Consider the following 72,089-nt stretch of genomic DNA (forward strand, 5'->3'; position numbering starts at 1 on the left):
AAATTTTAAAATTCAAAAACAACCTTCCTAATTTAAATATTGCGGCCGACCCCCTTGCCCAAGGCAAGGGCCGACCATTTCTAGAGAATATGTGGCCGGCCATTGCTTGGTCACCAAGCAATGAACCGACCCCTTCTTGGACACCAAGATAGGCTTTTCTTTGGATGGACTTGAGGCTTTATTGAGGCTACAACAGGGACCTAGAGGAGAAATTAGTTTTGGCCTTCCGATGAGCTTGAGTATCCCGTGCTCGCCCTGAACACACAATTCAAGTTCATCGATAATAACTCATTCTACTAGAGAGTTATTACCGCACTACCGCACCAATCCCAAATTACATTATGAGCTCCTTTTTATCATGAGTGTGTTAGTCTCCTTGTGTTTAAGATTCCGAATGTCCACTAATTAAGTGAGTTACTGACAACTCATTTAATTAATATCTAGCTCCAAGAGTAGTACCACTCAACTTTATTGTCATGTTGGACTAGGTCCACCTGCAGGGTTTAACATGGCAATCCTTATGAGCTCCTCTTGGGGACATTCTCAACCTAGATAACTAGGACACAGATTCCTTCTATAATCAACAACACATACTATAAGTAATATCATTTCCCAACTTATCGGGCATATTGATTTATCGAGCTAAACCTCACCCTTTGATAAGTCAAAGAAATAAATATTAAATATACATGCTTGTTATTATATTAGGATTAAGAGCACACACTTCCATAATAACTAAGGTCTAGTTCTTTTACTAAGTCAGTACAAAAAGAACTTACCTAAATGATCCTACTCAATACACTTAAAGTGTATCAGTGTAATTTATTAGTCAAGATAAACTAATACTTAATTACACTACGTCTATTCTGATGGTTTGTTCCTTTCCATCTTAGTCGTGAGCAACTGTTTATAATTTATAGAGAACCGACAACATGATCTTCTAAGTGTGACTCCACACTTCATGTTATCTACTATATAAATTAATTGAACAATTACATTTAACAAATAAATGTAAACATTTGACCAATGTGATTCTTTATTTCAAAATAAATGTGTACAAAAGCTAAACTTTTAAGTATACACTCCAACAATCTCCCACTTATACTAAAAGTCTAAGCTGCCATATCTGTTGCCATACATCTGATTCCCATCCCCTCCACATGCCGATCAAAAGCTTTCGCCGGAAGGGCCTTAGTGAAAGGATCTGCCAGGTTATCTGCTGATGCTATCTTGGCGACGACAACTTCTCCTCGCTTGACGATGTCTCGTATCAGGTGGTACTTGCGCTCTATATGTTTACTTGCCTTATGAGCTCGTGGTTTCTTCGAGTTTGCAACTGCACCGCTATTATCACAATAAATTGTGATGATTTTGGGCAAACCAGGAATCACATCTAAGTCCATTAGAAAGTTCCTGAGCCATACTGCTTCTTTAGCCGCCTCAGAGGCTGCTACATACTCAGCTTCCATGGTTGAGTCCGAAACGCATTTCTACTTAACACTCCTCCATGCAATGGCTCCACCTCCTAAAGTAAACACATAGCCTGATGTAGACTTACTGTTGTCCCTATCTGATTGGAAATCTGAATCCGTGTAACCCACAGGGAGTAAATTGTCTGCTTGGTAAACTAGCATATAATCTCTAGTCATTCTTAGGTACTTTAATATATGTTTTACCGCAGTCCAATATCCTTGTCCAAGGTTACTCTGATATCTGCTAACCATGCCCACGGCAAAACAGATATCAGGTCTCGTACATAGCATTGCATACATTAGGCTTCCTACAGCCGAAGCATAAGGAACTGCTTTCATGTCCTCTATCTCCTTTGATGTGTTCGGAGACATCTCTTTAGATAGAGCTACTCCATGCCTAAAAGGTAAGAAACCTTTCTTGGAATCCTGCATGCTAAACCTTGACATTGTTGCCAATTAACAAAATATCATCTACGTATAGTACAAGAAATACCACCACGTTTCCGTTACACTTCTTGTATACACAAGACTCATCCGGACACTGAATAAATCCATATGACTGGATTACTTCATTAAACCGGATGTTCCAAGACCTTGAAGCTTGTTTTAGTTCATAAATGAACCGATTGAGCTTACACACTAGATGCTCTTTGCCATTTTCAATGAACCCTTCTGGTTGCTTCATATGGATGTTCTCTTCAAGACTTCCATTAAGGAAAGCTGTCTTGACATCCATTTGCCAAATCTCATAATCCATATGAGCAACAATGGATAAGAGTATCCGGATAGACTTAAGCATGCCTACCGGTGAAAAGGTCTCCTCATAATCGATTCCCTCTTTCTGAGTGTACCCTTTCGCAACAAGCCTAGCTTTTAAGGTTTCTACCTTCCCGTCTGTCCCTCTTTTCCTTTTGTAGATCCACTTGCATCCAACGGCTTTTACACCATCGAGTGGTTCTACAAGCTCCCAGATCTTATTAGAGTACATAGACTCTATTTCAGAATTCATTGCCTTTTGCCAAGATGGTGCGTCTATATCTTGGAGTGCTTCGTTATATGTTCGGGGATCAGGTTCATGTTTACCCGGGATCAAGTCTGAAGACTCTCCCAAAAATATGAATCTATCAGGCTGCCTTACAACCCTCCCACTACGACGAGGCACTGTCTGTGGTTGTGTATCATGTGTGACACATGTTGTAGTCTCTTGTGGTACTTCATCTTGTACTGTTGGTACTGAAGTAGACGTGTCCTCTCTAAGTTTTTCCAGAACAATTTTACTACTAGGCTTGTGATCCATTATATAGTCTTCTTCTAAAAATTGGGCATTGGTGCTAACAATGACCTTCTGGTCTTTAGGACTATAAAATAAACCACCTTTCGTTCCTCTGGGATACCCCACAAACACGCGAACTTCTGTACGAGATTCTAACTTATCAGCATCTGGTTTCAGCACATGTGCTGGACTACCCCAAATCCGAAAATGTCTTAGACTGGGCTTTCGCCCATTCCACAATTCTGTGGGAGTAGAAGAAACTGATTTAGAAGGTACTAAGTTCAGAATGTACACTGCCATTTCTAGAGCGTATCCCCAAAACGAATTTGGTAATTCTGAATAACTCATCATCGATCTAACCATCTCCATAAGAGTCCTATTCCTTCGTTCTGCCACACCATTCTGTTGGGGTGTACCAGGTGCGGATAATTGAGATTGAATCCCGACCTTTGATAAGTAATTCCTAAATTCTCCTAAGAGGTATTCGCCACCACGATCAGACCGTAGTGTCTTGATACTTTTACCTAGACGTTTCTCCATATCAGCCTTGTACTCTTTGAACTTATCAAAGCACTCAGACTTGCGGTGCATTAGATAAATATATCCATATCTTGAATAATCATTTATAAAAGAGACAAAATATTTTTAGGATATACATATAATCAATATTTTTAAAAAATATTTATTTTTTAATATTATAATCTAATCACTAAATGCTAAAATTAAAAGTTTATTATAAACATCATCCTCCATCTATTGTCCATAAAGACCGGATCAATTCATGATCCAATCTTTACATTGATGGGAGATAATGTCTCCCATCTGTTAATAAGTGGGGGTCATTATCTCCCACCAATCTCTTTGTCAGAATCAGGATAAGGAGATCAGAGGATCCGATTTCACTAGAGGGTGGATCCTCTGGTCTATAAAAATTGAATTAATTCATGGTCTAATCTTTATATTGATGGAAGATAATAACCCTTCACCTGTTAATGAGTAAGGATCATTATCTTCTATTAATTTCTTTATTCTGGTGAAAAATAAATCAGGATAAGAAGACTAAAGGATCCGGTCTCCTCAGTCATGAAACTGCAACGCGGATGCCGATCAGGAGCTTATCATTCCCCATATATTTCATGTGCAATTTTGGGAAATGTAAGAAATGTTTTCGTAACTAACACAAGGCATCGATTACTTCGTGGAGCAGGAATTAATTCTGATGTGGAGAAGGAATTAATTCTGTTGTTTCATTAAATTAAATATCCCCCATCAAAAAGTAAACAAAAAGCATTGCTTTTAAAAAGAAAAACAAAATTACAGAGAAAGAGATTAAGATAGAGCATCGGGACCAAGCGATTCCTCGTCATCCTTCCATCGACAAGTTCAATTCAACCCCAAAAGTTTATCAAAATGATCCTTTTAGATTTTCAAAACTTCTACTACTATTATTATTTTAAGAGGGAATTTTGTTTTCATAAAAAGCATCTTTTTATTATTGAAATGATAATTTTATTTATTTATTTATTATTAAAACCTTGACCAATTTTATTTTTAAAATATTATTATTTCCGATTCTATTGTAATCATAATTATTATAATATTATTTCAAATTGAACTGGGTTATAATAATTAAATTTATAATCACTATAATATAATATTAATTAGTGTTAATTATCATTGCAATTATAACAGTGCTAAGGATATTTTTTAGAATAAAATTGGTATGATACAAGATGGGATATTATTTTAATAATAAATAAAAAACCTTTTTTTGATGATTTAAAAAAGAAATATTTTAATATTTACTGTTATGTCAAATATAATGTCGGATGATTTTTTTGAGAAATAAGGGAAATGCAAGGAGTAAAATGGAATACTTGTTTCTTTGCAACGATCATTTTCTTCTCTCTCTCTACCTCAGTGCTCTCGCTCGCTCTCTCTGTCTCTCTGTCCAGTGTATCTATATATAGGCAATTTCCTCTGGTCACTGTACCGGGCGGCGTCAAAAGCCTTAACGTGTGCTCGAAGGAACCTTACCATTCTAGTCGCTTCCGCAGTGACGCTTCGTACTCCGCTCCGTTGAAGCAATTGGGCTCGCGGCCCGCTTCTAGTTCTTCGACAACCTCTGGTCGTTCTCAGGGGGGAGAGAGACAGAGATAGAGATAGTGGCGGGGATGGAGGAGAAAAGCGAGGGCCGGAGAAAACCGCAGCCGTGGCTGCGCTATGAAAACCTCGGCGATATCGTGCTCTCTTGGTCCCTGGATCAAATACTCGACGAGGGGCTCTTTGAGAACCAGGTTTGGTTATTATCACTTCAGTGTACGAATGATGCTTTTCGTATGTTTGTCACTTTAGGGTGAAGTTCTTTGCTTTTGTTTCATTTCAAATTTTAGAGACCAATAAACTACATTGGATTCATGGTTGAGTGACTAAAACCAATGTGCTCCGTGGATGCTTGTAGGATTGTGAAAGAAATATAGTTTCCTTGGTTGAAACATGAGACAAATGCAAGACGAGATTGTGTTTAGTAATTATTAACTCTGTTAGCGATTACTCAAATAAGTTTAATCAGCTTTATAGTGAATATATATGCATACTCTAGATGCTTGTAAGTTACCTTTTTCATAAGAGGAGATGAAAAAAATATACTTGCACTTGCAGTGATTATTGGTTAACTATGTCATCATAAATATCCACTGTCTTGTAATTTTCTCATGTGATTCTTGAATTGGATGTGTAGTTGTTCTCTCTTGTTTTAGAATTTTTATTTGGGGGGTAAAGAACTGATCGACCTATTAGCCTACACCGAACAAGTAGATAGTAATCTGAACTTATTCACTGAATTTTGTATTTTATTATTCCATTGCGCTCGCCATTAGATTTCCTCTTGGTTATCATATATTTTTAGGATTCTGGAAAAATGACAGTACATGTTTCAGGAGACTCGGGTGATGTTGTCATTCAGATTTATTAGTTATTTTGATATATATATATATTTATTCTTAAAATGTAATAATAATTTCCTGCCAAATTTGATGGCGATAATGCCTCTTCCTCTTGCCAGTTGTTGAATAAAATAAAAAAGCTACATATAACCTTAACCTTATTAATTGTCTTTTATTATTCTTTTCGATAGATGGAAAAACTACCCTCTACATTTAATTCTGTTGGGCATTATCTGGAATCTTTTGCTGTTCCATTGATGGAAGAAACTCGTTCAGATTTGTGCTCGTCTTTGTCTGACATATCGAATGCACCTTGTTCGAGAATAACTTCAAAAGAGAAGGGAAACAAAAAAAGGCACTTGGAAACTACACTGGAGTATTTCATTGATGTTGAATTTTTCAAAAATTATGTAGATGGTAGCAACAAAAGTTATAAAGGACGAAATGGAGATCTGTTTATTCTATCAAATATAGAATTGCAAGCTGTTGAGGACTTGTACAGGCATAGTGTCACTTATTGCTTTGCTTTGGTCACTGAAGTTGGTGTTGATGAAGGGATTACTAAAGGCTTTGCTACAAATATACCAAAGGGTTCTGATTTTGAAGATGGTATCAGTAGCTTTTCGTTTGCATGTTTTGTTACTAATCTGTTAACTTATATTCGGATATGGAAGGTTCTTGTCCACACACCAGGCACGAATAACAATTTCCGCATCATCCAGGATGTTTTGTCTCCAAAGCCAATGGTAATTTAGACTTAAATATTTTCTTTATATATCTTATCACTGTTTTTTTTGTAATATGGTAGTATCTTTTGAGGATTTAATACCTGCTTGATGACTGGCTGATTTTTTTCCCGATTTTCTTGCAGATGACTCTAAGAGATAGTCCTTACATATCAGAAAAGGTTGACAATTTATTGACTAACTTAACAAACAATTTTTCTCTGAACCAGTCACAGATAAATGCTGTAAGAACTGTAATTCACGCTACAAGAGGTACAGAATCAAATTCTGTTGAACTTATATGGGGTCCTCCAGGAACTGGTAAAACAAAGACTGTTGCTGCCATGTTATGGCTGTTCTTGCATATGCAATGCAGAACTCTTATTTGTGCACCCACAAATGTTGCGGTGGTTGGTGTTTGTTGCCGATTTATTCAATTGGTTAAAGATATTCGTATGCACAATAGTCAGCATGAGTTGCCCTTTTCCTTATCCAATATATTGCTATTTGGCAATCGTGACCGCATGGAAATGTATGATGAGCTTCAAGATGTGTTTTTGGACTATCGTGTTGATCAACTTCTTGTTTGTCTTTCACCATTAACTGGATGGAGGCATAGAATTTCTTCAGCAATCCAACTGTTTGAGGACTGTACTTCTACCTTTGAAATGTTTGTCGAAAATAGACAGGAGGAATGTTGGCAAATGGAGGAATATTTCAATTTCTCAGAATTTTTAAGAAAGCAATTTGTCGCAGTCATAGATCCAGTTAAAGATTGTATAACAAATCTGTGGATTCATACAAATTGTATATCATCTCAAAATGCATCAAAAATATTAGTTTTGCTTGGACTGCTCGAAAAAATGAATACTTTAATTTTCAATGTCGATCTTGATGATGTAAAATTGAGGGAGGTGTTTTCTCAGGATATTGCAAACCCCATTGTTCTTCATGACACTGTTTCATCTGAGCATGGGTTTTCTATCATCAAGGAATTGTTGGAGGCAAGAGTAAAGGTAGTCAAATTATTGAAACATCTTCAAAGGACACTTTCCTTGCCTGATACAATAGACAAGAACTTCATTCGTAATTTTTGCATTCGGAATGCTACCGTTATTTTTTGTACTGTGTCAAGTTCTTCCATGTTACATTACCTTGACATGGATCCACTTCAAATACTTGTCATTGATGAAGCTGCTCAACTTAAGGAGTGTGAATCAATCATTCCACTGCGGCTTAATGGGATGAGGTGTGCCGTTTTGGTAGGAGATGAATATCAGTTGCCAGCTATGGTTAAAAGCCAGGTTATCAACTGGTTTTTCAATTTTTGACATCAATGACATCACTTATTCACTTTGTTCTTACAGACAACTTTCCTTTTTTCTTTGTTTCACAGACTTGCAAAGATGCAGGTTTTGGTGTGAGCCTCTTTGAAAGATTGGCCTCTGTGGGACAGAGGAAGCATCTTCTTAACATGCAATATAGAATGCATCCTCATATAAGCCTTTTCCCTAATTTTAGATTTTACAGGAAACAAATTCAAGATGGGCCAAATGTCCTCGATGTTGATTATAATAGGAATTTTGAAGATTTGCTATATGGTCCTTTTGCATTTGTAAATGTTGCTGATGGCAGAGAAGAAAAGGATGACAAGTCTAACAGCAGGAGAAACATGGTTGAAGTTGCTGTCGTGTGTTTTTTGGTCCAGATACTCTATAAACGTAATTCAACTTGTTTCTATACATTTTTAAATTATTGTCCTTTTATTCTAATAACCCAAGAAGCTTTATAAGAACTATCTTTCCTGTTCAATCTTTTGTTAATAAACCCTTAGGTGGTGCATTGTTTCAGAAAGTCAACTGACATATATGAACAATAAACAAAAATTACTCTTTGCTTAGTTCTTTGTTTAATAATTTGTGGCAAGGTCCTGATTCTAGATCATTTGTTAATGTGTTAGCAATTATGTATAATTTCATGCCTATATGTCAATTTGGTTGTTGATTACATGTTAGGCTGCATAGTTTTTCTGTGAATTTTATTTTGTGAGAAACTAAAGCCACTGTTTATACGAAAGGACTCAATGGCATGGCTCGAGTAAGGAATCTTTATGCCAAAGGAAATGATGATACTGATTATACTAACTGGCGATGCACTATGGACTTAATTTTTTAATGATTATGCAAGCATTTTCATGGCATGATTCTCTATTAAGTTTCACTCGATAGATAGAATGTGGGAATTGGGTATGAATATTTTTCCTATTTTCATGTTTATCTTTTTTTGCTTTTACAGATTACAAATCTTTCTCCCAAGTACTTAGCATTGGTGTCATTTCTCCTTATGCTTACCAAGTAAAGGCAATCAAGGATAAACTTGGATCTAGATATGAGTCAGAAGATGGTTTTGATGTTAGAGTGAACTCAGTCGATGGATTTCAAGGTGAAGAGAATGATGTCATAATATTCTCAACTGTAAGGTCCAACTCTAAAGGTAATATTGGGTTTCTTCACGATCTTCAAAGGACAAATGTTGCATTGACTAGGGCTAGGTACGCAAACTTTGCATTATGGCGCCGTTATGCTTGTAAATGCCCAACGATTGCCTGGAAAAACTCAGATTCTTAAAATTATGTGGTTTAATACCTTGCAGGCACTGTCTTTGGATTGTGGGAAATGCAAATACATTAGCATGTAGTGGCACAATATGGGAAGACATAGTTAATGATGCAGTGGCACGGTGTTGCTTTTTTAGTGTGAAAGATAATGCCAATTTGGCAAAAGTTATATTGCATGTGAAGCATGAGCTTGATCAGCTTGATGATCTTCTGAGATCAGATTCTGTTTTTCTAAGCACTGCTATATGGAAGGTTTATACTTTCTCTTAAACTTACATGCGATTTCATCTTCTCCTTTTTTTTACTTTCTGTTTTCTATAAGTAACATTATCAGTGGTAGGAGAAAGGGAAAAAAAAACAAGAATAACTTCAAAATATGAATAGGGGCATCATACAAAATGCTGTATGTCATTTGTGTGCATTGTTGTATGCTCCAATAGTTGCTGACAAATGCATATATTCACAAGGCTCCTAACAAAGTCAAAACAAAAGTGAGAACCAAAAAGTATATATGCAAACAGGGCAAGAAATTTTTTAAATTAATTTCTTGTTTAATATACAGGTACTCTTTAGTGAAGACTTCAAAATTTCTTTTTCAAAATTGAGACAGATCCAGTGTAAAATGCAAGTGATCAAGTTGTTGGAAAATCTTGCTGAAGGTTGGAGGTCAAAAATGAGATTTGAAGAGTTTTCTGGTTCTTTTGAACTCATCCGAATAAATAAGGTCAATGATTTCTTTGTTATATGGACTGTTGACATTACAAAGGATGATAGATATATTCAGGTTCTGAAGGTGTGGGACATACTACCCCTGGAGAAGATTGAAAGGCTTGTTTCACGCCTCGATCATATTTTTTCATTGTACACAGAGACGTATGTGAATTACTGCAAAAAGACATGCACTCAAGGGTATGTTCACATATACGTGGTTGTTAGATATGTATTTCTATGCAAAATGCATTGTTTTGCAACGTCCTTGAATAGCAGATGAAATAAAAAAAATCATGTTTTTTATTCATTTATTTCTTATCGTGATGTTCTCTTGGTCTGCAGCTGGACTGTAACTTATAACTGTCCTTATTTTTTCTGTTATGCTAATTCATCATAAGTTGCAGGAAACTTGAAGTGCCTATGAGTTGGAATGCTGCTCGAGACATAGTTTGTTATAAGGCACATAGCAAAGGTGAATCGACCAAGGAGGAGGTCTCTGGGGACATGGATTTGCTAATGGGAATGGAGAATTCAAAAGTCAGCGAAAGCCTGGTCTTAATGAAATTTTATTCTTTATCATTTGGAGTAGCACGACATATGCTGACAGCCAGCGACGGAACTGAACTTGATATCCCTTTTGAACTTACTGATCAAGAAAAGGAGATAATCCGTTTTCCACTTAGTACATTTATTTTAGGTCGGTCTGGAACTGGGAAAACCACAATTCTGACCATGAAACTAATTCAAAAGGAACAAGTGTTTTCTATTTCTTTAGATGGCCCATCTGATAATGCTGGTTCATCTATGGCTGCAGAAACTAGTGTTCTAAGTATAAGTGAAAGAAATTTCTTGAAGCAGGTTTTCATTACTGTAAGTCCTAAATTATGTTCAGCAATCAGGAGCCATGCTCGCCGATTACAAAGGTATGCTTATGCAAATACTGTCTTTTTTGTTTTTTGAATTGTTCACTGACAATGTAGCAAACAATCTCTATACGTTAATTCTCTTGTCATCTTTTATTTCAGAGTTCTCTAGGCTTTGTAAGTACACATCCCAATTTAGTCATAAGTTTTAAATCCAGTTAAACTCAATTTGACTGCAACAGTCCTCTTCTTTTTAGTGCTGTAGATCTGATACTATGTTATTCTGTTGTTTGTTTGATCATGTTGTTTCCACATCGGTTAGTTTTTTTATGCATTCAGTGGATGAAAAAACAAACTATTTTTCTCGAGAATAGTCTTGTCATGGATTTTCAATTTTGCATGTTTTAAAGTTACTTAACAATGGTATTTGTGTGACTAGCTTTGCTTCTGGTGTTGAAGTTCTCAGTGCTGCAAGCTCACACTCTATGCACGATAACAATGAACTATCTGATTTTCATGGTATACCTGACACTGTGTGTAACTTACAACGTCAACATTTCCCTTTGGTTATTACATTCCGTAAGTTTCTTTTGATGCTTGATGGAACTATGAGTAGATCCTTTTTCGATAAATACTACAGTCAGTGGGGAGTTAGTCCTGATCAAAATGGAGGTCCAAAATCATTCGCATTGCAAGCGCTTATGCAGAGTAAAGAAGTCAATTATGAGAAGTTTTTTGGATCCTATTGGCCACACTTCAATGAACAGTTAACCAAAACGGTGGATCCATCGATTGCTTTTACTCAGATAATTTCTCACATTAAAGGTGGATTGCATTCAGGAATGGTACACACCAGTAGACTTAGTAGAGAAGAATACTTGCTTTTGTCTGAGAAGCGTTTTTCAACATTAAGTCGACAATCTAGAGAGATCATTTATGAAATATTCATTGACTATGAAAATCAAAAACTTCTGGCAAGTGAGTATGATTTGACTGATTTTACCAATTACCTGCATCATCAGCTCAGCTGTGATGGTTATGTAGGCGATAAGATTGACTTTGTGTACATTGATGAGGTTCAGGATCTCACTATGACACAGATAGCGCTTCTGAAGTATGTTTGCAGGAATTTCAAGGAAGGGTATACTTTTGCTGGAGACACTGCCCAAACTATTGCTAGGGGAATTGATTTTCGATTTGAAGATATTCGATTTCTTTTTTATACCGAGTTTCTTTCTGAGTTAAGAAGCAGACAACCTCAGAAGAAGGAGACTGAGACACACATGTCAGATATGTTCCATCTGAATCAAAACTTTCGAACTCATGCTGGTATTTTGAGCTTAGCACAGAGCATTATGGTCATCCTTTACTACTACTTTCCACAAAGTGTTGATAAATTGAATCCAGAGTTTAGCTTGGTATATGGAGAAGCACCAGTGTTGCTAGAATCCGATAATGATGAAAATGTAATATTGACTATTTTTGGAAATAGTGGCGGCTCTATGCTCAGCAACTCTAATGGATTTGGAGCTGAACAGGTTATATTAGTTCGTGATGGTGAAACCAAGGAACAAATATGTAACCTTGTTGGGAAGCAAGCTCTCGTTCTGACGATATTGGAATGCAAAGGCCTTGAATTTCAGGTACATGTACTTGATAATATGCTCATATCATCCTCGGTCCTAATCTAACTCCTTGATTGGCTTTACAGGATGTTTTGCTTTATAACTTCTTTGGAACTTCTCCACTCAAAAAGAAGTGGAGAGTTATATATGAGTATATGGAGAAACACAGCATTCTTGATCCTTCTATTTCGAGGGCTTTTGCCTCCTTTGGATTGGAAAAACACAATCTTCTTTGTTCAGAATTGAAGCAACTCTATGTTGCTATAACCCGTACGAAGCAGAGGCTTTGGATTTGTGAGAATGCAGATGAGTATTGTAAACCGATGTTTGATTACTGGAAGAAACTTGGCCTTGTGCAAGTGAGACACCTTGATGCTTCTATTGCGCAGGCTATGAAGTCATCAAGCAGTGCAGAGGATTGGAGAACTCGCGGTATTAAGGTTTGTTTTTCATTTATTGCTCGATTCTAACATTCAACTAAATTGTTTTCTTTTCGATGAAATACATTTAAAATAATTCCCTGCTTCTTTCTCAGCTATTCAATGAGGGTAACTTTGAGCTCGCTACTATGTGCTTCGAGAAGGCCGGAGATGAATTCAATGAAAAGTGGGCCAAAGCTGCAGGTCTCGTTGCAAATGCTGAGCTTATTATTTCCACGAACTTCGATATGGCTGAGATTGCTCTTAAAAATGCTGCTGAGATTTATGATTCTATTAGCAAACCTGAAAGTGCTGCTGCCTGTTACATCAAATTGAAGGACTTCAAATCTGCAGGTTATCATTCTTGTCTGCTTTCTTTCAGTCGGACATAAAATGGTTACAAATATGGGAAGAAACTAGATCCAATTAGGCGTTTCCTGTATTCAAATGTCGTTTAAACGAAATCAAAGTATTTTATTGGTAAATCTGCCTGTCCTTGATCTAGTTGCATACTGATTTTTTTAACCAGGTAATATTTACATCGAGAAGTGTGGGATGTCAAGGCTGAAAGAGGCAGGGGATTGCTTTGCTATGGCAAAGTGTTGGACCCTTGCTGCTGATGCATATGCCGTAGGGAAGTTTTTCTCTGATTGTCTTTCGGTTTGCTCCAGAGGAAAGATCTACGATACCGGTTTGCAGAAATTACAGCAATGGAAGGGAGGTTCTCTTTCCAACGAACAACTTCTCAAACTGAACAACTTGATCTTTCCATTTTTGGAAAATTGTTTACAGCACTATCTTGATCTTGGAGATATTCAAAAAGTGTTGATGTATGTTAAGACTTTTCGGTTGAATGACACACATGAACAACTCCTAAGCTTAATTAGGAAATCCTTGTCTGAAAGTAGTCTTGACAATCTGCTCCTAATTGAGCAGGAACTGGGGAACTACTTAGAAGCTGCAGCAATTGCCAAATCTATGGGAAATATTTTAGTCGAAGTAGAGATGCTTGAGAAAGCTAAATATTTTGAGGAAGCAGCAAGGCTTCTTCTTTTTCATGTACTCGTGCGGTCACTTTGGTCCCCGAACAGCAATGGGTGGCCCCTTAAGGGGTTTGCAGAAAAGGAGGAGCTTCTGATGAAGGCCAAAGAGTTATCAAAACACATGGCAGGATCCTTTGAGGAATTCGTCGACCTGGAAGCCAGTATACTCTCAGATGGTTCAAAAAGTCTGGTTGATATGTCGAAACACTTGGCTCAGGCCCAAAAACATGAGAGTCTTAGGCAGGAAGTATTCATTGCTAGAACAGTTCTCGATGCTCATATCAATGCAAATCCTCATAAATTTTCCAGCCAAGTGTCTTTCTCCAATTGTGAGAAGCTTGCTTGTGATAACATGTCTCAGAATCATCTTACTCTTGAAACAATGATGTATATATGGAATTTATGGAAAGGAATGATCGTAAATCTTTTGTGCTACCTTCAGCAGCTGAATGAAACTAGGGAATACTGCTGCAGATACAAGGAATTTTACCTCGAGTATTTTGGGGTCAGAAATATTGATAACAACAGATATGCAGTCCAAAATCCAGAAGCAAACTGGATCAAAGGTAAACATTTGTTACGAAAAGAGAACAACGGAATCTTCATAACCACTGATGAATGTGAATCCTGTGCTTTATTTTATTGGCGTGCCGAACTCTTTACAGTCGGTATGAAGGTGCTTGATAGTTTGGAATCCCTGCATTCCTCATATAATTTGAAGCAGGCATATTTGTTTGGCAGAGCTAAGGTGGCCATTTCAATGTACGAAATTGCAAAGTTTCTCATGACATCTGACTTAACAATGACTTCAAGAAGTACATTGAAAACAGAAAGATCTCTCTCTTTGTCCCAAAGATATTACTTAGAGACTGTCACTCCGCTGGACTGGAAAAATGATACAATGGAAAATGTGAAACTTCTTTGCGAGAATGAGATTGCTTTAGAGATAATTGATGCCTCCTTTCTCGACAACCTAAAACCTTGTAATGGTAATCTCTCTCACGGTCAGATTGGAAGACTGGTGGCATTACTTCTAATCACTGGAAAATTACCTGATGAACTATTCAAAGAAATCAGAGAATGCTTGAGAAACATGCAACACTGGAGTAATTTTATTGAACAATATAAGACCTTTCTGGATCAAGGATTTGGAAGGATTCCTTTATTAAGTAAGTTCAAAGTTGCATTGGAAAACACATTCCACAACCCGAATTGGGAAAAGGAGAAAGATTACATGTCCCCACATCATTTCATCTCTCTAATGGAGAAACTAATGTTCTTAGCCTCGTCGTGTCAGGGATTCAAAGGGAATGTTTTTACTACAAAACATTCTCTTCTTGAAATGCTGAAATGTCAAGGTTGCAGCGGTTTTATGACGTCTTGCTTGCCGGCAATTTCTGCAGACTTGAGAAGTTCTGTCCAATCGACACTGGATTTCATTTGGACAACTGCAAGACATATTCTAAATGACAGGAAGCAGCTACTTTCTTGGATATCCAATTCTAACATGTCGAGGGAAAGCCACTCAATACTTACATTAAGACTAGTTATCCTTCTGTTTATTGGTTGTTTAAACGGTGGAAGGCCTATTCACCAGATGAGATTTGTATTTCAAAATAAACTGTCTAGTTATCTTCCCAGACCATTTTCTGAAAGGCTAATGACTGTGAATAATGGTCGCTATATTGAAGTATTTACTGAAGCTTTAGTTTCAGTTGAGAATCCTTTAGTCATTATTCTTTCCCAAGGATGCAGATCGCAGTTCTCCAATCTAAATGCTCGAACTATCGATTCTGAGGACATTAAATGCCATCAAAAAGTTTGTAGTCTATTGTTCCCAGAAAAGCAACCCATTTCTCATTCTTCTTCGAATACTACAAAGCAGGATATTAATTCTATACCTTCATCTAATCCGGAGGAGTCAGAAAACCAAGATGAGGTTATTGATAATCAATCTGAAAGATTGCCAATCAAAGAGAGCTCCTCAGAAATTGATTCTTCAAATTCTATTTGCCAGGATATTAATTCCATTGCTTCAGAAAAACCAGATGAGTCAGTTCTTGGATATGATATTATGGACAAGCAATCAGTTGAAGGAGAGAAAGATGTTTATGTAGAACTCACCGAGGAATGCAAGCATTTCTGGCAGAAGACGAAGGAGTTTCTATCTGGAGAACATGGTGATGTAAGTGATGATGAATGTTACTTCGATCTAAATTCATTACTGATATGAATATGCCTATCTTCACGTATGGATGTTATTTTTGTGTAAGGTGGAGGACACTATTAGTTTACTTGGCACTGTGTTGAGATGGATCCAACAGAAGGCTGAGACTGACGAATTTGATGAGCATTTGATTACAGAGATGGTTGACATGCACGAGAGAATCAAATTACTCGCCAGTGTGATGTAAGTAATTAAACAGATGCCTACCACTTGTTTTTATAAGAGAGCATCTACATTCTCTTGTTTCAATCTGTTATGCTGATCATTTATCATTTGAACTGGCATCTATTTAAGTAAAATTATGATTGCTCTTTAGTTTCTGTCGTTTAAGATATTGTATGGTTTCTTTTTTCCAGATCTGAAGGAACTCAAGTAGGCCGTCCAGCAAAAGACGATCTCCTTGCTAAGTGGATTGGACTGAGGCCAAGCTTTGAACCTCTCCTTGAAACCCTCTTCCTCCATAGCCAAAGCACAACTGAAGAAGCTCGGCCGAGTGATAATAATAGTCTTTCTGATGAAAATAACTCAGATTGTGATCCAAACATTCATGTAGGTGCGGCGGAAGTGGAGGCGGAAGCGAAATCCGAGTCTTCATCGACTAACCAAACTAAGGCAAGCAAACACCAGAAAAAGAAGGCTCAGAGGAAGAAAGGCATGGGGAAAGGCAAAACGAAGAGATAGCTTGCTCTTCGTCTGGTGGTTTTGAAATCTAGTTTACAGATATACTTTGAGCAACGAGAATACCGACATTTTCACCGAACTTCCAGTCTATCTTTTCCTTAAATGAATGACTTCCAGTCTATCTTTTCCTTAAATGAATGCCATCTTTTGTGCTCGATTCAGGCTTTTGAATATCGATCGTTTGCGCGTATGAAATTTTGGCAATTTGTGTTATCTAAGTTACAAATTGTATGTGGAAAATAAACTGTTCTTTTTTCTTTTTTTTGGTTCTAAAAATCACTAATCCTTCTATCATATAGAACCTCAATATTAGACGAGTACCTCAGGAAGAAAATTCATCTCTGATTGCGATAAACAGTTAAAAGAATTTTAGACTATTGAATCTCTCTAACAATGATGAGCAATCAAAAACTAATAGTTTTTATCGAATTTAATCATTTTAACTGTAAACTCCTGATAACACATTGAAGGTGAGAACTTGGCCTTTGATAGAGACGATGATGGTAGAGCTAACCTCCTCGATCACAAGATAAATTTGATAATGATCATCAACATTTAGGATCACATTTTGGACAGACTGCCAGGCAATTTTCCTCAGTAGGGAAGCACGGGGAATCAGATAGAGTCCTGCAACAGAAACAATCATAGCCATCACAATCTTCAATCTCACAGAAAGTGAGTTCTATCTTGCTATAGTTCCTGCCCGGCACATCCAGCAGATTCCGAGCTACAACATTAACATTAGTCATAAGCTATTAATTAGTTTTAACTATTTAGATCAAAACTCAAGTAAAAAATTGAATGTTCTTGATGGAAATAGTTACGTTGATAGCTAAGTTTAGCATTTCAATTAGGAAAAAAAAGAAAATAAGCTTAAAAAAAATATTAGTTCATCAAATAGGATGTATACTTACATTGAATTAGTGTGAAAATGCTGAGGAGGACAAGGAGGGTGACCATGGAGCGCATGGTGGCCATCTCTTGACTTGGATATGTTTGAATAGATAGATATGAGGCCTATTTATACTCTTTTTTTTTTTTTTTTTTGAGTTTGAAATCATCATAAAATTATGCATTGTATTGAAATATTTTCTTAGCATTTTTAGATTTTTGCCAAAAAATGCAATGTAGGAATAACTTTCTTGACTTAATTTGTAGATATAGATCATTTCCTTTCCTTCTTTAGAAAGATTATTGGTTACGAATGATCCGTATTTGTCAAATTTATTTCTTAAAATATTTGCTATTAATTTTAATTAATGGGGCGAGATTTGCTTTCCTATAGAAATAGATCAGGGCTAGAGAAGGAAGATTTTTTTTAATTATTATTATTATTATTATTTCTTAAAATTTATCTGGAAAAACAATGTTTCTCAAAAAGATTTTCTATATGAAAATTTTTAACATATGAAGGGGAAAATGATTTTTGCTCGACTAAGTTGGACTGGTTGAATTCGCGAGAAATGTTTGGTTGAATAAGTTTAAGTTTGTAGTCATTGTATTAGTTTGCATGAGCCAATCAATCCAGTTGGTTTATGCGGTTAGTCAGTCGAATGCTTCCTGATTCAGCCGCGTAATTTGGTCACTCTGATTAGGCATGTCTTAGGCATTCAGAAGACAAGCTAGGGCGATTGGGTAAGAAATGGAACGTCCGCTGTGTTGGGAATGGGTCTGTCGCGATTTCTCCTCGATGTTAACGCAATGCGGCAGAGGCTGTGTAGTCGTGCCGGCGAAATGCAACAGTGTCGTGTTTTCGCGGCGCGCGGAGAGATCGCAACGTGAGAAAATATTTGATTTTATTAAATCAAACGAAAAAGAAAAACGAGAAAGGTTTTCTCACGTATAAAAAAAGCCCCAAAAGTTGGGTTTAGTATTTGGCAGGACAAAAAGCCAGCCCAATTATTTATGAATCCAATTTGATTACTACATGTTAAATTATTTGTTATCTATTGTAAATTGTTTTACCATTTTAATTAATTGGGCTGGGCCAATTTAATCAAATGAGTCACATTTATTCTATAGGTTCAATTTAATTAAATTAGCTAGATTTATTTTAATAGGCTAGACTTAATTCAATGGGCATTGGTTTGATCAAGCGCACTTAATATGTGATTGATTTAAATGAGCTTAGGTTAAAATAATAACAATACATAGGCATAAGGGATCTCTATCCAATTAGATTAGTTATAACGAGGACAATGACCCAAGCTAATGCTTAGGATCCGATTTTTCAATTGATCGGTCTAATGTGTGAGTCAATTGGAGATCCTCAAATAAAGAAAATTTATTTTTCTGATTTGCTTATGTATTATGTACGTTTGTTCTATGCATATGTGTAAATTAAATTTAACTGATTTTGTTATTAGTTTGTCAGTTTTATTCTGGAATTATTATTTTAAATTTAAATGCTACGAATAATATACATGATGATTCGTCATAATGTATGATGGAGTGAGCTGCGGGAGGTGATTCAGGAGTTAGAGTATAATCCGGTTTACAGAGTCAGGGGATATATTGGATGACTCGATTAATTATTCTAGAAACTCGAGCAGGAAGAGTTTCTAATCCTGAACAATTACAAGATCTGCGCTTTGATTCGATCATTATAAGGGCATTCCAAGGAGGTTGCACACCATGTGTGTGTGTGAGGGGGTGCTATGAAGGGCGTATAACATATACAGAGCTATGTATATAGTTACTGTTGGAACCCCAAGGTTGTTTTGGGTGTGATCAACAAGTTAAGTTAGGTCCTGTGTTGTTTTAACCTTGTGTCTAAGTGTGCAGGAGCTTAGGAGCACAGGTACTCGAGCGGAAGACGCAGCTAGCGAGAAGGACGACACGCGGTGCGTCCGAGGGACGAGGTGCTGCGGAAGAGTACCCCGGTGGACGAGAAGGAAGCGCGCAGTGGTTCCGAGGGACGAAAGCCGGAGCGGAAGATTGCTCTGGGAGCAACAGACACAGTTAGCAAGAAGGATGACATGCGGTGAGTCTGAGGGACGAAGACTGCGGATGAGTACGCTGGTGGATGAGAAGGAAACACGCAGCGATTCCGAGGGACGAGAAGCCGGAGCGAAAGGCTGCTCGAGAAGACCGGAAGTTGGGTTCGGGTGAGCCCTTTTCCGGATGACAGAGATCACCCAAGTAAGCGGATCAGGAGCGGAAGACCCGGACTAAGGCGAGACTTAAACGGAGCAGAGGTCCCGGACGAGAAAGTCAACCAGAGTTGACTTTCGGGGTTCGGGGCGCCCGGAGCTGACCGGGGCGCTCAGACCCCTTCGGGGCGCTCGGACCAGCCTTTTGACCAGGATCGAGTTTTGACTCGATCTGATCGTTGGGGGATAAAGTTTATCCCCCCAGGGCGCCCGAAACCTTTCGGGGCGCCCCGACCAAGGCTATAAATATAACCTTGGTCCAGAAGCTTTTTAATGAACTTTGAATTGTAATTCCAATGCTTGTTAGCTTTAGTCTAGAGTTGAGCTTCTGTTTTCTGCACTTCAACTCTGTACGAGGCTTCTCCGCCTCAAGGAGTTTTTGGTGAGCTTAATCTTCCTTGGATTAACAACCTCCTTGGTTGTAACCAAGTAAATCTTTGTGCCTCGCTTTTTCTTTATGCTTTTAGTTTATCGGCTTACTTTATATATACAAGTGTTAGCTTAAAGAGTTCGAGGAAGGGTTGTTTGTTTTATTCTACAGGACTATCCAACAACCCCCTCCTAGCTGGCCCAACGGTCCTACAAGTGGTATGAGAGCCGAGACACCTCAGAAGGACTAACCGCCGTCTGAAGCAACAAAACGATGGCCGGAGCTAGCGACTACCCACCAGCATTCAAGGGGGAGCTTGCTTCTTGGAAGCAACAAATGAAGGTATTTCTTAACTCTGATATTGGTATTTCTTTAATAATGAAATCTGGTTATGAAGCACTAAAGAAAGCAAACGGAGAAAAGATCGACATACGCCTCTGGAACGAGAAACAACGTGACGAGTTTATGGCAAACAGTCGGGCAGAGTTTCACATTCTAAGCGCGATACCAACTAAAGATTTCGACAGAGTCGGAGAATATAAAAGCGCTAAAGAACTTTGGGAAAAGTTCTTAAAACTCTATGAAGAACCGGTTGAAGCCGTCCCCTCAATAGACATCGAGCCATCATCAGAAGAATCCGAGACGGAAGAAATTACCGAGACATCCCCAACAGCCGAAGTATATCCTGAGATCGATGAAGGGGGAGAATCTTCGGAAGAAAGTAATTCAACAGGGGGAGAACCAACGGCTGACGAGGTAAGTAAGGTATGGACTCGAACCTCTGATCAATTGGTTCAATCAATCAAAAAATTGCCTGAAGATATTTGCGAACAAGAATTTGAATCATCTAAAGAATTTTTCGAATCGCAAAATGCTTTGACAAAAGATTCTTACGAATCACAAATTATTTTGTCAAAAGAATTTTGCAAATCATAAAAATTGTCGAAAACTTTCTTCGAATATTTTTTTGAATTACAAATTACCTTATCGAAAAAGGTTTGCGAATTAAAAATTGAGTCATCGAAAAAGTTTTTCGGATTAAGAAATCTGTTATTAATAGATTTCTGTAAATTAGAATTTTTGTTAAAAAATTCTTACAAATTACAAAATATTTCTTCAAACGAATTTTGCACATTGCCGAAAGAAGTTTTACAAATTATATTGTCGAAAATTTTTATCAAGTTAGAATTTAAGTTATTGAAATATTTTTGTGAAGTAGAAAATCAAAAAATAACAGAAAATGACACGTTAAAAGATCGAATAAAATTTTTAGCATGTTTAATATCTGTGGCGTTAAATTTGAAAAAGTGTAATTTAAGAAATTATGAAAAATTGAAATGGAAATTGTGGTGTTAAATTTGAAAAAGTGTAATTTAAGAAATTATGAAAAGTTGAAATGGAAATTTAAAACTTCCTGATATAAGTATTAGAATAAAATAAATAAACAAATGCATAGAAATTTTTTTTAATGTTATCAATTTTAATAAATTTTCTTGCATAAATTGTTGGGCTTCGAAAGATTTTTATGGTGAAAACTTAGAAATTTTTCAAAAGTTATTCTTTAACTTAGAATTTTTTTTCCTTAACTTGGAAATATTTTTTTTTTCTGGGAAAATCATTGAAATAGATTTCTATAATTTTTCTAAGTGTCAAACCCTTATATTGTTTTTCTTTAAACCCCATTTTTATTGTGATCAAAGGGGGAGAAGGGAAAGTATAAGTCTATAAGTCTAGGGGGAGGTATAAATTAAAATTTGGAATTTTTGAAATTCAATTTTTTCTATCATATTGCATGTTATTGCAATAAATTATTTTATTCTATGTCTATTTGTAACCCTAGCTTAACTTGGGTTGATCACACCAAAAAGGGGGAGATTGTTGGAACCCCAAGGTTGTTTTGGGTGTGATCAACAAGTTAAGTTAGGTCCTGTGTTGTTTTAACCTTGTGTCTAAGTGCAGGAGCTTAGGAGCACAGGTACTTGAGCGGAAGACGCAGCTAGTGAGAAGGACGGCACGCGGTGCGTCCGAGGGACGAGGTGCTGCGGAAGAGTACCCCGGTGGACAAGAAGGAAGCGCGCGGTGGTTTCGAGGGACGAAAGCCGGAGCGGAAGATTGCTCGGGGAGCAAGAGACGCAGCTAGCGAGAAGGACGGCACGTGGTGCGTCCGAGGGACGAAGACTGCGGATGAGTACGCTGGTGGACGAGAAGGAAACACGCAGCGATTCCGAGGGACGAGAAGCCGGAGCGAAAAACTGCTCGAGAAGACCGGAAGTTGGGTTCGGGTGAGCCCTTTTCCGGATGACAGAGATCACCCAAGTAAGCGGATCCGGAGTGGAAGACCCGGACCGAGGCGAGACTTAAACGGAGCAGAGGTCCCGGACGAGAAAGTCAACCAGAGTTGACTTTCGGGGTCAGGGGCGCCCGAAGCTGACCCGGGCGCTCGGACCCCTTCGGGGCGCCTGGAACCCTTCCGGGCGCCCATACCAGCCTTTTGACCAGGATCGAGTTTTGACTCGATCTGATCGTTGGTGGATAAAGTTTATCCCCCCTAGGGTGCCCGGAACCTTTCGGGGCGCCCCGACCAAGGCTATAAATATAACCTTGGTCCAGAAGCTTTTTAATGAACTTTGAATTGTAATTCCAATGCTTGTTAGCTTTAGTCTAGAGTTGAGCTTCTGTTTTCTGCACTTCAACTCTGTACGAGGCTTCTCCGCCTCAAGGAGTTTTTGGTGAGCTTAATCTTCCTTGGATTAACAACCTCCTTGGTTGTAACCAAGTAAATCTTTGTGCCTCGCTTTTTCTTTATGCTTTTAGTTTATCGACTTACTTTATATATACAAGTGTTAGCTTAAAGAGTTCGAGGAAAGGTTGTTTGTTTTGTTCTACAGGACTATCCAACAACCCTCTCCTAGCCGGCCCAACGGTCCTACAGTTACTACATCGTATGCCTCAGGATCATCTTGAAGTTAATCTACTTGAGATTGCCCCAACCGAGTCCAAGATGAAAGAGATTGTGTTAACCATTGCACTAGTGCTTTTCCTAATGGGAGTGATGTTATCTTATTAGAGTTCTGTTGATGTTACGGTAGTTATGTATAAACAGTATTAGCTCATTTAGTTTATGAAAATCATGTAGTAGAAACTGTTGTTATGTACAAATAGTGTTATTTTATAAAAAAGTTATGGTATGTGTTAACAAATTTGAAAAGAATGATGAGTTCATTTAAATGATGAGTTCATTTCATGATTTATTTAATTAATGATTAGTTCATTTGATGAGATATGTATAATAAAATTGATCAATATTGATTAGATTGGATCATACAAACGATGAATAGAAACGTAATTATCATTTAATTTTGTAAACAAACTCAAATTTACATTGAGTCAATCATAAATTATATATATATGAATTACATTGAATTACTAAATAATGTGTTTATTTATGTTAGATCATGGCTACTAAGAACATCATAACTGAACTCAATAAGGGGGAAAAAATTATATGGGGATAATTACAAAATATGACATATCAAGATACAATATGTTCTTGAGAAATAAAAAGTTTTAGAAACTGTAAATTAGTGTATGGATGAACCTGCTGATGGTTTTATAACACAGCATAAATGTGATATTGATGCTAATAAAGCATGCAAGAAAAAGAATTCCACTACTAAGGGAATATTAATTAGTTTAATAGTAGATGACATATTATTTGAGTATGAGTCATTACCATTAGTTCATGTAGTCTAGATTGCCTTGAGAGAAAAGTACAATTGAGTTAACTTAAGCAAGCTTCGTCAGCTGACAATTAAGTTTGATAGCTATAAAAATGCTTGAATGTTACCATGACCCAACATTTAAGGAAAATGACAAATTTGATTCGGGAGCTAGAGACTGTTGGTCCTGATGAACTACAGGTTCAGGTAGGAATCTGTTCTCTTTCTGATTCTTGAAAAATGATGAAGCATAACCTTACACATAGTGAAAGTATTAAGACTTTTACTAATGTCTAACACCATGTTGAACTTGAGGTAAAGAGAATTGAATTCGTAAGGATTTTTGGATAAGCTTTTGTAGATGAAGGTTCTGTTGGAGTATTTGGACCAAGAATAAGAAAAGATGGTTTTAGAAAGGAAAGGGAAAGAAAAATAAGCTGGTGCTACTGCTGGTCAAGTCTCAATCAAGTAGAATTTTGAAGGAAAGAAGTACGGAAAGAAACCTAAAGTAAGCTGACTTGCTATAACTGTGGTAAAAAGGGCCACTTTACTTGGGAATGTATTGCACCAAAAAAGGGATATCTATATTTAAATTCTTTTCATGAGCATTATATTAATAGTTTAGTATTATTAGCAGATTCTTTTCCTTTATGGATTATAGATGCAGGAGTAACGAAACTGTAAGTACCCCAGGTTGATTTTGATGTGATCATTGTTAAGGTTAACTTACCTATAAGTGAGCATTGTTTTGCTTGAAAAATAACTAGAAACCATTTGGTAAGGTTATTAAAGTTGAATCACCATTGTAATTAATTCATTCGAATATTTGTGGTCCAATGAATGTGAAGCCTATACATGAAAGTTTCTATTTCATTACATTTATTGATGACTTCACATATTTTGGTCATGTATATTTGATTTCTCATAAATATGAATCATTAGATTGCTTCAAACGTTGTTTGAATGAAGTTGAGAATCAATTGGGTCATAAGGTTAAAGCCTTACACACTGACCATGGAAGTGAATATTTGTTCAATCAGTTCAAGACAATATGTGATTATAAAGGGATTATTAGACAACTAATTATTCTTTGAACTCCTCAACAAAATGGGATTGCTGAAAGAAGAAATTGAACTATTCTAGATATGGTTAGGTATATGATGACTCAAGCTAATTTGTCAATTTCTTATTGGGGAGATGCATTATTAGCTACAACTTATATATTTAATTGAGTGTCTTCTAAATCTGTTCAATATACTCCATATGAACATTGGACATGCAAAAAACTAGATTTGAGTGATCTGAGACCTTGTAGGTCAGCTCTTATGTTCATGATAAGACTCACAAATATGAAAAATTAGGACCCAGGGGTAATAAGTGTATCTTTGTAAGGTATTCTTATATTTATAAGAGTCACTACAAGAAAATCCTCATTCAATAACACTCAAACGACAACGGTTTTATACCAAATCGTTATTTTTTTTACCTTTTAACAACAGTTTTAATAAAAACTGTTGTCTTTTAGTAATTTTTTTGGCCTACGACAACGGTTTTTAAAAACCATTGTCTATTTATGTTTTTTTGGGGCTACGACAACAATTTTTTAAGGCTACGACAACGGTTTTTGAAAACCGTTGTCTATGTGCCATTTTTTTTGGGGTTACGACAACGATTTTTAAAAACTATTGTCTATTAAGTGTTGTTGAATACCATTATTTTTTCCCTCGCCATTTTTTTTCCCTTCTCCATTTTTTGCCGCCGAGTTTTTCTTTCCCTCTCCCTGAAGTTTTTTACCGCCACATTCCGCCCCTTTACCTTCTTGATCCCTAAGAATTTCCGTCCAACCTACAATCTCTTCACCTACTTCGCGTTTTTCTTTCTTGATCTCTTCTCGATCACTAAGCATTCGCCCCCTCTACCACCACCTCGCTGCCACCAGAATCCCCACAAGTTCCTTGACTAGCTCTTCTTCATCCTGAAAGAGGAAGGCGGAATGAATCTGCGCTTCTTTTGCTGTCTCCTCTTCTTCATCCAGGAAGAGGATGCGAAGGGCTTAGGGCGTCTCAGATCTCAATGGCGACTCCTCTCCTTGCTTGTGCTCGGTCCCACTTCGCCAAAACCTCTTCCCTCCTCGCTGGTCTTATTCCTCTTCTGGAGGGTGTCGTGATCGGTGTGTGATGACGATCGGTGAGGCGGCGGTGGCGGCGGTGGCGGCGGCGGCGACGTCTCCGAAGGTGGGCGTTGCATTCTCCAACAGCCTTCGGCACGTGGAATCCATGTCCCTGCACCCCTCAGGTGCTGGTTAGATCTCACACCTTAACGCCGTCATCCTCGGTGAGCCCCTAGAATCCGAGGAGAATGACCTTGTCTTCCCCTCACAAGAATTTTTCAGCCAGGCCCTAGTCTCCTCTCCCGAACAAACCTTGATCTTTTGGGAGAGATTGGTCCAAATCAAACCTTTATTCGTCATGCTTTGCTTTTTCCTAACCTTAGGTTTATGATTCTGAAGCTGTGAGCTATAGATATGGAATCAAAGGAGATGTGCACGAAAGCTAATGTCAGATATGATTGCCTTTTGTTCGGTACATTTTGACATTTGGCTATCTGGTGATAGGTTTGAAGTTATAACATACGAATCCTTTCTTAATTCACTATTGTTTGCCTTTGATTTTTTTTTTCAGATCTTGATGACACCCTCTATCCGTTGAGTTCTAGAATTGTCGACGAGTGCCGCAAAAATATTTTAGGTATGGTCTCTATTTTGTTTCTATATCAACTTTTCCCTAAGAATTGAGACATATATTTTATCAATTTTTAGAATATATGCTTGAAAAATTAGAGGTTGAAGAAAGTAATTTACTAGAGTTGTGTACTATTATGTATAAGCACTATAGAACAACAATGGCTGGTTTAAAGGTAATTGTTATATTCATGTTCGACAAAGGTGCGCTTGCAGTAATGAGAAACTTTCTACTTGTTTTTCAGGCCATTGGCCATAACTTTGATTACGATGATTTCCATAGGTTTGACTCTATCATTGTTTTTTTATCTTTGATTTACATGTTTTCATTCTATGGTTTTAGTGAAGCAAAGAGTTTACTGATTTCCTATGGTTTAATAGCTTTGTCCATGGAAGATTACCATATGAAACATTAAAGCCAGATCCTGTTATAAGTCAACTCTTACTGAGCCTTCCAGTTCGAAAAGTTGTGAGTTTCTGGGCATGGATGTTGAAACTCTCTGATTCAACTTTGGGTTTTTTCACTTCACTAACAAGCTCATGAATCGACTTGAATGAATAGATATTCACTAATGGTGATCAAGCTCATGCTGCTAAAGTGCTTAAGAAGCTGGATCTGGAAGATTGTTTTGCTACTGTTATTTGCTTTGAGACACTAAACCCACCATCCTCTTCATCTAGAGAAGATAATTCAACCAACATCTTCGACATAATTGGCTACTTATCGGAACCTGATCCAAATGTTGATCTACCAAAGACATCAATATTGTGTAAACCATCCATGTTCTTAGGATTGCAAACATTGATCCCCAGAGAACTATAAGTTGCATTTATGAATGAGTCTTCATTTCTATTTGGTTGCTGATAACCCATGTTAGGATTTAATAAGTATCTTGACCTTCCTGTTGAGGTCTTAGAAATCAACATAGTCATTACTTTCTATCACTAGTGGTTACATCATGGCATGTTATTATTTCCTAAGAAAAACTGTGTACTAGTCTATTATGTCACAAGATTGTTGAAGAATACTCTCTAGCTTGATTGGTAGTGATGATACAACTTGTAGCAGCTACTATGTAGTAGCTGCTACAACTTGTAGCAGCTACTATGTAGTAGCTGCTACAACTTGTAGCAGTTTCTATGCAGTAGTAGTAGCTGCTACAACTTGTAGCAGTTACTATGCAGTAGCTGCTACAAAGGTGCAAAAGCTGCTACAATGGTGCAGAATCTGCTACAACGATGCAGAAGCTGTTACAACGGTGTAGTATCTTCTACAACGGTGCAGAAACACTGCTACACAATAACACTGCTACACGTTATAGCAGCTACTATAGTAGTTACACAATAACACTGCTACACGTTATAGCAGCTACTATACAGAAGCTGCTAGAACGTGTAGCAGCTATTGTGTAATATCTGCCATAACGTTGTAGCAGCTACATCACCTTTAAAAATTAGCAGCACAGTAATTGTTGTATGCAATCAGATGAGAGAAAGATTAAAATTTTTTATAGTTTTTGCATGCAAATGAGAGAGAAAAGTTGTTGCATGCAGATGCTAAAGAGATTAAAAAGATTAGATTTTGGCCACGTCAGATAGCCCACGTCGAATTTCGCTCACGGTCGCACACAAAGTGTCGCTTAGCATATCAAATATATATATATATATATATATATATATATTTCTGATGCATGTATAAGAGCATTGATTGCCATTTATTCTGGAGGAAAAGGTGAATGACAAGTTCTTACAAGTATCAAATGCCAAGTCATATTTATTTTTTTCCCTTTTAACAAAAAATGTGTTTGTATATATAAGGTGAAGCTTCTGTTAGGACCAAAAGTAGCTAGAGGGGGGGGGGGGGGGGGGAATAGCTTGTCGCGTTCGCTTGGTGCGCTTCGTTGCTTGTCGTTGCTTGTTTCTTCTTGGATGTGCAGCGGAAAATACAGAAACAAACATAAAACGCTAACACTAGGATTTTACTTGGTATCCACCTCACAAGAGGTGACTAATCCAAGGATCCACACCAACGCACACACCCTCCACTATGAATAACACTCCTTTATGGTAACTACCAAAGGCGGAGAAGCCCTACAACACTCTCAATACAAGAAGAAGAAAGGGAAATACAAGTTAAGCAAAAGCTTACAAGATGTGCAGTAAAAACCCTAACCCTAACTTCTTCCTCTTGCAATAGATCCGCCTCTTGACTTGGAAAGCCTCCAAGAACCTTCAAGAACTGGCGATCACGTGCTTGTAGAGAGCTGTGGAGGAGCTGGAATGAATCTGAGAAGAGCTCGTGAAGAGATGCCGAAGACCACGCTCGCCTGCGGCTTTAAACCCGACGCAACGGTCGGATCCCGATCGATTCAATGTTCCTCGATCGGGAGGCTTCGATCGATCCACGGATCGATCCGAGCGTCTGGAACGCGCCGGATCGATCCACGGATCGATCCGGCGCTTATCGCGCGGCATCGTCCCGATCGATCGGCCGATCGATCGGGACCTCTGATCGATCCACGGATCGATCCGTGGCTCGTCATGGGAAGAATGGATCGATCCACCGATCGATCCATACCGGATCGATCCACGGATCGATCCAACACTTGGTTTTTGCCCAAAACCAAGTCCCAAACCTCCCTAACCAACATCCGGTCAACTTGACCTGTTGGTACATCATGCCTCGCATCCGGTCACCCTTGACCTGCTAGGACTCCCACCAAGTGTCCGGTCAATCCTTTGACCCACTTGACTTTTACTCGTCGTGCCAAGTATCCGGTCACTCCATTGACCTACTTGGACTTCCACCGATGTTTGGTCAACCTTGACCCATCCGGACTTCCTTCCTTGCCAAGTATCCATCAATCCCTTTGACCTACTTGGACTTCCCAACACCAGATGTCCGATCATCCTTGATCCATCTGGATTTCCTTCCTTGCCAAGTATCCAGTCAATCCCTTTGACCTACTTGGACTTCCCAACACCAGATGTCCGATCATCCTTGATCCATCTGGATTTCCTTCCTTGCCAAGTATCCAGTCAATCCCTTTGACCTACTTGGACTTCCCAACACCAGATGTCCGATCATCCTTGATCCATCTGGATTTCCTTCCTTGCCTGGCTTCACTCACCAGGACTTTTACCTAGCTTCACTCACTAGGACTTTCACCTAGCTTCACTCACTAGGGTTTTCATTCTGCCTAGCTTCACTCACTAGGACTTTCACCTGGCTTCACTCATTTCCTTCTGCCTAGCTTCACTCACTAGGACTTTCACCTGGCTTCACTCACCAGGATTTCCTTCTGCCTAGCTTCACTCACTAGGACTTTCTTCTGCCTAACATGCCAGTTAGGACTTCCCAGTCAAGTATCCGGTCAACCTTGACCTACTTGACTCTTCTTCGATTGATATCTTATTGTCAAACATCTAAACCCTAACCAAGACTCAGCTTGGTTAACCAGGTCACCCTTGACCTGAGGGATATTGCACCAACAATCTCCCCCTTTTTGATGTTTGACAATACCACAATAACACTTACAATCCCACATGTAAGTTAGGCTAATCCTATAGCCTCCTTCTTCATGCCACTAGGTAATGAACCCATAAATTAAGCTTTCCATTCTCCCCCTAAGAGGGCAAACTCCCTCTAGGTAATGAAAACCTAACTTATTTCCTTTCATTCTCCCCCTATTGGCACACATCAACCCCCTACAAAAAACATCAACCCGTCTTTGGACACACATCAACCTATGCTCCAATTTTGGGCACACCTCAACAACTCCATTTGTTGAAGACTCTCCCCCTGAAGAGTTGCTCATCGTGATCACAATTTTACTCATTGTGATCAACTCAATATTGAAGGTCCCATACCCTTCATTATCCTTAACTTCTCCCTCAATGTTGACAAATACCCAACCTTGAGCATTTTCAACCACTTGAGTTGCCACTTGAAATGATGAGGATATCCACTCCCCATTTATCCCCATTTCAAGTTTAAATGCTCAACCTTGAGCAAGTTCACAACAGAAGGTTAACCACCTTCCAAGGTTCATGAAAAATAATTTTCATGTCTTTAAAGAGTCCCTCTCCCTAAAGACATGGTGGTAACTTCTGTCATTGCACCAACAATGACTTGGAATCCCTAAACCTTTAGGAAACCCAGATTTAGAAGTTTTGAGGTTCAACTGTTCAAAATTTGAAACAAACCTCAACCTAAACTTCAATGAAGTCTTCCTTTACCATTCCATCCTTGTTTTCAACACGAAAACACCCTTTTTATGTATACAAATGTATTTTAAGGGTTTGGAATGGTTACCTAGACTAAAATAGGTTCAAAGTGCTGAAATCAGGCTTTCTCAGCCAAAATCAGCAACTTGGATCGATTGGAGTTGGGTTCCAATCGATTGAACCTCTCTGAATCGATCCACTGATCGATTCAGACACGCTAGATCGATCGGATGATCGATCCAGCGAGCTTCTGCTCGGGGGAAATGCCTTCTGAATCGATCCATGGATCGATTCAGGCACTCCAATCGATCCATGGATCGATCAGAGCTCTGATAGTTGCTGAAATTCCATTTCAGTCAACTTCAGAAACCCCTAGAAAATTCTACAAAAATCCAAAAATTATGAAATTTCGTGTAGACATTGTTTAGGGCATATATTATCAAGGAAAAATAGTTTTCTATGAAAATACATTATCTTTTCAAAGATTGACACAAACTTGATAACTTGCAAAAACTTTAGTGTTTTCTTCAAGTTTGTGTCTAACTATTCAATGGTGATTACTATCAAAAGATAGCCTTCACCAAGGTTTTCCAAAAATTTTTTTTTTTTAAAACATTTTCAAAGCCAATATCCCATCATGTTCCTTGGGCATAATGCACATGACTTGTACATTAGCTTTCCCAATGATGGGAAAACACATAACTATGTGTTTTGATGAACCTAAAACTCAAAAGAATGCACTAAATCAACATTTTGAGTTTTGTTCATCTTCCTAACATCTCACTTGTATCTAATGTGCACTAAAACACATACAAGTCATCTTATAGTCCTTTGTGAGATGTAGAGATTGGTTTTGCCCTAATCTAGGGATCATGCATACTATCTAGGCATTTTGGAGATATTAAACACCCACCTAGGATGTCACTTGTTAATAAGTGTTGGTAAATGCCTTTTGTCCTTGATTACAAGAAATTAAACTTAATGCATGATAATGTTATGACATACATCAAAAGGAAATAATTTTCAAAAGAAAATATCCTATAACTACATGATGTATGAATGTCATGACATGGTATTTTTGTATTTTTCATAATAAGTCATGAATACAAAAGTAGACATGATGTCATGGCATATGATGGGCAAACAATCATGGCAAGATTTAGCATAAATAAAATATACCTAGATTAACTATCTAAGTATTCTTAAAACCTTAGCTAAACTTACAACTTAAACCTAGATTGCCCTTAAGTGCGTCAAGAAAACGCCAAAACCTAAATTGGAATTTCTAATTCCCTTGATTAATTTATGCCAATTGAAATTAAGCATATTCCTCAAATGTTGGCATATTTCATTTTTCCACAAGAGTAGCACTTTAAAGTTAAGGCCCGGATTGCCTTAAATTTCCTAAGAACATACCAAAATCCCAACTTGGTAGCTCTTATGAATTTCCCAATATGTGTCTTTTAAGATTAAAATCAAATTTTCACCACTAGGCACATTTTACTCTTTCAAGGAGTAATTAATAGTTCCATTTCATTTTCAAAGGTTAGCAAAAACCTTGAAAATGCTCCTTGAGTGTCAATTTCCTCAAAGTTGGGTTAACTACCCTTCTAATTGGAGTTGACACTCTCTAACCCATTTATGGGATAGAGAAGATGCTCCTAGGAACCCAACACCTATTTGTGCTCCTTGGATGCTCTAGGTACTCACTAGGGATAACTTCCCTAGATACCTTCCTAGTGACCTTGTTGGGCTTCTTAGAAGCCTTGGTCACATTTTCTAGGTCAACCCTAGGGATTTCTTCCCTTGTGACCTTCTTTGTGACCTTCTTTGACTTCTTAGAAGTCTTAGTCACATTTGTTGCAAAAATACTCTTAGGGATGACTTCCCTAGTATTCTTGGCTTGACCACTAAACCTAGGGTTTGTTCCATAACTATATGGAACCCTATGATAACTAGGCACATCCTTCTTAGCCTTTGGTTTGTATCCCAAACCTCTATGGCTATTTGATGGCTTTGACTTTCCTAGCCCTAGGTTTTGCTCATTTTGCCCTTTTAGGATATTTTCCATCCTTTTTAGGGTCTTTTCCATTTTATCAAGTCTTGATCTCAAGACTTGATTTTCTATCATTAAATCCTTAGAATTTGGTTTTTCATTAAGTCCATGAGCATGTTGGTTTTTAGGCTTGTATCTAAAATCCTTAGAGTTATTGCCTAGACTTTTACCTACATTCCTAACCCTAGGAGTGATAGTCTTAGCATGTAGGGCCACATGCTTTTCCTTAAAGCCCTCATGTTTTCTATTCTCATGGTAAATTGCATTAAAATGATAAAAATTAGAACTATCATGCTTTTTACCATTTTGCAAAGGAATAGGCTCAATGAAAGTTACCTTCCTTTTTACCTTGGAGGCTCCCCCTTGACTAGTGCCTCCTTGAGCCTTGACCTTCTTCTTCCTCTTGGGGCATTGACTACGATAATGCCCCTTTTGATTGCAAGAGAAGCATATAATATGCTCCTTGCTCTTCTTTGTGTTGGGGATGGTCTCCTTGGGCTTCACCTTGCCCTTTTGTGCCACTTGGCCCTTCTTCTTGGCTAATTTAGAGCACTTGCTCTTGTAGTGCCCATGTTCCCTACATTCAAAGCATATAATATGATTTTTATTATTAATTGAAATATTTATACCTTTGCTTGTAGGGGTGGCATCTTTTTCTTTGGATCCGGAGGTAGAAGCTTCCTCTTGATCGGACCTTGATTCTCCTCCATTTGATTTTTCTTGACTTGTGGAGGTAGAAGCTTCTTCCTCCTCTTCTTCTCTTGACCCGGATGTAGAAGCTTCTCCTTCTTCTTGATCCGGTGTCACCAAGGATTGCTCCCCTCAATCCTAGAGGTGGAGGCTTCATCATCTTGAATATGAAACAAGGAGTATGCTCCCTCCTTGTTCCCTTCGTTGCATTCCCTTGAGGATGAAGCTTCTTGGATTTCCTCTTCTTCGGAGGTTGAGCATCTCTCAACCTCGGAATCCTCCTCTTGGTCTTGCTCCAAAGAGTCACCCTCTCTGGATTCTTCTTGATCTTGTACAGTGGAGGGGATCTCTTCATGAAGCTTGGCCAATTTGCTCCAAAGCTCCTTGGCATCTTCGAATTCTCCAACTTGAGCCAAGATGTGGCTAGGCAATAAGTTGACCAAAAGCTTGGTCACTTTGTCATTTGCCTCGCCCCTTTGAATTTGCTCCGAGCTCCATCTGCTTTTCTTTAGAAGCTTGCCCTTGGAGTTCGTTGGAGCTTTGAAGCCTTCCATTAGAGCAAACCATTGCTCTATCTCCATCATAAGAAAGTTTTCGATTCTTGATCTCCAAGAATCAAAACTTGTGGAAGTGTATGGTGGAGCCACCCTTGTGTCAAATCCAAGTCCATCTTGGAATTGCATCTTGAAGTTGAGCTTGATAAAGTCTTGAACTTGAAGAATTTGCTCCAACTTCTTCACCCTCTAGCTTTTCTTGTTATGCTTGACCCTTCCGGCGATGATTCCGGTGAAGAGCGGCCTCGCTCTGATACTACTTGTTAGGACCAAAAGTAGCTAGAGGGGGGGTGAATAGCTCGTCGCGTTCGCTTGGTGCGCTTCGTTGCTTGGCGTTGCTTGTTTCTTCTTGGATGTGCAGCGGAAAATACAGAAACAAACATAAAACGCTAACACTAGGATTTTACTTGGTATCCACCTCACAAGAGGTGACTAATCCAAGGATCCACACCAACGCACACACCCTCCACTATGAATAACACTCCTTTATGGTAACTACCAAAGGCGGAGAAGCCCTACAACACTCTCAATACAAGAAGAAGAAAGGGAAATACAAGTTAAGCAAAAGCTTACAAGATGTGCAGTAAAAACCCTAACCCTAACTTCTTCCTCTTGCAATAGATCCGCCTCTTGACTTGGAAAGCCTCCAAGAACCTTCAAGAACTGGCGATCACGTGCTTGTAGAGAGCTGTGGAGGAGCTGGAATGAATCTGAGAAGAGCTCGTGAAGAGATGCCGAAGACCACGCTCGCCTGCGGCTTTAAACCCGACGCAACGGTCGGATCCCGATCGATTCGAATGTTCCGAATCGATCGGGGAGGCTTTGGATCGATCCACGGATCGATCCAGAGCGCCTCTGTGCTCAGGAAACGCGCCTGGATCGATCCACGGATCGATCCAGCGCTTATCGCGCGAAGCAGCATCGTCCCGATCGATCGGCTGATCGATCGGGACCTCTGGATCGATCCACGGATCGATCCAGAAGCTTTCTGTTCGCTGGGAAGAATCTGGATCGATCCACTGATCGATCCACAGCCTGGATCGATCCACGGATCGATCCAGCACTTGGTTTTTGCCCAAAACCAAGTCCCAAACCTCCCTAACCAACATCCGGTCAACCTTGACCTGTTGGTACATCATGCCTAGCATCTGGTCACTCCCTTGACCTGCCAGGACTCCCCACCAAGTGTCCGGTCAATCCCTTTGACCCACTTGGACTTTTCTCGTCGTGCCAAGTATCCGGTCACTCCATTGACCTACTTGGAGTTCCACCAGATGTTTGGTCAACCTTGACCCATCTGGACTTCCTTCCTTGCCAAGTATCCAGTCAATCCTTTGACCTACTTGGACTTCCCAACACCAGATGTCCGATCATCCTTGATCCATCTGGATTTCCTTCCTTGCCAAGTATCCAGTCAATCCTTTGACCTACTTGGACTTCCCAACACCAGATGTCCGATCATCCTTGATCCATCTGGATTTCCTTCCTTGCCAAGTATCCAGTCAATCCCTTTGACCTACTTGGACTTCCCAACACCAGATGTCCGATCATCCTTGATCCATCTGGATTTCCTTCCTTGCCTGGCTTCACTCACCAGGACTTTTACCTAGCTTCACTCACTAGGACTTTCACCTAGCTTCACTCACTAGGGTTTTCATTCTGCCTAGCTTCACTCACTAGGACTTTCACCTGGCTTCACTCACCAGGATTTCCTTCTGCCTAGCTTCACTCACTAGGACTTTCACCTGGCTTCACTCACCAGGATTTCCTTCTGCCTAGCTTCACTCACTAGGACTTTCTTCTGCCTAACATGCCAGTTAGGACTTCCCAGTCAAGTATCCGGTCAACCTTGACCTACTTGACTCTTCTTCGATTGATATCTTATTGTCAAACATCTAAACCCTAACCAAGACTCAGCTTGGTTAACCAGGTCACCCTTGACCTGAGGGATATTGCACCAACAGCTTCTCTATTAACAATGCTTCTATAGGAGTTTACTAGAAACTTTTACTATCATGTTCCAAGAGTAAATAGTTTCATTCTCCAGTTAATTAGAATTACCTTAGTTCAAAGATGATTTTTTTTTTCAAATTTCCTCTCACACAAATGACAAATTTCTTCTATGCAGAGTCAACTGTTCTTGCATATGTTATGTCACAATCGAATCGTCGACATAACTATGAATTAGATCTCCTTCTTTTATCTGTTGATGAAGGCATTCAGGTTATAGAGATGATTCACTGGAAAATGTTAAAAGGAATGAAATTGAGGTATTGACTTTAGTTAAATTGCTACTTTCTAAGGCTATGGTTTAATTACTATGTTAGGAATTCTTATTTTATTAATTGAATTTAGTTATTTCTTGATTTTTTATGTGACGATTATGTTATATCATTTCATATTATATTTTTTATTTATTTTGCAATGCATAAGTTATTTTTTACTGTATGATACTATTAATTTAATCATGGCTGTGAAAGTTGGTCACCTTATATGGATACCCCAACTGGATACGCACATGCATAAATCATTCCAGTTTTTCTCATAAAATTAGTTTGTAGGCCCAATTTTGGCTGATGACTCATGATCTAGTTTTAACATATATTCTCCTAAGAAACATCATGATTATTAAAACTTTAGTGAGTATGGCATCTAGGTAGAGCATTTTTTTTATTATTATTCTTATTCTGAAATGCAGGAAGTGATTTCCAACATCTTAAGATTTTGAAATATTCAGCCATATATATCATTTGTTGGTAAACACATTACTGTAAGACTAACATTTTTGTGACGATTATCAGTTAAATTTGTAGTGAGTATACATTTAGATAGTAGTGATTATCAGTTTACAAAGTCTTATTCTAGACTGCACGAAGTGATTAACAGTTTAGATGGTTTAATGAATTAGTTTGTTCTTACTTTTTTTTATAAAAATAAAGTAATCTTGAAACTGGTTTTGTATACTACTTTGTGGTTTTCATGCAAACTGCACATTCGTAAGATTTGAGATCTTACTTGAGCGTTGAATTTTTGCACATATATATGATATGTTAGCGTGTGAAGCAGTGATGGATCATTAATATTATGTAGACAAAAGGTACATGACTTCCTCTATGATTCCTTCTTTAGTTGCTACTGTTAGCTATTCTAGTTGCTTGCTATGACTGGAACTATATTTTTTTACAGTAAAATGGAGAAAGCATGGTTTGCAAGTATATGAAATTCTACATTCGATAATCAGTATGCAAAAAAGGGATAAGAGAAAGCATAGTTATGGTCAACTTCTGTATAAACTTAACATGTTGTAAAAACATATGTGTATTTATTATTCTTTCAGAACAAGTTTTTTCATACATATAATAGTGTATTTCTTTTGATATCAATAGGTTGTTGATCTCCTGGTGCCTTATCAAAGGGGTGGAAAGATTGGAATTTTTGATGGAGCTGGTGTGGGGAAGACTGGATTTATTATGGAATTGATGATCAATAATATTGGAAAAGGTTGGTATAAAAGAATCAGTAAGTGAGAAAAAAGAGTTCAATGAAATCCTATAAGTTGAAGATTGTGATGGGACTTGGGTTGATAATAATTAAGTGCAATCCTACATGACATGAACCACCATCACAAGTTTCTAGTCTTTTGGTTATTGTTCATTAGTTGTAAATGGAACTTATTTGTTTATTTGTATTGAGATAAATTTTATTTGAACATGAGACATGTTTCTTCTTTTATGATTATAATTCTTGTATAAGTAACATTCTGAATGACATTGATGTGGGGAATATTCTTTCTTGTGTGATTATGATCCTTTATTATATATTTATATTGAAATATGATATATTGGTATTAAAAGATAATAATTTAAAAGACAACGGTTTTAAACCGTTGTTGTTGTCTATCACCCTCAAAGACAACGGTTAAAAACCGTGGTCGTAGCCCCAAAAATGGTTGTAACTGGCAGTGTTATTAAAAAAATACTCTAAACAACAACAGTTTAAAACCGTTGTCTTTTCATTCAAAGACAACGGATTAAAACCGTTGCAAAATTGTTGTCTTTTCATTCAAAGACAACAGTTTAAAACCATTGTCGTAGCCCCCCCCACTTTTAACAACACTACCAATTACAACGGTTTTAAAGGGCCTACGACAACGATTTTTAACAGTTGTCTTTTAATGTTTTTGTTGTAGTGAGTTATGTTTTCATTGGTGAGCAACAAGATAGAACCATTTTCGAAATAGAGTTGAGAGATGCTACTTTTCTCGAAACTAAGTTCCCAACAAGAGGTGAAGTTAATAAGACAATTCCTCTATTTGTAGTAGAGGGGGAGAATAATGTTCCTTTATCAATGGACGAGGTATCATGAGAGATGCATAAATCTAGTCAACCCAGTGGAAGTGATTTATCAATTAATAAGATAATTTCTCAATAATTTGACCTATGAAGAAGTAGACATAAGATTATTTCTTGTTAAAAGTTTGATATTGAGAATGTTGCATTAATGATTCTCCTAGTTGATGATAAGGAACCTCTAATAGTTGAGGAAGCATTGAAATGATTAGCTAGAGAAAAATATAAAGTTGCAATGGATGAGGCAATTGATTCCATATAAGAAAGAATCAAGTTTGAGATTTAGTCAATTTTCCTCCGAGCCAAAAGACTACTTAATAGTAATATTGACAAGGAAATCTATATGATACAATCAAAAAGTTACATTGTTGAAGGCCAAGAGAATAAAGTATGTATGACTTAAAAAGTCTATATATGAACTAAAGCAAGTGTCAAAACAATGGAATGTAAGATTTAATAAAATTATTTTATCTTATGGTTTCGAAATCATCAATGAGGATCGTCATATTTATCTACGATAAGAGAAAAGAAAGTTAATCATCTTATGTTGATGAAATGCTAATAGTTAGAAATGACATGAAGTTTATGATAGAAGTCAAATTATGACTTTCATCATAATTTGACATAATAGATATGAGAGAAGTTGAGTACATTTTAGAAGTAAAGATCATTAGAGATAGATTAAATTTTTTTTTAGATTTGTCTCAAGATGCTTATATTATTAAGAAGCTATAACACTTCAATATGTTAGATTATAACATTGGACAAACACCTGTAGTGAAAGGTACTGTGAAGAACAAAAGTATGTATCCAAAGACTCTTGAAGAAATAGTCGAAATAAAAAAAATCATATGCTAATGTCATTGGTAATTTAATGTACACTATATTGTGTACATATCCTGATATTAGTTATGTTGTTGGATCGACCATTAGAAGTTTCTTTTTATAAAATATGATCGACCGTTGAGAATTTCTCATGTTTGAATCTTTTTAAGACGTTATAACACCCACTAACATTGGTTATAAATACTAATAGGGTGACACTCACATATCAACACTAATATAGATGCTTTGAGTCAAACAACCATGCTACTGCAAACTAATGTAATGGACTATTCCCCATAAAAAATAAATTTAATATTTAAAATAGTAAGATATTTACTATTAATTTCAATTAATGGGACAAGATTTGCTTTGCTATAGAAATAGATCGGGTGAGACTGTTGGGACACTTGGGTGCTAGGGGAGGGGGAGGGTGATGAATAACTCATCTTGCTTCTTTGAAAATGATTTACAGTGAATAACCTTGAAGCCAAGCTCCAGGTTTGGTTCAAGGCATAGGCCATTAAGGTGCCTAGGGCCCAATATTACTAGGGCCTATTGATTAAATAATTAAATAGACATTAAAAAAAATTAAATTGGGTAATTAATATTAATTAATGATAGCATACACATTAACAAATATCATGCTAACTCATTAATTACATCTTATCAATTAATTCATTATTACCATTTATACCTTATACATATCCTTATTTCCTCATCATTACAATTAGCTAAGATTTTATTGTATTTAATCTTATTTCCTCATAATTGCACTTAGCCAAGATTTTATTCTATTTAATTATATATCTTATAAACTAATAAACTCTTTCCTCTTAATATCTCTAAAAAATCCTAATTATTCTCTTACCAGTGCTTCATGCCTATTTCTCTTCTGATCATTAATTCTATAAGTTTATGGTCTCTCGCTGGTGATATTTTCAGAGAACGCTCTTCTCTTCCCTCGCCGATAATATTTCTTTCTCACTATTTTTTTTTCTTCTCCGATAATAACATGAATTATAGATTGTTTTTATCCAGACAACCTAAAGTAAAATGCTTCATCAGGAAAACAAATTCAAAATTAAAATCAATAAAGTTTTATTTACGTTCAACAATGTCTCAAGAAGATTAAATAATTTAATCCAACAAGGAGAAAAACATAATCTTACCATTAGACCAACCATACACAACTGAATTTAGTGGGGCCAAATAATATATATATTAATAAAATAAAAAAATCTATATAAAAATAATATTATTTAAAAATTTTAGGGGGGCCGTGGCCCCCTCGGGCCCTAACATAAATCCACCCCTGAATTTAACAATGTTAAAAAAAATTATCTAAATATTAGTGAGAAGTCTAAATTTTATATAAAAATAATATTTTATTTTTAAAAAAATAAATTTTTTTTTTTAAAACCAGCTTGAACAAAAATTTTAAAAATATATTAAAGGGATTTTATTATTATTATTATTATTATTATTATTATTATTATTATTATTATTATTATTATTATTATTAATATTGCCTAGGGCCTCGGGAAATCTTGAGATGACTTTGTCAAGCTCCCCAATGCTAACACAAAAATTTACTTGGTATCCACCTTAAGATAAGGTGACCAATCTAAAGATCCACACCGAAGCATGGGGCATCAGGTAGAGTCCTACAACAGTAGCAACTATAGCCATAACAATCTTCATACTCACAGAAAATGAGCACTAGCTTGCTATCATTTTTGCCTGGCACATCCAGTAGATTCTAAGCTACAAAATTAACATTAGTCATAAGCTGTTAATTTTAACTATTTAGATAAAAAACTCAAGTAAAAACTTGAATGCTCTTGATGGAAATAGTCGATAGCTAAGTTTAGCATTTCAATTAGGAACAAAAAGAAAATAAGCTTAAAAAAATATTAGTTCATCAAATAGTATGTATACTTACGTTGAGTTTGTGTGAAAACGCTGAGGACAAGGAGGGTGATCATGGAGCGCATGGTGGTCATCTCTTGACTTGGATATGTTTGAATAGATAGAAATGAGTTCTATTTATACTGTTTTTTTTTGTTTTTTCAGTTTGAAATCCTCATAAAATTATGCATTGTATTAAAATATTTTCTTAGCATCTTTGAGTTTTTTTGCCAAAAGTACAATGTGTGAATAACTTTCTTGACTTATTTTGTAGATATAGATCATTTCTTTTTTTGATTATTGGTTACGAATGATCAGCATTTTTTAAATTTATTTCTTAAAATATTTGCAAGATTTGCTAGGGTGAGAGAAGGAAGATTTTTCTTAATTATTATTATTATTATTATTATTAAAGGCAGGTGGACTGCTGGCTTTAATTTATTTAAAATGAATAATGTATTGTTTCACGAAGCAACTAATTTGATCTTATTCAACTGTTTATTTCTCTTAAAATTTATTTGGAAAAATAATGTTTCTCAAAAAGATTTTCTATTTGAAAATTTTTAACATACAAAGGGGAAAATATTTTTTGCTCGACTAAGTTGGACTGGTATATTCTCGAGAAATATTTGGTTGAATCAGTTTAAGAGGGGTGTATTTAATATTAGACTTTCAATTATTTTGAATGATTTTTATGGATTTTAAAAGTCTAGTGTATTCAATCTAGACTTTTATAAGTTTTATAGAAATCTAGTGGTATTCAAATTAATTTTTTATAGTTTTAAAAAGACATGTGGTATTCAAACTTGAATTTTTAAAACTCTATGAAAATCTTTTGATATCCAAAGTTTTATTAGATTTTCATTGTTTTTTTAGAAATCTTTGGATATAAATTTTAACCAATAAGATCTCTTCAAAATACTTGGAACAATTTTAAAAATAAAATAAAAAGTCTTCTCGTCACCCTTGAGATTCCTATAGACTTCAAATCACTTTAATTTTTTACAAATAAATCATTTCTCTTTCCGCTCCTCGATTTTGATAATTTCTTTAATCTTTAAGGCCTGACCCTTGTTCAACCTCTCGACGGCCTGCATCAACCTCTCAACATGTATTTCATGCGAAGTTTAGAGTCCTATGAAATGCCATTCTCCGACATTATAACGACAAAAGAATGGATCAGAACGGTTGGAACGGAGTAGCAGTTGCTTGCAGCCTTTTCTCCGGCGGCGGCTCACGGCGGAGATTTTTTCTCCGTTACTCGTGATGGGAAACAATGAGTGCCATTCGATGAAACCTGTAGTGCGTTGGAAAGGAGGAAAACAAATAGAATTTTTTTTGAGGCAGCCGGTGATGCTTCCGTCGGCTACTTGTGAGCAAGTCGAAGTCGATTTGGACGGCGATGTTGTGCATATAGGGAAGAGAAACTTGATACATTAAGTTTTAATATAAAATTTATATTAATAAATTAAATCAATTCTTAACTTAATTAATAGATAATTTAATAAAATCTAATGAAATTTGATCTAAAAATATTCTATAAAATTTATTAAATTTTAAAAATTCTTAAATAAATTTTATATATTTATATATTTTTTATTTTAATAATATTATTACTAATCAAATTAATAATAATATTATTGATTTTATTACTAATCAAATTGATCAATTTAACATTTTATTAAAAGTTTGACTAAATTAAAGGGTTGACCAACATTTCATGATAATTTGGATTAAAATTGTAAATAAAAATATTTAAAATTATTATAATATTGTTGGATTTAAAATTATATTATTTAAGTTTTTTTAAAGTGAGATGTTATCTTCTTTTAATTTTTAGCCAAAAACAAGATAAAAGTATAAAAAGTTGAAAAAGATTTTTATGGACAAGTATGTTATTTATCATTTTATTAAAAAAAATAAATAATTATTTTAAGTTTTGTTTGAAAATAAATATTATGCGAGATCATGATTGCCTATGCTTTTCAAAGATTGAATACACCCCCTTAAATCCACAAGTTTCTATGAAATTTACAAATGTCTGTAAAAGTCTTGCAAAAAAAAATTTATAGAACTCTATGGAATTCTTTTCACAACTATATGAGATTCTATAAAAGAATAAAAATCTATCAACTCCACAAAAGTTTATCATTAAAAAAAGTCAATGAAAGTCATTCAGTGTCTTGATTGAATACACCCCTGTAAGTTTGTAGTAATTGTATTAGTTTTCGTGAGCCAATCAATCCAGTTGGTTTGATCAATTGTAGCGGTTTGTCAGTTAAATGCTTCCTGATTCAGTCGCATAAGTTGGTCACTCTGATTAGCTAGGCATGTCTTAGGCATTGAGAAGATAAGCGAGGGAGTTTGCGGCTGAGACATAAAACACTTGAGCGACTACTACCATCAGTTACACATCGGTGAGCCATAGCCGACAATTCGACATGGCAAGATTGGGAGAGGCCTTGCAAAAGCTAGATGCATGGCAGAATTGAAGATGCATTTGTACATAATGAAGACTCGACTTTTATTCTTGGTGACAAACTACACGCCCTAGGAAGTGCACACACTATTGAATTAAGATCGGATAGTTTACATCTTTCACTATCGACAAGAAGACAATGTGATGGCAATGACGGTAAGATTGACCAAGTCGAGTAAGTAGTCTATTGAATGACTGTAAGAGTGAGAAGTCTACCGAGTGACTGTAAGGGTGAGTAGTCTACCGAGTGAATATAACCCTCTGTTTGGATGGGGTGAGCGAAGGTTCATTAACGAAAGGGGAAGGGAGGGGAATGGAGAGAAAGGGAAGGGAAGTAAAGTATTTATATTCTCCTTGTTTGGGAGGGAGGGAAAATTTATTAACGTAACATGTATTACCATGTTTAGGATGAAAGTGAGGGTAATAAAAGTTAAATATATAAAGTTATAAAATTACCCTCACTTTTATTAAAGACATACGCGTTCAAAAATCCAGTGCATCTTGCATACATTTATTGGTTAACATTTATGCATTCAAGTAATTGTAGCTCATTTATTAAAGTCACCGTCGACATTGGTGTCGACGTCAAAGTCGGTGTCGGTGTCGAAGTTGGTGTCGGTATCAAAGTTGGCGTCGACGTCGAAGTTAGCATCAACATCAAAGTCAGTGTCGACATTGACGGAGTGCGAGCGTTGGGCGGTACGAGTCGGGCGATTCGAGTGTTTTTCGTCGTGATGCAAAGTGTAAGATACCACATCCAAATAATAATTAAAAATAAGATTTAATGGACAAAAAGTCTTAATGGAATTTTTAGGAAATTATAGAATTTTTTTGAGAATTAATTAGAACTCGTATGAGTTATGTTAAGGGGATCAATTATTGGACTAAGGAAAAGTCTGTTTAAATTACCCGATTTAAACGAGGAAATATTTAATTTCCTTAAATATTTTATTTTTCCTTTTTCTTTAAAATCTCTCTCGTGCCCTAACCTTGATCGTCAAACTCCCTCTCTTCCCTCTCCTCCTCACGCGATCTCCTCACCTCGCGACACCACAACCGGCGATTTTCCCTCTCGAGCCACAGCTGCCTGCCCTAATCCTTTCCCCGCCGCCGACTTCTCCCGATTACCCTTGCGAGTTCCCGTGCACAACCGGGACTCCTTCCTCGAGCTATAGCCGCCGCCTCTCCGTGCACCAGCTCCACGGCATCCAACGATCTCCCTCTTCTCCTCGCGAGCTCCCGCAAGCATAGCCGCCTTAGCGACCGATCGCGCCGGCTCTGCCATCCCGGCGTCGGCCAAGCCTTCTTCCCTCTTCTCCTTGCGAGTTCCCGCAAGCACAACCGCCGATCCTCTTCTCTCCGAGCCGTGCCCTAACCATCTCCACCCGACGCCGCACCACCTCCCCCTGACGCCACAGAACAATAGCTACTGCTGTTGTCGGCACCGCTGCCAATTGTTTACACCCGCGACACAGTAGCTTCGCAGATTGCCTTGAGCCACCATTGGAGCAGTGAACAGCCACCCGGGGATGAAGTCGTAAGTAATGAGGTTTATACCTAAGTTCACTCATTCAATTTAGTTAATTAGATCCTATTAGCAATCAAGGTTAATTTGACTATAGGAATTGAAATCTACTTGTTGATTTGGGATGTGAATAATTGTTTGCTCTTGTTAACGGAGAGGATAATGAGCTTTCTTTTCATTCAGTAAGTTCTCACTAGCTAACAATAGAGATAAGGGTGGAACCCTGTTATTAATTGGCTAAAAAGCTTGTGACTTAATTGAGTTAAGTATATGATGGATATATTTATAGAATAATAAGTGGGTAGATAGATTAATGAAACCATGGATCTAATAACTTATACCATACTCATTCTGTTCGGTTACTGGTTTTCAATCTATTTTAGTATTCAGCGTGACTAATTACTAGGTTTGTGGTTTGATGGATTTGGGTGAATTGAGGTTCATAGTTGGATTAGGATTTTATTTCCCTAATTAAGTTGGGTTTAGATTTAGCTAATTGCTGCGTATGAGATTAGCTAAATTGTATATCACGCGAATTGCAGGACGTTGATTTGAGACGAGCATCACGACGTGAGTTTAAGTCTCATACGATCGACAGATGAAGGCGGGTATTTCTTACTTTGATTCTTTAATTCTTTGAACTTAGTGCATGAGCTATTTTTGGATAGAAACTGCTTTTACCTTGACTCCACTCTTATTTTTCCTGCGCTTGATACTTCCACGCAATCTTTGAGAAATTCGTTTCCATATCTATACAGTCTCTTTTGTTGTCCATGATCGGTAGCAGATACTAGATACCATGTTTGTATGCTTTGACTGTTGCTTATTTATGTACGATATTGAGCATACTGGCTTCATGTAGCATACCCGTTTCTGCTTATATATATATGATGACTGTTGCATTGTTCGCATCATGTCATTGCATGCATGCTGCATCCTCGGCCACTCGAGAGAGTGGTAGCTGGAGTTGATGCCGCTTGTCCTGTCATGCCGCACTCGACCACTCGTGTGAGTGGTAGCTGGAGTACGAGCAGCAGGGACCCCCTTCGCTGTGTAGCTAGTTAGCTACTCAGCACCTGTCCATCCGGTCACTCGTGGGAGTGACGGCCTTTGGGTGGTACAGTTGTCATTGATCCGGCCTCTCGACCATACAGGGGTCATGGTGCAGAGAGGTGGGCGAGGTGACCATCCGTGTATACGCTGTTATTATGCCTGCTTTGGCTGCTGCTGTTTATTTATGTTATTATTGCTTACTTATGCTGATGTGGTATATTTATGTTGTCGTTGCTTCTTGCTGTTGTTCACTTATGCTGATATGCCGTCTTATGTTGAGATATGCTCTCGTTGTAGGTGGTTAAACCTTGGTTTATTTATTGGAAATGTTTATATGTCTTACACATTACCTCTGTAGTTACGAGCAGTATTATAGCAGATTAGTACCATTCTTGACCCTCTATATCTAGCCTAGGATATGGTTCCAGGTATGAGCATTGATTATGGTTTCATTTTGTATATGCTACTTCTCTTATGAGACTGTATTCCTTTTGGGCATTCTCTATTTGTTGACTATGCTCATGCACTATCTTTTCTATACCCGCTGAGTTCCAATACTCACCACCTCGCAAATTTGTTTTCTTTCGCCAGGTAACAGATAGATGAGTCAGGGATGCTTGGAGAGATGCTGGCTGCCAGTCCTAGGTCCTACGTCACACTCGAGGATAGTTTTCATTTTGGTTTTGTTATCGTTTGGGGTGGTATATTGTTTTTTTTGTATATTTTGTTTTTCAACAAGTCGATGTGAATTTTGGGTCAAGTCTGTGATGACAGGCATTTTTGTTAGTGTCGTTGTTGGTTTTACGTTCGTATCGTTTTATGTCTTCCGCTGCTGTGTGTTTACGTTCAGCCGTGTAGGCTTATTAAACTGCGTGGTTATGATATTTTTATTCTATATATATTTCAGCCAAGTGTAGCTGAGGTATATTTTGTATGTAGTAATGCTTTATATTGTCACCCGTACAGGGGAGATGTTGTCGAAATTTCTTCGGACAGGGATTCCTGGGGCGTGACACAAAGAATACCTAAAATAATGATTTTTAGAATTAATATAATAAAACAGGGATAAAATTAGAACATATATTTTTTTTAATTCTCCTTACCCTTCCTTACACTCCAAATCGGGATATAAGAAATTCTTTCATTTCATGGGTCAGGAAGGTTAAAGCTTACCTTTTCTTACCTTTCGTTTCCATAGCTCTCACTTCTTCCCAAATAGGGTTTTAAATTTCCCTTCCCCTTCCCTCACCTCCTCCCAAACAATGCATAAGGGTGAGTAGTCTACTCAGTGCCTAACAAGTCCAAGCAGGTTAAGATGACCTGATACTTGGTAAGAGGAAAATATTAGGGGAAGGTAACCATAGGTAATGAGAAGTCTTAAAAGAGTGAACTCTAAACAAAAGGAAAATCCTAGGGAAGGTAACCATAACTAATGAGAAGTCTTAGAGGAGTAAACTCTAAGCAAGTTTGACTGAAAATCCGCTCATTAACAGTGTTCAAAGAATTGAACATTGTTATCGTGTGAGAGTTATAACACTCATCCACATTGGTTTGTAACACTATTTAAATATTATAACACACACATATTAACATTAATGTGGATGCTCTTATAACACTCACATATTAACATCAAATTTAGATGCTCTTATGTTATTGAGTCAAACGATAAGTACCCTAGGTTTTTTTTGATGATCAACTAAGTTAAGTTATGTCCTGTATGTTTTGATGTCTTATGTCTGAGTGCACAGGGACTTAGGAACACAAGAAGTCAAGCGAGAAAGATGACATGGGAAGGGAGTCAACAGGCTCGGTGCATCCAAGGGACGAACAACTATGGAAGAGTACACCGGTGGAGCGAGAAAGACGCAAGCGGTGTGTCCGAGGGTTGAGAAGCCAGAGAAAGTCTGCTTGAGTAGGATTATAAATGAACCAAGCGTTCATGAACAAACTTGGTGTTCAGATTGGTAAGAGCTTGTTTATGTTTATTCAATATATATAAGATTAATTAAACAAACAAGCTTGAATAGCTCATTAAGTTAAACAAACAAGCTTAAACACATATATGTTCAACTTGTTAACATTCATGAACAACGTTCATGAGCAATGTTTGTGAATAATGTTCATAAACAATGTTCATGAACCATATTCATTAATAAAATTTCTTTCAATATGCTAAATAAACAATAAAATAAAATAAATAAATAAATTTAAATTATCAAGTTTAATTACCAATCAAACAATTAAAAGTTTCAAACAATCAAACAAGCTTGGTTCGAGCTTTAAAATTACACGAATCTCGATGTGCAGGACTAAGAAAAGTAATGGAGACAAATCAGAACTTGACGCTTAAAGCTAAGAAGAACGAACTGGATTTAAAGTCTTCCCTTGACGAAGATCAAGAAGCATATATGATAAGAAAATTTTAAAAATCTTTAATTCTAATAATTTTGATAAAACACAAGTTAAGAAGCTTTTATGGAGAAGAAGAAAAGTAAAGTACTACAATTGTAATAAAAAAGGGCATATATAAAAAACAATAGTCTAAAATTGAAAAATAAAGAAAAAGAAAAGATCAAAGGGTCAAGGCACAAGAAACTTAAAGCAACATGGACCGAGTCATCATTAGAAGAGTTCAAAAAGAAAGAATACGCCGGACTAGCACTAATGGCCAGCATCAAAAAGAAAACGATGAAGCTATATTGGAAGAGAGTGGTGTGCGTAAATTATATACACTTTTATGCATACTTCGACACACATTCACATACTTTATTTATGCTTGATCTGTGCATTTCTACACCTCTTATCATATTTTTAGCATAATTACTCTTATTTGTCAGAGATATGCTCTTTGTGCGCCTTTCTATTGATAGGAGTCACTTTTGGGGCAAAAATGATGCTTGTTGACGATTCGGAGAACAAACGAAGTAAAATGGATTGATTGTGTGAAGTTCACACTGTAGTGGCACTTGCTAGAGGTGGAGAAGACTCTGGCCATGTGGTTCCACATGACCATGTTAAAGAAGCAGAGAAGGAGAAGGCCATGGCCGTGTGGCCTACTAGAGGAGGAGTAGAACGCGACCGTGTGAATCCATACGGTCATGCCACCTGATCAGAGACCAAGCAGAACATGACCGTGTGACTCCACACGGCCATGCCACCTGACTAGAGACCAAGCATAGCGCGGCCGTGTGGATGCCACACAGTTGTGGCACGGGCCATGCCCAACACTATTTAAGGGGATTTCTTCCCCTTTCTAAGGGAACGAAGGTTCTCCCTTCGGGAGATCTATCTTGGTGTCGATCTACATTCTTCCCAATCTTCGTTCGACGATCCAAGGCCATATTCATCATCTCATCAAATCCAGAAGCAAAGGATTGGATCCGAATATCACTCAACTCAATCAGATAAGCTTCTTCTCCCTTCCTCTTTTAGTTGGGTTTGGATGCTTTCAATTCTTATGTCTTTGGATTCTTCCCTTTGCACCATGGAGTAGATCTATTGTTCTAGGATTAAGGGAGTAATTGTGATGTGCATTGATGGAAAAACTCATGGAAATGTCAATTTCCTATCTATATGACATTACCATGCCTTGTATCTATTTGATCTTATATGCATGTATTGTGTTTGAGCTTAATTCTCATGTTTGATTGAATGGTTGTGTAGAGTTATTGATCTCGTAGGGGGAATGCCCTAGATTGTATGACCGAGGGCCCTAGTGATAGGGGTAACCCATTTTCAGACATCTAGGGTATTACCTTGAAGGGAGAAGTAATTCCCCGCAAGGAAGTAGGGAAATAGATGTAATCGTTATCTCTATTCCTATGGTTATTAAGTATATTGTGATTTCTGACTGAGGGGTCATAGTGACAGGGGTGACCCGTTACCAAACTTCATAGGGATCATTTCTATTTAATAGCGTGGGATATAAATCCAAATAGCATTTCAGCTTGACCACTGCAGGGAAGAGTCGCTAATAAATCTAGCTTGCTACAAGTGTATGGGAATTGAGGATGGGTAATTGGTGAACCATGATACATTGAGAATGATTACAATGAAACTGAACCCCTAGAATATTTCCCAATTCAAGTCTCTCTCTCTCTCCTTTACTCAATCTTAGTTCTCTTTAGTTAGCATGTGGCTTTCAAGCGTCAATTGTTTAGCTAATTTTCTATGAGAAATCACTAGTGTTTATAACCAGTCCATGTGAGTTCGATAATCTTTTATATTACTAATGATGTAATCGTGCACTTGCAGCTTCGTAATAAGTTTTTGGCACCGTTGCTGGGGACTGCGCTTATAACATTAGTAGATAATCATTTGAGTTAGCCTAAACTTGTTTTCTTTCTCATATTGTAAATATTTTTACAATACTGTTTTTGTAGATACATCTCACATTTGTTTACTTCTATTTCTGTAATTTTCTTTTTATAATTTAAATTCAACACTTTGAAAATTCTATTTCTTTCTGCATTTAGAACTTGCGTTTGGCATATTTGTAATCTTGTTCTTAGATATGAAGATCTAATCTTGCAGGAGATTTACTACCACTTGATCTAAAGATAGATTGAGCATACCGAAGAAGAAGAAACCTGTAGAGACAACAAGAAGAACAAGAATAATTTGAAATGATGAACAAACCTCTTAAAGATTACGCAGCACCTTATGTACAGGGGCTTCGGTCTAGCATTATCAGACGACCTGTTGAAGCCAATAATTTTTAGATTAAGCCTGTGGTGATTACAATGGTTCATCAAAATTAATTTGGAGGTGGACCACATGAAGATCCAAAACCAACACTTGGAAGTCTTTTATGAAATTTACAGTACAATGAAAATGAATGAAGTTCCAACGGAAGCAATAAGATTATTGTCATTCAGGTTTTTCCTAAGGGATAGAGTCAAGTAGTGGCTTAATTCCTTACTAGCTAATATCATCACATCTTGGGAGCAATGTGAGCAACAATTCCTCAATAAATTCTATCCTTCTAGTAAAACTGCTTACATGAGAAATCTTATAGCAAGCTTCAGATAGTCAGATTCAGAATCATTATTTGAAGCATAAGATTGATTCAAAAAGATGCTTAGTCATTGCCCACATCATGGACTTGAGAAGTGGTTAGCTCTACACACTTTTTATAATGACATCAACTATCACACAAAGGTGTCCCTTGACTCTACATTTGGAGGAGCATTAATAAACAAAAGTCTAGATGAGGTTGAAGATATTATAGAGAGTGTAACCCAAAATCATCATCAATGGGCATCTGAAAGATGTGGAGGCTCCTTCTCTGAAAATCCTATCAAGGTATTAAGAAAGTTTGACGTGGATGCAATTACTCTTATGTCCACGAAGTTGGACGCTTTGACTAAAAAGTTTGAGAATATGAGAACTAGTATGGTTAATGCAATTGTATGTGTATGTGACACTTGTGGAAGCATGGACCATGCTTAAGAAACTTGCGCTTTGGGGTCCATCTTTGCACAAATTAATCAGCTTGAGCAATGTGATGCAATAGTAAGTTATAATCAAAGATAAAATAATACGTATTGCAATACATACAACCCTGGGTGAAAGAATCATCCAAAATTTTCTTACCGGAACAATTAAGATCAAGGACCATTTACAGGGGTAATGCCAAGTTACCAACCCGGATAACAAAACTATCAACAACAACCGTCACAAGGCTATCAACTATCCTAGATAGAAAAGATGTTTGAGGAAGTTCTTGCTGAACAAAAGGAAATGAAAAATGAAATCAAGCAACTCACTCAAAGAATGGATAACACTGAAAAATACCAAAAGATTCAAAATAGCCAAATTACCTAGACAACCTCATCTTCTTCAAGAGCACCAGGAGCTTTCCCAGGCAAGTCTGATGTGAATCCGATTGAACACTGCAACAAAATAGAGCTTCGGATTGGATGAACCTTGGGAGATCCCCAAGTGATTGCTCATAAAGGGATTGATAATTTAGAAGAGTTCTCTCCTCCCTTACCTAATCTAGTTAAGGTCCAGGATGATGAGGAGATTACCAAGAAGGTTGAAGAGACTCTTTCAGCACCACCCCAAAATCAAACAGTCAAAGATTAGCTATGACAAAGATGGATGAAAAATTTGACAGATTTTTAGAAAAGGTCAAAGAACTTTGTATTGAGGTTCCTCAGATTGATGCTCTTCACCAAATGACCAAGTTCACTAAATTTTTGAAGGATATCATGTCCAACCAAAGGAAAAAAAGAGAGTTCGAGACTGTGGCGCTAATGGAAGAGTGCAGTGCTCTATTCATGACAACTGCTCCCCTAAAGGTTCAAGATCCAGGAAGCTTCACAATTCCTTACACTATAGGAACTGAATTCATAGATAGAGTTTTTTGTGATTTGGGGGCAAGTGTTAGCCTCATTCCATATTTGGTTTATAATAAGCTAGGTTTCAAAAACTTTAAACTTACTATTATAGTACTTTAGTTAGCTGATCATTCATGTAGGTACCCTATGGGTATCATTGAAGATGTGCTGGTAGAGGTGGGTGGTTGTATCATACCCATCGATTTTGTTATCTTAGATATGGAGGAGGATCCCAAGATCCCAATCATATTGGGAAGACCGTTCTTTGTGATTGCTGGAGCTATTATTGATGTAAAAAATCATAAACTATTTCTAGTTATTGGTAAGAAAAGATTAGAATTTGATTTACCTAAATATCCTAATCATGTATCTTCCCTTTTTAACTAAGTACAGCGGGACATATGCCCACAAGATTGAGGAATGGAACTTCCATTCTCATGGGAGGCCACCGGATGCAGTACATGATCTAGCAAGAATTGGGAGAAGGCCCCCAATCAAGAATGACAAGTACTTCTTCCCTACAAGGGAAGAATGAAGCAAGAGTCTGAAGCACCAACCCTAGGAGGGGAAGCCGTGCCTCCATGGGAATAATCTGTAGCAATGGAGACGGGGTCGAGCTAAAGACTTGAAACAAGTGCTTCTTGGGAGGCAACCCAAGGGTTCTTTTTAGTTAGTTCAGTTTATAACTTTGTTTCTTTAGTTAGTTTGTCTTAGTGTTTTTTTTTTCATTTTTAGGTTGTGTGTAGCCTCCACGAGTTGGCGATGATCACCTCATAGGCGTGGAGTCTTCAGCAAAGTCAAAAAAGGAGAAAACTCAGCCCTTATACACCTTAAAAAGCTAACCGTGTGACCTCACGTGGCCATGTGACCCCACATGACCGTGTGAAGCTAGCAGAGAAGAGAAAAGACTAGGCCATTAATGTGCGTAGATTATATACACTTTAATGCATATTTTGACGCACATCTACTTGTATTTCATGAGCATAATCTATGTTTATTGTACCCTATTTAATTATAATGTTATATTTCTATTTCTTTTATTTGGATATCTACTCTTTACTTGTTTTGATTGATAGGACGTGATTTGGAGCAAAAACAGAGCTTAAATGGAGTCTAGAGCTTCCAAAGTATCTAGGTCATTTGGAACTCACACGGGCATGTAAAAACTAAGTTTTTCCATGTCCTGGCCGTGTGGAAACCATACAGCCTTGTGGAAGCTGTGTGGGGGTCGTGTGGAGGCCGTGTGTAGGACTGTAAATGAATGAAGCGTTCATGAACAAGCTTGGTGTTCAGATTGGTAAGAGCTTGTTTATGTTCGTTCAATATATATACGATTAATTAAACAAACAAGCTTAAATAGCTCGTTAAGCTAGACAAACAAGCTTGAACACATATGTGTTCAGCTTGTTAATGTTCGTGAACAACGTACGTGAGCAATGTTTATGAACAATGTTTATAAATAATGTTCATGAACCATATTCATTAATAAAACTCTTTTCAATATGCTAAATAAACAATAAAATAAAATAAATAAATAAATAAATTTAAATTATCAAGTTTAATAACCAATCAAACAACTAAAAGTTTTAAACAATCAAACAAGCTTGATAACATCTAAATGAACCAAGCTCAAACCAAGCTCAAGCCAAGCTCGAACAAGCTTAAGCCAAGCTAGAATTGAGAGCTTGATAACATCTAAATGAACCAAGCTCAAGCTAAGCTTCAAACAAGCTCAAGCTCATAAAAAATAAACCAAGCCAAGCTTGAACACTCATTTCAAAAGCTTGGTTAATTTTAAGCCCGGCTCGGCTCAGCTTGGTTACCTTATCAAACAAACTTAAACACCCCAAAGCTTGGCTTGGCTCGGCTTGTTTACAACCCTAGCCGTGTGAAGGCCATGTGGAGTTTTTAGCACTGCAGACTAAAGCTAAAATGGCTATAACTTTGTGCTTGGTTGGAGTTACGGGCTGTTCTTTATATCAAAATGTAGATAACTTCAAGATCTACAACTTTGCTGAAGACTTGAACCAGAGAAAACCTCATTTTCATAGTCTAAAAAACATTGCAATGAGATATATCTACGCAGAGACATGCCAAGGGCCATGCAAGGGGTGTGTGAAATCCACACGGCCATATCGATTCACACAGGCCGTGTGGAAGTTTCAGAGAAGAAAAAGACTTTGGCAGTGTGGACCACATGATTGTGCCATTAGACCAGAGCCAAGGCAGCACATGGCCATGTGGACCACACGGTCGTGCCATTAGACCAGAGCCAAGGCAACACATGGCCGTGTGGATTCACACGGCCATGTCACGACCCATGCAAGGGCTGTGACAAGTGCTATAAAAGGGGGGTTTTCTCCCATTTTCATGAATCTTTGGCTTGGGGCTCGCTCCCATTTCTTGGAGAAGGGTTCTCCCTTAGGGGAACCCTAGTTCTTTCATCTTCGTCGATCCGTCTACCTTCGGAGCGAGGATTGCATCCAAGAAGACCGATGCTACATGGATAAGATCTCTCTTCGTTTCTCTTTATATTTTGATATGTAGATTGCTTTACTTCTTGTTTCTTAGTTGTATTATCTTGCAATGGAGTAGATCTCTAGATCTAGGATGTAGGAAGTAGCTATGATGTGATTATGAATGTATGAACTATGTATTTAGATATTTCCTTATTCAATTAAGTGTTATGTCATGTTCTATTTGTGTTGTACCTTCTATGTGTTTGATGAAGTGTGTGAATGGTGCAGACATGTAGATGTGGATTGATTGTGGATCCCGTAGAGGGATACCCTAAGTCATATGCTAAGGGATGCTAGTGACAGGCAGATCCAGCTAACGGACGTCTAGGGTATCATCTTGAAAAGAGAAGCAATTCTCTACAAGGAAGTAGGTAGTCCTAGTCAATTGTAATCCTCATCTCTATGTTTATTAAGTAGTGCATGTGTTCATATGTTGTATGATCGAGGGACGCTAGTAATAGGCAGATCCCGCTAACGGACTTTATAGAAATCATTCCTATTTAATTGCAAGGGATATTGATCTAACTGCCCTGTCAGTTGTCCACTGCAGGGGAGAGCCGGTAACTTTTTACATGTGCATAAGAATGGAGGTAAGGAGATGAATAATGCATAGAGTCATTAATTAACATCATAGTGAAATCGAAATTTTAGTATCTATCCTCAAATCTAGCTCTCCCACTTTCTCTACTCTTTACATTCTCTCTTTCCTTCACTCTCTCTTTTCCAATTAACCTTCGATTTTCTAGATAGCTCTCTGTATGAAGTTAACTAGTGCTTAATCAATAATTCCTGTAGATTCGATATCTTTTGTATTACTGATGACATAACCGTGCACTTGCAGTTTCGTAATAGCCATGTGACTTCATACAACCGTGTGGTCCTGGTAGAGAGAAAGAAGAGGATGGTTGTGTGACTTCACATGACCATGTGAATTCAGTCGAGAGGAAGAAGAGGGCGACCGCGTGAAGCGACAGAGAGGAAGCCGACCCAGGCTATGTCAATCAACACAGCCGTGTGAACCTAGCCGAGAGGAAGAAGAATTAACCCATGTTAATCGACACGGCCGTGTGGAGAAGCCCTCGACCGGGCCGTGCCTTTAAGACACGGCCGTGCCAAGGCCATGTCCGCCACACCACCACCTCAAAATCACCTTCTCTACCCCTTTCTTCTCTTGAAGCCTTTTTCTCCTCAATCCTACTTCATCCACCTCAAAAATCTAGATCTTAGACTCCCTTTCTCCAAGATCCAGATCAAGATCTAAATCCCAAATCCAAGAACCCCTCATCATCATTATCTTCTTCTTCAGATCTACCTCTTCTCACAAAATCTCTTCTCCTTTTTCTTCAATTAATCACTCTCCTTCACTTATCTTCCCATCATATCTCATCTTTTAAAAAGAATTTGACGTGGAAGTGGCGGATCTAGAGGAGGAAAAGAACTGGGAGCGGACAAAGGCAAAGGAAAAGCTAAATCAAAGGGCAAAGGCAAGAGGAGTGCATGCGATGAAGGTAACGACAATGAGTATCGTATTATTTTTTAGAAATGAAGAACATAAATTTAGATATGATTCTCTTATTGTTAGAAAGATTGTTTGTACTAGATATATGGATCCAATTACCATGGATATTTTGGATGTTAAAGATAATATAGATTGGATGATTAGCGCTTTTAATTGGAATGATATGATGTACACACATCTACCAACATATCCCCACCTTATCATTGAGTTTTAAGTTCAATTGAGGTCCACTTCACTTTTGAAGAAGATTATATTGGCAATATTAGTTTTTGACTGATGAACCAAAAATTCCAGTAGATATTTAGTGATTTTAATAATTGTTTTGGCCTACCTACTAGTTGTTATCGTAGATTTGATTCAAATCTTAGCTGGAATGGGTTTTGGACCTCTATTACCAGGTTAAAAAAAATCCTTATGAGTCCTCTAGAGCTAAGGCTTCCTATATACAAAACCCCGTATTCAGATACCTTCACCGTGTAATGAGCAAAACCATATTCGGTAGAGGGGATAGTAATAGGGTAGTTAAAAAAGTATAACTTTACTCTTTTTGAGTAATGCTCAATAAAGTTGATTTTGATACCGATTTCCATTTTCTACAAACCCTTGTAAGAGTCAAAAAAGCAACCTCGGGGTTGATAGTCTTTGGTGGATTGATCACCCAAATAGATATAAATCTGGGTTGTGAACTTGATGAGTTGGAAGTCATTCATGGCAACAACAAGATCGATATTGATGCATGTCTTGCCATGAAAATGATTTATCGGTATGAGAATGGGTTTGCCTTTCCTAGAAAGGATGGTTTTCCATTACCTCTACCTTATACCAAGTATACCATAGTTCGCAACCCTGCTAATTGGGTTATTACTGACGGAGCTCCCGAGTTTGTTACCCCTAGTAGAGGACACCAAGCTCCACATCGAACCCTCATCATCTGGGCATCCATAACTGTCCGGACATCTAGAACTTGCTAGACATTCTTTTGCTTATGATATAGGTCATTCCAAATTTAATTTTTCTGATTTCCTTACCTCTTTGAATTCACTTCATGAGAAGTATAATATCCAACAACAAATGTTGGAGGGGCACTTCAAATTGTCGAATGACCAGTTCCAAGAGGTACGCGATCATTTTTAGTTCACGAGAAATTTCCAAAGCCAGGTGGCCAAGTTTGTTCAGGATTATAATACCGACCAGGCGAGAATGAGAGAATTTATGGAGGTCATGTCATCACTAGACACCAGTTAGATAGACACGCTTTACCACTACCATGAGTAGCTTGGCCAGACACCCAGTTTCCCTAGTTTTCCTTCTAGCCGACAAGGACGAGGACCTCCCTTTCCCCCATCTCTACCACCATATTGATTTCGCCAAGATGATGAAAAGTTTAGGTCGGGTGGGGGGGGAGGGGGAGATGTTTACATAGTCTGAGTCCTTTGCATTTCTTTTCTTTACATCTTCAGCACTTTCATTTGTTTTGCTTGTTTTCATTTTTCAGTTCTATGCTACATCTTTGCTTATTTTCATGTTAGTGTTTACCAATCTTTATTCATTTTATTTTGATTGTCGCTTTGACTATATTTTTAATTACTTTGTGGCATGTCGAGAACATCAATCCTCACATTACCGCTGATTTGTCTAATAGCAAAATGGTTAGCACATTCATTTCTTCATTCATGTGTTGTGGAAATAATGCTAGTATGTTTAGTGTACTTCTTTTCACTATCTTTAGTAGCATGGAATGAGCTAAGTATTGTATGGAGATAAGTTTAAGTTTTGGCCTAATCTTAAGGATCTTACCTCCACTTCATGTAAGGTTAAATAGTAGATAACTTTGAAATAGTCATGATTCATCTGAATTATTTAGTACTTTGGTTCTCATGGTGATTTCTTGGATTCTATTTTGGTTATTGGATGACCTCGGATCATGTCAACTCATTTAGAAAAAACAAAATCCATGTATTTACATTTATATATTTGCATTTGTGTTAGTGCTTCACCTTTAAAGCACAAAAAAATTATATGAATAAGGGATAAAAAATAATTATCGTGAGTGGAAACTAACAATTTATCCCTTTGAGAACGAGTTAGGTTACTAAGGAAATAAATGTTATGTTTCTCTTGATTTTGAGTAGTCCTTTGAGACCTTGTGTAGATTAGGAAGTATGAACCAAATGTGTGGTAGGTAAGTGCCTATCATCGAGAACATTAGGAACTTAATTGGATGACAACTTGACTCGAACAGAGATTGAAACTTGAAGAACTTGAGTCACTTATTGCACTGTGCATAAGAACTTATGCTTAGGTCATACTTAGGTTACTCCACAATCATGCTCACTAATGAAACTAGTTAATAGAGTTAGGCAAGTGCAGTAAGGATTATGATGCATTATAGAAGCACATGAATTTATATGACGATATTTTACTTGAGGACAAGCAAATGTTCAAGTCTGGGGGTGTGATGTACATAGATTATATACACTTTTATGCATGTTTTGACACATATTTACGTACTTTATTTGCTCTTGATCTGTACATTTCTACACCTCTTATCATATTTTTTTTTTTATCATAATTACTCTTCTTTATCGGAGATCTACTCTTTTTATGCTTTTCTATTGATAGGATTCATTTTTGGACTGAAAACGATGCTCATTGACGCTTCGGAGAACAAACGAAGCAAAAGGGCTTGACCGTGTGAACTTCACATGACCATACCACTTACCAGAGGTGGAGAAGACTCTGGTCATGTGGTTCCATACGACCATGCCAAAGAAGCAGAGAAGAAGAAGGTCATGACTGTGTGGCCTACCAGAGGAGGAGCAGAGCATGACCGTGTGAATCCACATGGTTGTGCCACCTGACCAAAGACCAAGCAGAACAAGGTCGTGTGACTCCACACGGTCGTGCCACCTGACTAGAGACTAAGAAGAGCACTGTCGTGTGGATGCCACACGGCCATGGCACTGGTTGTGCTAGGCTTGTGCCTAACACTATTTAAGGGGATTTCTTCCCCTTTCCAAGGGGAGGAAGGTTCTCCCTTTGGGAGATCTATCTTGGTGCCAATCTACATTCTTCTCGATCTTCGTTCGACGATCTGAGGTCATATTCATCATCTCATCGACTCTGGAAGCAAAGGATTAGATCCGAAGATCACTCAATGCAATCAAATAAGCTTCTTCTCCCTTCCTCTTTTAGTTGGGTTTGGATGCTTTCAATTCTTATGTCTTTGGATTCTTCCCTTTGTGCCATGGAGTAGATCAATTGTTTTAGGATTAAGGAAGTAATTGTGATGTGGATTGATGTAAGAACTCATGGATATGTCAATTTTCTATCTATATGACATTACCATGCCTTGTATCTATTGTTGGTGCAATTTTCCTAGGTCAAGATTGATCAGGTTGACTAAGCTTGAATTGACTCAAGATTGAGTCGTAATGTGTGAGTTTCATTGTTTGACAATATATGAAGATTATTTTGATCATGTATGGAGATTGCAGGAGAAATAGTCCATTTGAAGAGATTGGTCAAGGTTGACCAGTTTAATGTAAAGAAGAGTCAAGTAGGCCAAGGTTGACCAGATACTTGACTGGGAAGTCTAATGGAAAGGTTGGTAGAAGATGAAAATCCAAGTAGGTCAGTCTTGACCGGACACTTGGTGTGAAAGTCCTGGTGAGTGAAGCCAGGCAGAAGGAAAGTCCTAGTGAGTGAAGCTAGGCAGAAGGGAAATTCTGGTGAGTAAAGCAAGGTGAAAGACCTAGTGAGTGAAGCTAGGCAGATGAAAATCCTGGTGAGTGAAGACATGTGAAAGCCCTAGTGAGTGAAGCTAGGCAGTAAAGAAGTTCTAGTGAGTGAAGCCAGACATGTGGAAATCTAGGTGGGTGCAGGGTGACTAGACACCTGGTGTTTGAAAGTCCAAGTGGGTCAAAGGATTGACCATATACTTGGTGACGAAGCCCTAGCAGGTCGAGGTTGACCATATTCTAGGCACGAGCGAGTCCCAACATGTCACGGTTGACCGGATGTTGGGTATAGGAACCCTAGACTTGAGTTAGTCAAGTTAGGGTTGTTAATAGATCAACCTATCGATTGAACCAGAGCTCAATCAATCAGCCGATTGATTGGATGTCATTCACGCAGGAGAGCAGTGTGCTCCCTAATCGATCAACCGATCGATTGTGCCACTCCAATCGATCAACCAATCGATTGTGCCGTTCCAATTAATCAATCGATTGATTGAGGTTCAGTTTCTTGCAGTGATGCGAGAAAAAGTAGGAATCGATTGGTTAATCAATTCTAGGGCTTTCTATGAAAGCACAAAATGCTTCTGGATCGATTAGCTGATCGATCCAGCTACACCCAATCGATTGGTCGATAGATTAGGATATGACTGTTATGTAGGTAGCAAGCTTTAGATAGCTAGGATTACACTGATCTGACTTGGAAATTGATTGGGAGCAGACATAATCGATTGGGAGCCCTAGGAGCGTAGAGTATAAAGTCGTTGGCGAGCTTTCTCTCCGATTTCTCCCGATCTTCTCCACCGAGCTCATGATTCTTCCGCCAGTTCTTAAAGCATCTTGGAGACAAGTGCTGTTGTATTTCCAAGAGTCAAGAGGCATCTACAAGCTACACAAGATCAAACAATAAAGGTTATTCATTGTATTATTTACATTTATTCCTTGTTTCGAGTTGTATGTTTGTGTGAGTTTGTACAAGATTTCTCCACCTCCGGATTGTTTCGAGAAGGAGTGTTTTTCTTAGTGGAGAGTACTCATGTGTGTGGATCCTTGGATTAGTCACCTCTTCTTGATGTAGATACTAAGTAAATCTACGTGTTAACATTGGAGTATTTGCTTCAAGTTTATTTCACTGCAAATCAACAACACCGAAGCAAGCAAACATGCGAGACAAGCTATTCATCCCCTCTAGCTGCCGAAGTGACCCAACAAGTGGATCAGAGCAAGGTTGCTCTTTGCCGGATTCATCGTCGAAAGGGCAACAAGCTAGAGGAAGAAGAAGTTGAAGCTCCAAATTTCATTAAGTAAAAGACTTCATCAAAGGCTCAACTTCAAGATGAAATTTCGAGATCGACTCGGATTCGACATAAGGGTGCCTCCACCATTCACAATAACAAGCTTCGATCTTTAGAAGTCAAAGATCGAGAATTTCTTCATGGTGAAGATAGAGCAATGGTTTGCTCTAATGGAAGGTTTTGAAGCTCCATCAAATGGCAAAGGCAAGCTCATCAAGAAAGACAAATGGAGCAAGGAGAAAATCCAAAGATGTGAGGCAAATGACAAAGTGACCAAGCTATTGGTCAATTTATTACCTAGCAACATCTTGAGGTAAATTAGAGATTACAAGGATGCCAAGGAGCTTTGGAGCAAATTGGTAAAGATCCATGAAGAACCCTCCACTACATCAAGTCAAGAAAAATCTAAAGAGGGCAACTAATTGGATTAACAAGAAGAGGACTTTGAGGTTGAGAGTACTCAACATTGGAAGAAGAAGAAGTCCAAGAAGTTTCATCCTCAAAGGAGTGCAACAAAAAAGGCAAAGAGTGAGTATACTCTTTGTTTCATGTACAAGAGGATGAAGATGGGGAAGCCTCCACCTCAAGGATTGAGGGAGAGTGTAGAGCATCAATGCCGGATTAAGAAGAAGTCTCTTTATACGAATCAAATGGAGAAAGTGCCACCCCTACAAGCAAAGGTATAGAGATTGCAATTTGTAAGAATAAAGATCACATTATTTTCTTTGAATGTAGGGAGAAAGGGTATTACAAAAGTAAGTGTCCTAAGTTGAACAAGAAGAAGAGTCAAACGTCACCGAAGGGCAAGGAGAAGCCCCAAAAGGTTGACCCCATGGTACGCAAAGGCAAGGAACACATCGTATGTTTCTTGTGCAATCAAAAAGAACATTATCGAAGTCAATATCCTAAGGGGAGAAAATCAACCAAGATCAAAGGAGGAAGCACAAGTTAAGGGGGAGCTCTCAACAGCAAACCCAAGGTATCATTTATTGAACCTATTTCTCTAAATCATGATAAAAAGCATTCTAGTTCTAACTTTTATCATTTCAATGCTATTTATCATGAAAATAGGAAGCATGATAGAATTAAGGAAAAACATATAGCATTTCATGCCAGGACCACCTCACCTAAGGTTAGAAGGGTAGATAACAACTTAGGCAATAACTCTAAGGATTTTAGATACATGCCTAAGAAAAAGAAAAATCAAGGTTTGAATGAAAATCTAAGGTTGAGGAATTATGGGAAAAAAAAATCAAATCTTGAGATCAAGACTTGACAAATTAGAGAGGACTCTTAGGAAAATCACAAATGAAAAATAAGGGTCTAAGAACAAAAACCTAGGTTTAGGAACATAAGAGTCATCCAATGACCATAGAGGTTTGAGATACAAATCTAAGGCTAAGAAGGATGTGATATCTTATCATAGAGTTCCATATAGTTATGGAATCAGCTCTAGGTCTAGAGGTCAAGCCAAGATTACAAGGGAAGTCATCCTTAGAATTAACCTTGAAAAGATCAACGTGACTAAGGCTTATAAGAAGCCTAGGAAGATCATTAAAAAGGTATCAAGGGAAGTTATCCCTATTGAATACCTAGCACACCCAAGGAGCATCAATCAATTTTAGGTTCCTAAGAGTGTATTCTGTTGGATCGAAATGCGCTAGAGGGGGGGGGGGTGAATAGCGCTCGTGATTTTCACTTTTTGTTTTTAAGACGATCGAGTAAATGCAGCGGAAATTATAAAACACAACACAGAAAGACACCAGGTGTTTTTACTTGGTTTGGAGCCTGAGACGACTCCTACTCCAAGGCCCACTCTCATTGAGCATTTACTTTGGGCAACAACTATAATCACGCAAAAGGTTACAATAGATTATTACAAAGATAGTATTGAAAAAGTTATACCGACAACAAAGAATCAAAATTTCACAGCTTTGGGTCGCCGGGGTCTTGTTGTAGCTCAACCGGATCGTCTCGTTAGCAGTGCACTGAAGAAAGATTGTTTAGAACTTAATTGACACATGTTGCTGCTCGAGACCTCCTTATAAATCCCATTAAGGGCACCTTCAACCTCCTTGAGGGCACCCTCATATGTGTCGAATCCACAGCGTAGATGGGCTCAGAACAAGTCGCTGCTTATCCTCTTGAAGGCGCCTCCAATGCTATGGAGGGCGCCTTCAAGGTTGTCCAAGGCGCCTCTATACTCCTTGAGGGCGCGTCCATCTTGACTTCGCGCGCTCCTTCTGCCAAAGCACCCGAGGCACCTCCAAGCTCCATGGAGGCGCCCCGGACACTGTTCATCTGGGAAGTTGAGTTCTTTTTACGTCCTGCAAGATACGTTAGTTCACAAAATAATAACATATCCTGCAAAACAAAGTTAACACATAATAATAACATAAAAATAAATGTCCGACAGTCACTGGACTGTTCAATTTTGACTTCAAATTTTCGACCGGAAACCCTAGGTCGAACCGACACCTACTATTTTTTCAGCGGGGAACGCGTCCTCACCTACTTCACTCAGGAAAGTATACTTGTTGTCAGTTCGATCCTATAGATCGACTGGGTTTTTGCTTAGCGCCCGAGTCTTCAGGTCTTTCTACTGGACACCTGCTCCACGACCCGTCCAGACTTTCCATCCAATTCGTGACACCGGGATTTTCACCTAGAGTATCCGACTCTAGGACCGCCAAGGCTTTCCGCCTAAGGTTACCACCCCCTAGGACCTAGGGTTACCACCCCCTAGGGGTTTCCTGCCTGCCTAACCGCAGCTAGGACTTTTGCCTAAGTTACCTTAGGACTTTTCCTGCAAACTCATTCACCACATCAGATCACAAATAATCTTAACTTTGAATCCTTTGCCATTATCAAAATTCAGGTTCGATCGTCGGATGCTTCCTGCACCAACAATCTCCCCCTTTTTGATTATGACAATAAAAATTCAAAGTTAAGTAAAAAGACATAAAGAATAAAGGAACAATGCTATAAAGAATTTCAGAACAATGCAAGCATAACTGAATGACAGTACAAGCATAAATTTAAATGCAAAGCTCCCCCTTAATAAAAGCTTAAGTGAAAAACTCCCCCTTAATTAAAGCTCCTCATTTTATACTTGACTTTTAGATTTATATTTGAATTTTCATATACATTTGAATTTTCATATACGCTCCCCCTTTGCCATATATAAAAAATAGCAAAAAGAAGGTATAATCAATAAAAATAGAGGACTAGACCCGTCGAACGGCCAAGGGCTGGCCAAGCGGCCATCCTGCTCGGCCCACTAACAGACAAAAGGAGGATCAATCGATATCCTCGTGGGGACTCGCGCCACCGATAGACGGCATGGTTGGCGGCATGGATAGGCAGAGTATCGTACGACGGAAGTTTCCACTGTCATGTCAGGGATATGCCCAGGTCATTGAGGTTTGATGTCAGGGACACTTTCCTGACATGTCTTTTCAGGGGAAGCTTTGAGAAGCGTGCCCACCTCGAGGAGCATGCACACGCTTCTCCGGAGTCCTATATAAGGGGCTCCAAGCTTCGACAGAGGTATGCACATTCTTTACTGTAGCTATTGTTACTCTATCTCTTTGCTTCCTCGTTTATACATCGCCGGAGACTAACTTGAGCATCGGAGGGCCATCGCCAGGGAACCCCTCCCTGGCTCGGCACTGACGTCACTGTGGTTGTAGGTCTCGCTGACCAGGAGTCCATTATCGGTCAACGGGAGCGCCACGCCCCCAGCATCCATCGCCTCGACTCTCGAACATGATCAATCATCATTAATGCATATACATCAACGACGGGGACTAAATCTAGTCATTATTGAACCACCAATAATGTCGTTATTTGATACCGTCGTTAATTTTCATCGTTAAAAGTAACTTTCCTAGTTGTAGGCAAGGGACCTTGGGGTACGGGGCTAAAATCTTGGACAAAACCCGACCTCTTTTTCCCTTAGTGGGTGACAACCGATCGTTAGGTGTATAATAGAGCAAAGGAAAACTAAACATGTAATATGCACCTTTGAGGTGCGATCCTTTGATGCCATTGAACCTCCGATTGGACAGTTGAAGAGTATAGGAAAATCTGCTTATAACTTAGCGCTAAGGCTTAAGAGTTTGAATTTAAACATCCAACTGAACTGTCGAAGGGCATAGGGAAACCTGCTTAGAGCTTGACACTAAGGCTCAAGAGTGTGGAATTGAACCTCCGATGAGATGGTCGAAGGGTACGAGGAAACCTACTTATAACACGACGCTAAGGCATGAGAGTCTGGAATTGAACCTCCTATTGGATGGTCGAAGAGCACGGGGAAACCTGCTTATAACTCAGCACTAAGGTACGAAAGTCTGGAATTGAACCTCAAACCAGATGGTTGAAGGGCACAAGGAAACCCACCTATAACTCGGCGCTGAGGCGCGAAAGTCTAGAATTGAACCTCCAACCGGATGGTCGGCATAGGAAAACCTGCTTCTAACTCGGCATTAAGGCACAAGAGTCTAGAATTGAACTTCAGACCGGATGGTCGAAGGGCACGAGAAAACCCTCATATAACTCAACGCTAAGGCATGAGAGTCTGGAATTGAACTTTCGACCGGATGGTCAAAGGGCACGAGGAAACCGGCTTATAACTCAATGCTGTGATACGAGAGTCTGGAATTGAACCTTCGACTGGATAGTCGAATGACACGGGAAAACCAGCTTATAACTCAACATGGAGGCATGAGAGTCTGGAATTAAACCTCCGGCCGAATGGTCAAAAGGCACAGGGAAACCCGCTTATAACTCGACGTTGAGGCACGAGAGTCTAGAATTGAACCTCTGACCGGATGGTCAAAGGGCACTGAGAAACTCACTTATAACTCAACGTTAAGGTATGAGAATTTGAAATTAAACCTCCGACTAGATAGTCGAAGGGCACGGGAAAACCTGCTTATAACTCTGCGCTGAGGCACGAGAGTCTGGAAATGAACCTCCGACGGAATGGTCAAAGGGTATGGGGAAACCTGCTTATAACTCTGCGCTGAGGAACGAGTGTTTGGAATTCAACCACTGACTAGATGGTCGAAGGCAGGAGAAACCATATTATAACTCAGTGTGGAGGCACGAGAGTCTGGAATTGAATCTCTAACCGGATGGTCGAAGGGTACAAGGAAATCCACTTATAACTCATCGCTGAAGCACTAAAGTCTGGAATTGAACCTTCGACTGGATGGTCAAAGGGTACGGAAAAACCTACTTATAACTCAATGGTAAGGCACAAGAGTTTAGAATTGAACCTCTGACCAGATGGTCGAAGGACATGGGGAAACCCACTTTTAACTCGACGCGAAGGTATGAGTGTCTGGAATTGAACCTCCGAACGGATGGTTGAAGGGCACGAGTAAACCTACTTATAACTCAACGTTGAGTTATGAGAGTCTGGAATTGAACCTCTGATCGGATGGTTGAAGGGCACGAGGAAAAGCCACTTATAACTCGGTGTTTAGGCATGAGAGTATGGAAATAAAACTCTGACCAGATGGTCAAAGGGCATTGGGAAATTTGCTTAATAACTCAGCGTTAAGACACGAGAGTCTAGAATTGAACCTCCGGCAAGATGGTCGAAGGACACAAGGAAACCTGCTTATAACTCAATGCAGAGACGCAATAGTCTAGAATTGAACCTTTAACCAAATGGTCGAAGGGCACGGGGAAATCCACTTATAACTCGATGCTAAGGCACGTGAGTTTGAAATTGAACCTCCGACCGGAAGATCAAAGGGCACGGGGAACCTTGCTTATAACTCAGCGCTGAGGCACGAGAATCTGGAATTAAACCTCCGACCAGATAATGAAGGGCATAGGGAAACTCGCTTATAACTCAATGCTGAGGCACAAAAGTCTGGAATGGAACCTCAGATGGGATGGTTGAAGGGCACAAGGAAACCCGCTTATAACTCAATGCAGAGGCACGAGAGTCTAAAATGGAACATCTAACGGGATGGTCAAAGGGCACGAAGAATCTCACTTATAACTTAGCGCTTAGGCATGAGAGTCTAGAATTGAACTTCCGACTAGATAGTCGAAGTGTTAGTTTTTTAGAGATATCCTAAGGCAATTGCCTTATGTTTTTTTACTATTTATTTAATAAATATAGATTCACTATTTGGGTGTACATTTTCTATGTGTATGATGTGATATGGGTTAAGTTTAGTAGGTCCCCGGGGAAAAGGAGAAAAGAGGGATAGCATAATTAAGCAAGCGCTAATATCGACCTGGATAATACCTCAGGAGAATGCGTCAATATCAACCGGGATAATACCTCAAGAGGATAGGTCAATATCGACCGAGATAACACCTCAAGAGGATAGATCAACATCGACCGGGATAATACCTCAAGAGGATGGGTCAATATTGACCGGGATAACACCTCAAGAGGATAGGTCAATATCGACCGGGGTAATACCTCAAGAGGATAGGCCAATATCAATCGGGATAATACCTCAAGAGGATAAGTCAACATTTACCGAAATAATACCTCAAGAGGATGGGTCAATATTGACCGGGATAATACCTCAAGAGGATAGGTCAACATCAACCAGGATAACACCTCAAGAGGATAGGTCAATATCGATCAGTATATACTTTAAGAAAGTAAGCTAATATCGCCCAAGATATACCTTGAGAAGGATAGACCAATATCGACCAGTATAGTAATAACTCACCTGGATATAACTTAGGTTCAAGTCCGTCCGAGACAAAGCATAGTACAATATCGGGTTGTCCATAATATAGCAAAAATAGGATAAGCAAGTATGAGCGATAAATATACCTTGATACAATTTATAAGACAGGGCTAAAACAAATATTTCGAGAATATTCATAAACAGCTTATGAAAATATCTGCAGCATATGATTGTTTAACAGGTTGATTAATTTGGCGGGAAGAATGTTTTTAGACTCTTCTGCAGGTGTTAGACGACAAAGAAGGTACATTTGGGGTACAAAAAAGATTCCTTAAAAACTATTTTCTGCAAGTACATGGCTTACGTCATCTCATAACAAACTCTAACAAACCGGGGTCTACTTCATGACTACGAAGGTTATATGAAGTGGTATAAAAAGGGGAATCCTCTCCGTTGGCCAGGTATGCTGATGCTCACGCTCACACACACACACACACAGTCTTCCATTACAAACCCTAATTTCTGTTACTGTTCATCTTCTTCCTTCCTTCCTTCCCCACTAAGAGAGATCACTAACTTGAGCGTCGGAGGGCCTAGCCAGGGATTCTCACCCCTGTCTTAGGTCACTGACAATAGTGTTGGTTGATCTCTTGTGCGCAGGAAGTCTTGGAAGTTCCAGATCTCGGTGTTCTTCATTGGATCCTTCCTTTCATCCTGGGATTTTCGCATAAGGAGGGTGTTCAGTGATTGTATTTTTCCGGATCCGCTTTGGTTTTCTCGGATCGGGAGTTCGCCGGTATTCTTCTTCATTAGCAGTAAGTTCTCTCCCCAGCTTTCCATTTTGTCAAGCTTCTCAGACAGGATCAATCTGAGATGAGCTTGTGGGGAATTCCGTATCGACATAAGATGTTTTGTCAAAAGAACTTGATGACTATCCGCTCGGTTATCTTCACTAGAGCTTTAGCTTTCACCCATTTGGAGAAATAATCCATGGCCACCAATAGGAATCTCTTCTGAGCTGGCTCTTTCAGGAAGGATCCTACAATATTCATTCCCCACTGGCCAAAGGGACATGAGACTATTGAGGTTTTCAAAAGCTCTGTGGGGTGGTGCAGAATGCTCTAGTGCTTTTGACATGATAAAAAAGTAGCTACCAATTTGGCTGAGTGTGTTGGTGCAATTTACATAACTATCTAACTCAAGATTTTGATGAATGATAATTGAGTTAAGTTATGTGTTGTCGTGGTCTAACCTTATTATCGAGTGTGCAGGGTTGATTAACCCCAGTCGGGATGTTCGATTTCTGATTGGTTGAAGACCGGATGTGTAATTCTGATAAGTCGGGATGTTTGATTCCATGAAAATATGAAGCATGATAGGATTAAAGAAAAGTATGTATGTAGCTAATCACGCCCAAATTATCGTACCTAAGGGTAGGAAGGTAGATAATAAATTAGTCACTAACTCTAAGGATTTTAGATACATGCCTAAGAAAAAGAAAACTCAAAGTTTTAATGAAAAATTAAAATTTGAAGATTTAAGAACTGAAAATCAAGTCTTGAGATCAAGACTTAAGAAATTAGAAAAGACTTTAAGAAATTGACGATTGAAGTCAAAGGATCAAAGGTACAAAACCTAAGTTTAGGAATAGATAGACAAGAGTCATCCAATGACCATAGAGGTTTGGGATACAAACCTAAAGCCAAGAAGGATGTGGCACCATACCATAGGGTTCCATATAGTTATGGAACCAATCATAGGTCTAGGGGTCAAACCAAGATTACAAGGGAAGCCATCCCTAGAGTTAACCTTGAGAAGATCAACGTGACTAAGGCTTCTAAGAAGCCTACGAAAGTCACTAAGAAGGTCATAAGGGAAGCTATCCCTAGAGTTGATCTAGAGGAGTCTAGCATGATCAAGGCTTCTAAGAAGCCTAAGAAGGTCATTAGGAAGGTAACTAGGGAAGTTATTCCTAGTGAGTACCTTGAACACCCAAGGAGCATCAATTGATTTTGGATTCCTAGGAGTATATTCTCTACACTCTAGATGGGTCTAGAGAGCATCAACTCAAATTGGAAGGGTAGTTAACCCAACCTTGGTGAAGTTGACACTTGGAGCCATTTTCAAGGTAGTTGTACTCCTTGAAAATGAGAAGGATTAAATGTTTACTCCTTGGAAGAGTAAAATGTGCCAAAACTTGAGGAATTAGACTTAATTAAAATTAGCACAAATAGGAAAAGTAAAAGAAATGTCAAGTTCAGATTTTGGCATTGTCTTAGAAAGATGAGGGCAATCTAGGATTAATTTTAAGTTAGTAAATTATTAGAGGTACTTAGTTAGATAATCTAGGTATATTTATTTATGCTAAATTGTCATGATTGATTGTCCATTATATGCCATGACATCATATTTCACATTCATTTTTATTATGAAAAATATGAAAAATACCATGTCATGTCATACATAAATCATGTAGCTAAAAAAATTTTTCCTTTGAAAAATATTTATTTTGATGTATATCATAAATCATCATGCATTATTTTAAATTCCTTGTAATTAAGGACAATGACATTTATCAACAAGTGACATCCTAGGTGGACAATCTAATTTTACAATGCCTAGTTAGATATGCATGATCCCTTAGATTAGGACCAAAACCAATATCTGCATCTCATAAGGATTATAAGTTGACTTGTATGTGTTTTAGTACACATTAGATACAAGTGAGATTTTAGGATGGTGAACAAAACTCAAGATGTTTATTTAGTGCATCTTTTTGAGTTTTAATTTCATCAAAACACATAGTTATGTATTATCCAATCATGTGGAAAGCAAATGTACAAGTCATGTGCATTTAGCCCAAAAATCATGGTTGAAAATTTAGTTTTGAAAATGATTTCAAATATACTTTAGAAAACCTTGATGAAGACTATCTTTTGATAGGAATCACCATTGTATAGTTAGACACAAACTTCGAAGAAATATTGAAGTTTTCAAGAGTTTCTAACTTTGTGTTAATCCTTGAAAATAAGATGTATTTTCTTATAAAAATATTTTTTTCATGATAGTATATGCCTTAAATAATGTCTACAAGAATTTTCATGATTTTTAGAATTTTATAGAAATTTTGGGATATTTCTAAAATTCGGCTAAAATCAATTTCAGAAATCAGAAATGGTAGTCAACTAGGCCAGTCGATTACCACATCCTAATCAATCAGGTCAATCGATTAGACAAATTCCCGTGAGTACAGTGGCTCACGAAATCGATTACAGCATTCGATTAAGATGTTTAATCGACTATGTCAATCGATTAACACTCGGGAATCGATTAAATCTCAACTTTAATCGATTACAGCTGATATTAAGCGACTAAGGGCTTGTTTAAGTGCTTAAGATCCTATTTTCAACTTAAATAAGTTTATTTAAGTTGAATAAGCCATGTTTAGTCATGTTAACCATCCTTAACCCTAAGAAATTTATTTGTGAATATTTAAGTTAGGGGGAGAATGCAAGATTTAAGTTAGGAAACCTTCATTACCCAAAGGGGGAAAATGAAGGAAACCCTCATTCATACTTTAGCATGAAGAAGAAGTTGAGGCTATGTGATTAGCCTAACTTAAACGTATTATCAAATATCAAAAATGTGGAGATTGTTAGTACAATTTTCCTAGGGCAAGGTTGACCAATTTGACTAAGCTTGAGTCTTGATGTTTGAGTTTTGATGTTTGACAATATATAGAGATTGTTGGTGCAA

At 38.0% G+C, this 72,089-nt stretch overlaps 1 protein-coding gene, 1 non-coding gene and 1 pseudogene across 3 annotated transcripts; 2 read left to right on the forward strand and 1 right to left on the reverse strand.

Annotated features, from left to right (window-relative positions):
- The first annotated feature begins 4,721 nt into the window (after nt 1–4,721).
- On the forward strand, nt 4,722–16,782 carry LOC122036475. 2 transcript variants are annotated; one of them, XM_042595801.1, is made up of 15 exons: nt 4,722–5,042; nt 5,882–6,436; nt 6,562–7,719; nt 7,812–8,136; nt 8,711–8,966; nt 9,068–9,284; nt 9,595–9,756; nt 9,817–9,941; nt 10,148–10,666; nt 11,046–12,249; nt 12,318–12,671; nt 12,767–13,004; nt 13,180–15,878; nt 15,967–16,103; nt 16,277–16,782. In XM_042595801.1, the coding sequence occupies exons 1-15, from the start codon at nt 4,920–4,922 to the stop codon at nt 16,599–16,601; spliced, it is 8,397 nt and encodes a 2,798-aa protein (XP_042451735.1). In that variant the 5' UTR covers nt 4,722–4,919; the 3' UTR covers nt 16,602–16,782. The 2 variants fall into 2 exon arrangements, with proteins under 2 accessions (XP_042451735.1, XP_042451734.1); XM_042595800.1 differs by having other exon boundaries at nt 9,595–9,941.
- Nucleotides 16,783–26,366: 9,584 nt separating this feature from the next.
- Nucleotides 26,367–27,422, forward strand: LOC122036519 (annotated as a pseudogene).
- A 23,824-nt stretch (nt 27,423–51,246) lies between these two features.
- Nucleotides 51,247–51,353, reverse strand: LOC122036525. Its single transcript, XR_006127402.1, has one exon. It is a non-coding gene; the product is annotated as a small nucleolar RNA R71 (small nucleolar RNA).
- Between the last annotated feature and the right edge of the window lie 20,736 nt (nt 51,354–72,089).

Source organism: Zingiber officinale, unplaced genomic scaffold, assembly GCF_018446385.1.
Source record: "Zingiber officinale cultivar Zhangliang unplaced genomic scaffold, Zo_v1.1 ctg167, whole genome shotgun sequence".
NCBI lineage: Eukaryota > Viridiplantae > Streptophyta > Magnoliopsida > Zingiberales > Zingiberaceae > Zingiber > Zingiber officinale.

Excerpts from the sequence above, each read along its gene's own strand:
- LOC122036475 (XM_042595800.1), top strand. The coding sequence starts at position 4,920 with ATGGAGGAGAAAAGCGAGGGCCGGAGAAAACCGCAGCCGTGGCTGCGC. Across the intron at positions 5,043-5,881 it reads AGGGGCTCTTTGAGAACCAG|ATGGAAAAACTACCCTCTAC; the intron begins GTTTGGTTATTA and ends TCTTTTCGATAG. Across the intron at positions 8,967-9,067 it reads GTTGCATTGACTAGGGCTAG|GCACTGTCTTTGGATTGTGG; the intron begins GTACGCAAACTT and ends AATACCTTGCAG.